At 45.5% G+C, this 72,089-nt stretch overlaps 2 protein-coding genes across 2 annotated transcripts; one reads left to right on the forward strand and one right to left on the reverse strand.

Annotated features, from left to right (window-relative positions):
* Nucleotides 1-21,775: 21,775 nt before the first annotated feature.
* On the forward strand, nt 21,776-28,066 carry LOC123093414 (protein STRUBBELIG-RECEPTOR FAMILY 6). The gene is made up of 16 exons (XM_044515379.1): nt 21,776-22,318; nt 23,351-23,483; nt 23,570-23,641; nt 23,734-23,808; nt 23,896-23,967; nt 24,056-24,127; nt 24,277-24,348; nt 24,435-24,500; nt 24,576-24,641; nt 24,715-25,001; nt 25,089-25,375; nt 25,824-26,095; nt 26,550-26,685; nt 26,988-27,118; nt 27,222-27,378; nt 27,477-28,066. Exons 1-16 carry the CDS (start codon nt 22,192-22,194, stop codon nt 27,615-27,617), a joined length of 2,166 nt encoding a protein of 721 aa, XP_044371314.1. The 5' UTR covers nt 21,776-22,191; the 3' UTR covers nt 27,618-28,066.
* LOC123093415 (ATPase 10, plasma membrane-type-like) lies at nt 27,966-32,859 on the reverse strand. The gene is made up of 18 exons (XM_044515380.1): nt 32,618-32,859; nt 32,412-32,531; nt 32,224-32,322; nt 31,940-32,077; nt 31,734-31,868; nt 31,459-31,638; nt 31,151-31,357; nt 30,941-31,060; nt 30,713-30,832; nt 30,516-30,638; nt 30,267-30,371; nt 29,588-30,145; nt 29,458-29,490; nt 29,281-29,362; nt 29,029-29,189; nt 28,590-28,946; nt 28,367-28,524; nt 27,966-28,272 (listed from the first exon to the last, which is right to left on the reverse strand). Exons 1-18 carry the CDS (start codon nt 32,684-32,686, stop codon nt 28,191-28,193), a joined length of 2,847 nt encoding a protein of 948 aa, XP_044371315.1. The 5' UTR covers nt 32,687-32,859; the 3' UTR covers nt 27,966-28,190.
* Nucleotides 32,860-72,089: the final 39,230 nt, after the last annotated feature.

Here is a 72,089-nt window from a genome sequence, read left to right on the forward strand (position 1 = left end):
TCTGATTATGTAGAATTGCATCTGCGTAGCTTACAACTTATACCTGCAACGATCACTTACCCATAAGACACATTTAACTTGGGACTGTAATGTAGGTTGCATCTTGCATTGTCTTCTAGCTTGTACTGCTTCAAATTTCTTGAAATGGCACTTACGATGAGACACTTTTTACTTGATAGAGTGATATTGGTTGCATGTTCATATGGTGCCTAGTTTTCATTTCTTCTAATTTTGTTGAAATGCCTTTCGCTTACTATTTTTTCATACATATTCCATCCTCCTATCGTACGTGTGAATATGAAATGCTGTCTTTTTTTGTATATATATTCCATCCTCCTATCCTGCGCTTGCCTTACATCAAAGTAGTGTCCGTCTGTATCATGCATCAACCAGTTATGCAGAGCTAATTTTATTCATCTTCTTGTGGTTTTGACTTCATAAGGCAATATCAGAAAATAGGAAGGAAAAGAGTAAGTTAGGGGATGTTGGTGGTACTCCGCACCGACGCAAACAGAGACTCTCTAGATTTGCCACTGCTACTGCTAATGAAGTTGAAGTCTCAAGTCTACATGATGAGTTCATCTCCCACACTCCACCATCGCAGGTGCTTGCTCTAAGTTGACAGTGTGATAATTGGTTTCATGTTGCATATGTTGTCTAGCCTGTATTTCTTCTATTTTGATTAAATTGCACCTGCTGAGTTTATATGTTATACATGTGCATATGACATGGCTTTCTGTGTCTAGAATACACTACATCTATCTATCATACCATGTTCTTACATCAAAGTACTAATGTTGTGTATCCCGCATCAGTAACTCATGATTGGACGCTTTTAACATGGAAGTTTGATAGTGGTTGCATCTTGCATTGATTTCTATGTTGTACTGCTTCTAATTTTTTGAATTGCCACTTATGACAAGACACTTTTAACTTGGCAGAGTAATATTGGTTGCATCTTTCATATGATGTCTAGCTTGCATTACTTCTATTTTCTTGAAAATCCTTCTGCTTAGTTTGCACATCGTAGCTGTGAATATGTCATGCCGTCCTGTTTTTCTTGCATATTCCATCCTCATACGGTTGTCTTACATCAAAGTATTGCTTGTCTGTATCATGCATCAATCAGTTCTGAAGAGTGGTTTTATTCTTTTGTGTTGTGGGTACAGCTTGACATGGCAAAGTCAAAAAAGAGTAAGGAAAATAATATAGTAGGGAGTGTTGTTACTCGTCAGGTGAAACGGAAAAGGTTCTGCCGTCGAGATTCTGTTGGTACTTATAGTGCAGTAAAAGGTCCAAGTCCATCGGCTAAATCTACAAACACAGTATCACCTGCTCCACCAGCTGCAGCATCCGCTTCAACTGTACCAGCATCTCAACCAGTTACTCGTTTGCTTGCTCCGGAACTGGCCAGTTCCCAAGCTGCCTTCACACCTAACACTACTCCCGAAGCACTGCTGACACAACAGGACTTGGCAAGATCAGATGAACCTCATGAGCATCAACACCAAGACGGTACCTGACCGAGTCAAGTTGCAGTTGCATGCTCCTTTATATGTACTCTCACAGTTTGATGTACACTAAAACTTTCCATATTCGTTGTTGAACTAGCACCACAGCGCAAGCGGAAACAGACATTAGGGATAATGCTTGACAGATTAACAAAATCTAAAGGAGGAAGAATGGAGATCCATTTTGAGACAGGTTTAAAAAGGCCACGCGATGCTACAGAGTCAGCCAAGTTAGTATCAGAGGCAGCCGTTGCCGTTAGGTGTCATGCGCGTATCCTCCCAACATGGATCCAGTACAGGAATGAGAAAGACAATACCATGTTTAACACCTTCCTTGACCATTTATCCGTAAGTAATGTTATTCATCGCAATTAGCAATATTGTCTTGCTCTGTCCCATACTTTCTAGCCTCCTCCTAATAAGACTCACATTCTTTTTTCAACAGATAAGGTTCAAGTTGGATCCGAAAGATGATGCAACTAAACAAGCATGCACTCATGTTTTTCAGTCTGCTCTGCGACAGTATTGGTACCACCTTAGAAAATCTCACTTTGAAGGCAAGGCTAACAATGAAATCGCCCAAACATCTCCAGTGGAATATATTACAGATGAAGACTGGAGAGCCCTCATTAAACACTGGTCTGATCCAAAGTATCAGGTAGGCTATATGTATTTGATCAGACCACATATTGAACTTGTATTTATGTATGTGCCTTACAAGTGTATCTTCTTCTAGGCTAACTGTTTGAAGAACAAAACCAACCATTCTAAAGTGAAATTCCAACAGACAACAGGATCTCGTAGCTATATTGCACACTGCGAGGCTCTTGCAAATAGCTGCTACTTCCTTCTTTTTTTTGTGTCATATTATCGTATCTATATTGACTTGTTCCAAATACAGAGGAAAGCCCGTGCGGACCAAAAAGAACCTGAACCGAATGCAGTGCAAATCTTCAAGCATTGCCACACCAGCAAGATGAAGGGCATGAGCACACCAGCTCAAGCCGATGTTGTAAGTCCTTACTCCTCCTGCCTTGAACTGATTGGTACTGTGATGTGTTCATTTAACTACTTGGTTTGCAGCCAATGTCAGTTACTCTGTTCACTTTTATACACAATTGTCTTAACGTATCATTTCACCTTACATGGTTTAAAAGAGATGAAGGATATTCTTTTGGTCTTGATCTGTAATCTAGTTGTTATGTTCACGTGTGCACACAATGATAAAATAGACTGTTTGTTTTATATCTGTTTGCCCATGATATGAATGATGTCATACTATGTCATCCTACTTTAAACCATGTCTCTTTATCCTTAGATGTCAACGAATGTGAGGAAATAGACAATACAGTAGGCATGCTACATGAACATATGTTCCGAAAGTGATTTTATTATGTAGTTGGCACTACAATACATGCTAATGTATTACAGTAGTTCACCAAAATAAGTTATGTATAAACGTTTAACCTACTTTGTTTGTTTCTGTCTCATTAGTAACTTATCTGGCACACTAATCTACAAGTTCAAACTTTCAGGAAGCTATGGAACAAATGATTGAACAACCACAACCACCTGAAGGTGACGAGGCTACTACAGGCACAATGTCACCTCTTGCTGCAGTGCGTCAGTATCTCTCCACTAACAGTGCAAAAAGCACCTTCCTGCGTAATTCTGGGTTGGTTGTCAAGGTAACCTTGTCCAAATCGCCTACTGAACAAAATCTTCCTGCTAGACAGAGTGATATATCTATGCTCCAGACACAAGTCCAATCCCTAATGGACGTTGTTTCGGAAACAAGAATAGTGGTTGAGAAATGTCGTCAAGATATGAATGGTTTTGAAACCAGACTATCAGACATTCGCTTCATTGTTGAAGAGCAATGGCGGAAAAAAGGTGGAGATCGTGCTGCTCCATCAGATTCTACAGCCTGAAACATTAGCACTCAGGTCAAATGATCTGTGCTTCTATACATCTGATGGTGCTTTTATCTGGAAGCACTGTAACTTTATGCCAACAGGCCTTTTGTTGTATGATTGGAATTTATTTTGTTGTGATACAACATTTATGATGCTGCCACAGGCTGCAGTAATTACGACGCCATTTTTGTATAGTGTAGGTTTATCTTAGTAATGTATTCGGCCGAAAGCTTCGTAGGAGCCCAACATGCCAACATTCATCGGGCCCATTCCAATTGGGCTAAAAACGATTACGGGCCGAAATTGGCATGTAGCCCACTAAAAATATCTGGGCTTAAATTAGCATAAGCTTTCAAATTTTTCTTGTAGGCATGTGCCCGTAGTGGGCCTTTAACAGGCCTAAACATAATTTGGGCCCTCAGTAAAAATAGGCCCTTTACAGGTGTAAATATCTCGAGCCCATAAAAAACACGGGCCTTTAATAGAAGAAAGTGAGATTGGGCCCTGATTGTGCCAAATAACCCACTGGACTTACCAGGCCGAAATGGTGGCCCATTTACGATGCAGACATTTGACAGGCCGAAATTCGGACGGGCCGTAAATGCACCGACCTAATACACGGGCCTTTAACAGGCCGGAACTTCGGTCGGGCTATATTATTGTCATTTTTATATGGGCCGTTAATGGGCCCGATATGACATTGGGCCACATATGGCCCATGGTTTACGTCCGGCGTTAATAGGCCGAAAATGACAACAGGCCGAAAGTGGCCCAAATGTATAGTGGGCCTCTAACAGGCCGAATGACAGACATGGCCGAATATGACCCAAATCCTTCACGGTCGTTTATGGGCTGAAAGTTTTGATGGCCTGTAAATGGGCCCAAATGAAGCCGGACCTTTAACAGGCCGGAAATACACCGGGCCGTAATTCGACCCAATTACTTAGCGGACTGTTAACGGGCCAGAAGTAACCATGGGCCGCATTGATGACAAGTTTAGACCAGGCCGTTGTCGGGCCGATTTGACAGGGAATGTTGGGCCTTTAGCTGGGCCGGCCCATTATGGTCTGCAAAATCTTGTGGGCCTTTAGCTGGGCCGGCCCATTGTGGTCCGCAAAATTTTGTGGGTCTTTAGCTAGGCCGGCCCATTATGGTCCGCTAAATTTTGTGGGCCTTTAGCTGGGCCGGCCCATTATGGTCCGCTAAATCTTATGGGCCTTCGGTTGGGCTGGCCCATTTAAACTTTGTGGGCCACTTTTGGGCCGGGCCACGTGTCAACATATCATAGGCCCATCTGACCGTTGGATGAGTGCCACATGTGCCAACGCGGAGCTGACAGGTGTTCCCTTCGGCCAATCAGAATTTTACACGTGGAAATTTCCCATTGGTCGGGGCTGTTAACGGGTTATCGGATCCAAAATCCGTCCCGATAGCTTAACGGCATTCCGTTATGGTGGATGCCACGTGTCAGACACCCTTGACGAAAGCACTTCTGTGACGCGCGATTTATTGTCATGGAAGTGGACACTTCCGTGATGATAATTTTGGTAATGTCATGGAACACTTCTACGACAGCACATGTATGACTATCTTGATTCTGTCATAAATTTGTCGTGGATGTACATGCATGACAAAAAACACGACCTACTGTGACAAACACGTATCATCACGGAAGTGTATTTTTTTATAGTGACTAGTGCAATATTGGGTCCTTCTAAACCCTTCCCTTGTTAAAAAAAATACAAGCATGACTGCATTTTTTGTTATCGTTTCTCGAGTCGAGTTTGATTTGAGATTTATTAAAAAAATGCAGGAGAGATTTGATTTCTTATGATAAGTAGATATGCAATGTGCTCAAGTTGTAAAAAAAATAACGTTTACAGTTATCAAAGTTATATTCCTGAGCTCCATGCATCAGGAGTATCACATACTTGAGCCTTGGGTGCAAAAAATACGCTGTCGGCAAACCTTATAATAAGGTGGACTAAAAAATACAGTGAAGGAAATATGCCCTAGAGGCAATAATAAAGTTATTAATTATTTTTTTATATCATGATAAATGTTTATTATTCATGCTAGAATTGTATTAACCGGAAATATAATACATGTGTGAATACATAGACAAACATAACGTCACTAGTATGCCTCTACTTGACTAGATCATTAATCAAAGATGGTTATGTTTCCTAACCATAGACATGTGTTGTCATTTGATTAACGGGATCACATCATTAGGAGAATGATGTGATTGACATGAATCATTCCGTTAGCCTAGCACTTGATCATTTAGTATGTTGCTATTGCTTTCTTCATGACTTATACATGTTCCTGTAACTATGAGATTATGCAACTCCCGTTTACCGGAGGAACACTTTGGGTGCTACCAAACGTCACAACATAACTGGGTGATTATAAAGGAGTACTACAGGTGTCTCCAAAGGTACATGTTGGGTTGGCGTATTTCGGGATTAGGTTTTGTCACTCCGATTGTCGGAGAGGTATCTCTGGGCCCTCTCGGTAATGCACATCACTATAAGCCTTGCAAGCAATGTGACTAATGAGTTAGTTGCGGGATGATGCATTATGTAACGAGTAAAGAGACTTGCCGGTAACGAGATTGAACTAGGTATTGGATACCGACGATCAAATCTCGGGCAAGTAACATACCGATGACAAAGGGAACAACGTATGTTGTTATGCGGTTTGACCAATAAAGATCTTTGTAGAATATGTAGGAGCCAATATGAACATCCAGGTTCCACTATTGGTTATTGACCGGAAAGAGTTCTAGGTCATGTCTACATAGTTCTCGAACCCGTAGGGTCCGCACGCTTAAGGTTACGATGACAGTTATATTATGAGTTTATGAGTTTTGATGTACCGAAGGAGTTGGAGTCCCGGATGAGATCGGGGACATGACGAGGAGTCTCGAAATGGTCGATACGTAAAGATCGATATATTGGACGACTATATTCGGAGTTCGGAAAGGTTCCGAGTGATTCGGGTATTTTTCGGAGTACCGGAGAGTTACGAGAATTCGCCGGGGAGTATATGTGCCTTATTGGACCATACGGGAATAGAGGAGAGAGGCCAAAAGGAAGGAGGCCTGCGCCCCCCCCCCTCTGGTCCGAATTGGACAAGGGGCGCAGCACCCCTTTCCTTCTTCCTCTCCCCCTCTTTCCCCTTCTCCTACTCCAACAAGGGAGGTGGAATCCTACTAGGACTAGGGAGTCCTAGTAGGACTCCACACTTGGCGCGCCCCCTCCTAGGGCCGGCCACCTCCCCCCCTTGCTCCTTTATATACGGGGGCAGGGGGGCACCCCATGACACACAAGTTGATCTACGGATCGTTCCTTAGCCGTGTGTGGTGCCCCCCTCCATCATATTCCACCTCGGTCATATCGTCGCGGAGTTTAAGCGAAGCCCTGCGCCAGAAGAACATCATCATCGTCACCACGCTGTCGTGCTGACGGAACTCATCCCCGACGCTTTGCTGGATTGGAGCCTGGGGAACGTCATCGAGATGAACGTGTGCGGAACACGGAGGTGCCGTACATTCGGTACTTGGATCGGTCGGATCGTGAAGACGTACGACTACACCAACCGCGTTGTCATAACGCTTCCGCTTACGGTCTACGAGGGTACGTGGACAACACTCTCCCCTCTCGTTGCTATACCATCACTATGATCTTGCGTGTGCGTAGGAAAATTTTGAAATTACTACGTTACCCAACATACAGAAACTTGTAACGTGATAGCACTAGCAAAACCTTTTACATCTGCGCAACTCTTTTCACCGATTTCCACAATTTTCAGATGTTTGATATCAAATTCCAGCATGTAAAATATGGATAGATTGGTAGGTCCTCTTATTTGCATGATTCTATAAAATGCTCTAAAATCGCACGTCAAATTTTGTGCTCGGATCTCATCGTTGTTCGTCTACGTTCGTGTGTCTTCGGTTTGGATCCTTCTGATCTACATTATTTTTCATCGGCGACGGTTGCTGTTCTGGGGTGCTGGTCCTTTGGGGCCTTAGCACGACGACTTCCTGACTGTCTACTACAACAAGTTGTGCCCGGCTCCAGCGATGGAGGGGCAATGACGGCGGTGCGCCTTTGGCTCGCTTCGGTGCTTGTAGTCGTCGCTAGGTGGTCTACAAATCTGGATGTAATTTTTATTTCTGGTATTCGTTGTACTGCCATGATTGAAGATGAATAGATTGGAAGTTTTTCCAAAAAAAAAGTAAGTCCTCTGAATGAAAAGTAAGTTATCATGATTTCGGTTGTTAGCTCCACTTTCAAAAGGTACATGATCCATAAAAAAAGTAGGTGAGCGATTACGTGCTTGTCATAGTTAACGTAGAAACAAAAACTTGAAACTAGATTCTATCTCGGTTTGTTTTATAGATCTGCCCCATTTGTGCCAGATAAATTCACCAAATGCCCCTGAACTAAAAGGGACGCCAGCGTCAACGATTGACACGTTGTAGCTTTGCAATTTTCCGGAGCAGCCGATGGAATGCCAGCACCAACTTAACGAACTATCGTTGTGGTTTTGATGTGTAGGTAAGAACGGTTCTTGCTCAGCCCGTAGCAGCCACGTAAAACTTGCAACAACAAAGTAGAGGATGTCTAACTTGTTTTTGCAGGGCATGTTGTGATGTGATATGGTCAAGACGTGATGAGATATAAGTTGTTGTATGAGATGATCATGTTTTGTTGAAGTTATGGGCAACTGGCAGAAGCTCTATGGTTGTCTCTTTGTTGCATAAGATGCAAGTGCCAAATAATTGTTTTACTTTATCGCTATGCGATAGCAATAGTTGCAAGAGCAATAGTTGGCGAGACGACCATGTGACGACACATTGATATAGATCAAGATGATGAAGATCATGGTGTCGTGCCGGTGACGATAGAGATCATGACAGTACTTTGGAGATGGAGATCAAAGGCGCAAGATGATCATGGCCATATCATGTCACATATTTTGATTGCATATGATGTTTATCTGTTATACATCTTATTCTGTTTTGTTTGATGGTAGAATTATAAGATGATCTCTCACTAATTATCAAGAAGTGTTCTCCCTGAGTATGCACCGTTGCCAAAGTTCATCGTGCCCAGACACCACGTGATGATCGGGTGTGATAAGCTCTACGTCCATCTACAATGGGTGCAAGCCAGTTTTGCACATGCAGAATACTCAGGTTAAACTTGACGAGCCTAGCATATGCAGATAAGGCCTCAGAACACGGAGACCGAAAGGTCAAGCATGAATCATATAGTAGATATGATCAACATAATGATGTTCACCATTGAAAGCTACTCCATTTCACGTGATGATCGGTTATGGTTTAGTTGATTTGGATCACGTGATCACTTAGAGGATTAGAGGGATGTCTTTCTAAGTGTGAGTTCTTAAGTAATATGATTAATTGAACTTAAATTTATCATGAACTTAGTCTTGGTAGTATTTTGCAAATTATGTTGTAGATCAATAGCTTGCGTTGTTGCTTTCATATGTTTATTTTGATATGTTCCTAGAGAAATTGTGTTGAAAGATGTTAGTAGCAATGATGCGGATTGGATCCGTGATCTGAGGTTTATCCTCATTGTTGCACAGAAGAATTATGTTCTTGATGCACCGCTAGGTGACAGACCTATTGCGGGAGCAGATGCAGACGTTATGAACGTTTGGCTAGCTCAATATGATGACTACTTGATAGTGTAGTGCACCATGCTTAACGGCTTAGAATTGGGACTTCAAAGACGTTTTGAACGTCATGGACCATCTGAGATGTTCCAGGAATTGAAGTTAATATTTCAAGAAAATACCCGAGTTGAGAGATATGAAGTCTCCAACAAGTTCTATAGCTAAAAGATGGAGGAGAATCGCTCAACTAGTGAGCATGTGCTCAGATTGTCTGGGTACTACAATCGCTTGAATCAAGTGGGAGTTAATCTTGCAGATAAGATAGTGATTGACAGAGTTCTCTAGTCACCATCACTAAGTTACTAGAACTTCGTGATGAACTATAGTATGCAAGGGATGACAAAAATGATTCCCGAGCTCTTCGTGATGTTGAAATCGACGAAGGTAGAAATCAAGAAAGAGCATCAAGTGTTGATGATTGACAAGACCACTAGTTTCAAGAAAAGGGCAAAGGGAAAGAAAGGGATACTTCAAGTAGAATGGCAAATAAGTTGTCACTCCCGTGAAGAAGACCAAAGCTAGACCAAATCCTGAAACTGAGTGCTTACACTGCAAAGGAAATGGTCACTGGAAACGGAAATGCCCTGAATATTTGGTGGATAAAAAGGATGGCAAAGTGAACAAGGGTATATTTGATATACAGGTGTTTGATGTGTGCCTTACTAGTGTTTATAGTAGCCCCTGAGTATTTGATACTTGTTCGGTTACTAAGATTAGTAACTCGAAACAGGAGTTACAGAATAAACAGAGACTAGTTGAAGGGAAAGTGACGATGAGTGTTGGAAGTAGTTCCAAGATTGATATGATCATCATCGCACACTCCCTATATTTTGGGAATTAGTGTTAAACCTAAATAAATGTTATTTGGCGTTTGCGTTGAGCATGAATATGATTTGATCATGTTTATTGCGATACTGTTATTCATTTAAAGTTAGAGAATAAATTGTTATTCTGTTTACATGAATAAGACCTTCGATGGTCATACACCCAATGAACATAGTTTGTTGGATCTCGATCATAGTGATACACATATTCATAATATTGATGCCAAAATATGCAAAGTTAATAATGATAGTGCAACTTATTTGTGGCACTGCCGTTTGGGTCATATCGGTGTAAAGCGCATGAAGAAACTCCATAAAGATGGATTTTCGGAATCACTTGGTTATGAATCATTTGATGCTTGCGAACCGTGCCTTTTGGGCAAGATGACTAAAACTCCGTTCTCTGGAACAATGGAACAAGCTACTGACTTATTGGAAATAATACATATCGATGTATGCAATCCAATGAGTGTTGATGCTCGTGGAAAGTATCGTTATTTTCTGACCTTCACAAGATGATTTGAGCAGATATGGGTATATCTACTTGATGAAACATAAGTCTGAAATAGTTGAAAGGTTCAAAGAATTTCAGAGTGAAGTGGAAAAATCATCGTAACAAGAAAATAAAGTTTCTGCGATCTAATCGCGGAGACGAATATTTGAGTAACGAGTTTGGCCTTCAATTAAAACAATGTGGAATAGTTTCACAACTCATGCCACCTGGAACACCACAACGTTATGGTGTGTCCGAACGTCGTAACCGCACTTTATTGGATATGGTGTGATATATGATGTCTCTTACTGATTTACCACTATTGTTTTGGGGTTATGCATTAGAGACAGCTGCATTCATGTTAAAAGGGCACCATCTAAATCCGTTGAGACGACACCGTGGTTTAGCAGTAAACCTAAGTTGTCGTTTCTTAAAGTTTGGGGCTGCGATGCTTATGTGAAAAAGTTTTATCCTGATAAGCTCAAACCCAAATCGGAGAAGTGCGTCTTCATAGAATACCCAAAAGTAACTATTGGTTACACCTTCTATCACAGATCCGAAGACAAGATATTCGTTGCTAAAAATGGATCCTTTCTAAAGAAGGAGTTTCTCTCGAAAGAAGTGAGTGGGAGGAAAGTAGAACTTGATAAGGTAATTGTACCTTCTCCTGAATTGGAAAATAGTTCATCACTGAAATTAGTTTCAGTGATTCCTACACCAATTAGTGAGGAAGCTAATGATGATGATCATGAAACTTCTGATCAAGTTACTACAGAACCTCGTAGGTCTTCCAAAGTACAGTCCGCACCAGAGTAGTACGGTAATACTGTTCTGGAAGTCAAGTTACTAGACCATGATGAACCTACGAACTATGAGGAAGTGATGATGAGCCCAGATTCCGCGAAATGGCTTGAGGCCATAAAATCTGAGATATGATCCATGTATGGGAACAAAGTATGGACTTTTATTGACTTGCTCGATGATCAGCAAGCCATGTTAAATAAATGGATCTTCAAGAGGAAGACAGGACACTGATAGTAGTGTTACTATCTACAAAGCTCGACTTGTCACAAAAAGATTTCGACAAGTTCAAGGTGTTGACTACAATGAGATTTTCTCAACTGTAGCGATGCTTAAGTCTGTCCGAATCATGTTAGCAATTGTCACATGTTATGAAATCTGGCAAATGGATGTCAAAAAACTACATTCTTTAATGGATTTATTAAAGAAGAGTTGTATATGATGCAACCAGAAGGTTTTGTTAATACTAAACGTACTAACAAAATGTGCAAGCTCCAACGATCCATCAATGGACTGGTGCAAGCATCTCGGAGTTGGAATATACGCTTTGATGAGTTGATCAAAGCATATGGTTTTATACAGACTTTTGGAAAGGCCTGTATTTACAAGAAAGTGAGTGGGAGCTCTGTAGCATTTCTGATATTATATGTGCAAGACATATTGTTGATTGGAAATGATATAGAATTTCTAGATAGCATAAAAGGATACTTGAATAAAAGGTTTTTCTATGAAAGACCTCGGTGAAGCTGCTTACATATTGAGCATCAAGATCTATTGAGATAGATCAAGATGCTTGATAAGTTTTTCAATAAGTACATACCTTGTCAAGATTTTGAAATAGTTCAAAATGGAACAGTCAAAGAAAGAGTTCTTGCCTGTGTTGCAAAGGTGTGAAATTGAGTAAGACTCAAGACCCGACCACGGCAGAAAATAGAAAGAGAATGAAAGTCATTCCCTATGCATCAGTCATAGGTTCTATAAAAGTATGCCATCCTATGGACCAGACCTATTGTATACTCTGCCCTGATTTGGCAAGGGAGTACAATAGTGATCTAGGAGTAGATCACTGGACATTGGTCAAAATTATCCTTAGTAGAATAAGGAGATGTTTCTCGATTATGAAGGTGATAAAAGAGTTCGTCGTAAAGAGTTACATCGATGCAAGCTTTTACACCGATCCAGATGACTCTAAGTCTCAATCTGGATACATATTGAAAGTGGGAGCAATTAGCTAGAGTAGCTCCACGCAAAGCATTATAGACATAGAATATTTGCAAAATACATACGACTCTGTAATATGATAGACCCGTTGACTAAACTTCTCTCACGAGCAAAACATGATCATACCTTAGTACTCTTTGGGTATTAATCACATAGCGATGTGAACTAGATTATTGACTCTAGTAAACCCTTTGGGTGTTGATCACATGACGATGTGAACTATGTGTATTAATCACATACAGATGTGAATATTGGTGTTGAATCACATAATGATGTGAACTAGATTATTGACTCTAGTGCAAGTGGGAGACTGAAGGAAATATGCCCTAGAGGCAATAATAAAGTTATTATTTATTTCCTTATATCATGATAAATGTTTATTATTCATGCTAGAATTGTATTAATCGGAAACATAATACATGTGTGAATACATAGACAAACATAACGTCACTAGTATGCCTCTACTTGACTAGCTCATTAATCAAAGATGGTTATGTTTCCTAACCATAGACATGTGTTGTCATTTGATTAACGGGATCACATCATTAGGAGAATGATGTGATTGACATGACCCATTCCGTTAGCCTAGCACTTGATCGTTTAGTATGTTGCTATTGCTTTCTTCATGACTTATACATGTTGCTGTAACTATGAGATTATGCAACTCCCGTTTACCGGAGGAACACTTTGGGTGTTACCAAACATCACAACGTAACTGGGTGATTATAAAGGAGTACTACAGGTGTCTCCAAAGGTACATGTTGGTTTGGCGTATTTCGGGATTAGGTTTTGTCACTCCGATTGTCGGAGAGGTATCTCTGGGCCCTCTCGGTAGTGCACATCACTATAAACCTTGCAAGCAATGTGACTAATGAGTTAGTTGCGGGATGATGCATTACGTAACGAGTAAAGAGACTTGCCGGTAACGAGATTGAACTAGGTATTGGATACCGACGATCAAATCTCGGGCAAGTAACATACCGATGACAAAGGGAACAACGTATGTTGTTATGCGGTTTGACCGATAAAGATCTTCGTAGAATATGTAGGAGCCAATATGAACATCCAGGTTCCACTATTGGTTATTGACCGGAAAGAGTTCTAGGTCATGTCTACATAGTTCTCGAACCCATAGGGTCCGCACGCTTAAGGTTACGATGATAGTTATATTATGAGTTTATGAGTTTTAATGTACCGAATGAGTTCGGAGTCCCGGATGAGATCGGGGACATGACGAGGAGTCTCGAAATGGTCGAAACGTAAAGATCGATATATTGGACGACTATATTCGGAGTTCGGAAAGGTTCCGAGTGATTCGGGTATTTTTCGGAGTACCGGAGAGTTACGGGAATTCGCCGGGGAGTATATGGGCCTTATTGGGCCATACGGGAATAGAGGAGAGAGGCCAAAAGGAAGGAGGCCTGCGCCCCCCCTCTGGTCCGAATTGGACAAGGGGCGCAGCCCCCCTTTCCTTCTTCCTCTCCCCCTCTTTCCCCTTCTCCTACTCCAACAAGGGAGGTGGAATCCTACTAGGACTAGGGAGTCCTAGTAGGACTCCACACTTGGCGCGCCCCCTCCTAGGGCCGGCCACCTCCCTCCTTGCTCCTTTATATACGGGGGCAGGGGGGCACCCCATGACACATAAGTTGATCTACGGATCGTTCCTTAGCCGTGTGCGGTGCCCCCCTCCACCATATTCCACCTCGGTCATATCGTCGTGGAGTTTAAGCAAAGCCCTGCGCCGGAAGAACATCATCATCGTCACCACGCCGTCGTGCTGACGGAACTCATCCCCGACGCTTTGCTGGATTGGAGCCCGGGGAACGTCATCGAGTTGAACGTGTGCTGAACACGGAGGTGCCGTACATTCGGTACTTGGATCGGTCGGATCGTGAAGACGTACAACTACATCAACCGCGTTGTCATAACGCTTCCGCTTACGGTCTACGAGGGTACGTGGACAACACTCTCCCCTCTCGTTGCTATACCATCACCATGATCTTGCGTGTGCGTAGGAAAATTTTGAAATTACTACGTTACCCAACATACAGAAACTTGTAACGTGATAGCACTAGCAAAACCTTTTACATCTGCGCAACTCTTTTCACCGATTTCCACAATTTTCAGATGTTTGATATCAAATTCCAGCATGTAAAATATGGATAGATTGTTAGGTTCTCTTATTTGCATGATTCTATAAAATCGCTCTAAAATTGCACGTCAAATTTTGTGCTCGGATCTCGTCGTTGTTCGTCTACGTTCGTGTGTCTTCGGTTTGGATCCTTCCGATCTACGTTATTTTTCATCGGCGACGGTTGCTGTTCTGGGGTGCTGGTCCTTTGGGGCCTTAGCACGACGACTTCCCGACTGTCTACTACAACAAGTTCTGCCCGGCTCCGGCGATGGAGGGGCAATGACGGCGGCGCGCCTTCGGCTCGCTTCGGTGCTTGTAGTCGTCGCTAGGTGGTCTACGAATCTGGATGTAATTTTTATTTCTGGTATTCGTTGTACTGCCATGATTGAAGATGAATAGATTGGAAGTTTTTCCAAAAAAAAAGTAAGTCCTCTGAATGAAAAGTAAGTTATCATGATTTCGGTTGTTAGCTCTACTTTCAAAAGGTACATGATCCATAAAAAAGAAGGTGAGCGATTACGTGCTTGTCATAGTTAACGTAGAAACAAAAACTTGAAACTAGATTCTATCTCAGTTTGTTTTACAGATCTGCCCCATTTGTGCCAGATAAATTCGCCAAATGCCCCTGGACTAAAAGGGACGCCAGCGTCAACGATTGACACGTTGTAGCTTTGCAATTTTCCGGAGCAGCCGATGGAATGCCTCATCAGGCGATTCTGACTCGTCGCAGGTCATTATGTTCCGTTGGTTGAACCAGGCCTATCAAATCCCTGATGCAACATGGCACACTCAAACTTGATCCCACCACATGCACACACACACACGCGGACAGTACCACCAGCCAGCAACCCTACCTCACCTAATCCATGCTACTATGTTCCTTGGAAGCCCACCAACACATAATTAGCACTAACACGACAGCAGGACATCACGGGTCACAAGCTGAAGTCCTCATGAATCCAATGCTCCATCCGTTTGCATGCATGCAAGCACCCACCTGGCTCGGTTGGATTCATATGGCATGTACAATGGTTGATAAGATAGTCTTATCTTAAGTCTTGCATTTGATTTAGAGATGATAAAAAATTTTGTCTACAATGGGTCATCTCTTAGCCTTTTCTTGAATAACTAGCAATTCCTAAAAATGTGATGAGACATATTGTGCTAAGAGATCACCTCTTGTCTTCTCTTATTTTCTTGCCTTCTCTTAAATAAGAGAAGACAAGCCTTTTCTTATGAGTTCTCTCTCCTCCATCTCATCATCTATCCTACGTGGCACTCCTAAGATAGCACCATTGTACATGCCCTAAGGCTGGTCATAGTGGGGAGTAACTTAGACTAGTAACATGCATATGTTACTAGTCTATATTGCTACCTCTATAGTGCATAATATCATAGATTAGTACTACTTCCTTCTTTTCGGTTTATAGGGCTTATCTCAAAATTTTAGTTTTTCCATTTTATAAGGCTCAATTTGGTTGTTCTTCATCACATGTTCAGATTCCAAGGTGCATTAAATCATTGCATGTAAGTATTAAAAGAAAATTGACCAATGCATGTAATTTATGCATGCATGCATTGCAATTAATGCATTGGTAAACATACTTTTTTTGAGGAAAACACAATATTAATTGGGTGCTTTTGTAAACTACAAAAAGTATTCCACCACTCACCATCTATTTTGGTTGGTGAGATTTTTGAATTGAGCCTTATAAACCGGAAAGGAGGGAGTATCATAAATGGTCTCATTTATTGTCATGCATGACACATAATAGCATCACATTTATTATGTTACAGTATCTACCTGTGTTACTATAACCATCTCTTTCTTCTTTAATTGCCTGTCACATAAAGCTAGTTCCAATGCATTGGTGCTTACATGAGGTGCTAAGCACATTAAAAACTTTAGTAACTAAAGCCCCCAATGCATAGGTGCTTAACTTGTTGGTGCTAAGCATCCTTCATTTAATGATTTTGCAACTAAAGTTCTTCATGCATTGGTGGGATCCTTCCAATTTAAGTGTTTTGCTTAGGTTCTCGTGCTTTGTATTATTTTTTCCTAGGGTCACCACACTCATCTCTCTTAATTACCTTGCCACATCAGATTTTTTTGCCTACATGACAGCCTTGGCACCTATACAAGGTGGAGCATTGGGAGGGGCCTAAGTATGTTTGCGAGTCCCAAGTGCATGATACTACTCCCTCCGTCTAGGTGAGTAAGGCTGGTCACAATGGGCAAGAACATAAGCTAGTAACTTGCACACTTCCCTAGACTATGTTACTACCTCCATAGTGGGTAAGAACATCTATGCAGTGTCATGCAACAATGTATTTATTAGGTTATAGACTCATTGTTTCTTGGAGTGTGTGATGTTTCGGTAACTTAGCTAGTTACCACAAGCACCTCTCTCTTCATTAAATATGTGCCACATAAGCAAAGTTGTATTGGAGTGTGTGATGTTACTCCTAAGTTCCTCCCCATTATGACCAGCCTAAGGCTGGTCATAGTGGAGAGTAACTTAGACTAGTAACATGCATATGTTACTAGTCTATGTTACTATCTTCATAGTGGATAGTATCATATATGTGATAACATAGATGTCTTCATTTATTACTTTGTAGACTCATTTTGCATTGGGAAGCGCTATGTGATGGTAACATATTATGTTACTTTATTTGCCTCTCTCCTCATTAACTACTTGCCACCTTATCATTTTTGATTATGTGGCATCTAAGTTACTATCTATGTTACTCCCACTATGACCAGCCTAAGTCACCTTAGATTATGCACCATGACCAAGGAGGAGGGAAAAACGAGAGACTTTAATGTTTATTTGCTAATTAATAGCATTGCATGCAATGAACTAACCACTGCATGTCGTGTTTGGTAGTCTCAAATCATTAAAACATGCACACCCCTCATCTCTCATTGGTTGATATGTCAAAAAACAAGAAACGAGGTAGAAGTTAATGTACCGCGCCTAAGTGTTTTGGGATTATTTGATTTTCGTAAGATGACTTACACACCTAGACGGAAGGAGTATTTATGTTACTCCCACTATGGCCAGCCTAATGCCATCACCATTTTTCTTACGGGCTTGCTAAAAATCAGTCGACTGAGATTTAACCAAGTCTCAGTCGACCATGCAACATTTTTTCTCAACGGTTGTAAGTTTTTTTATACCGGTTGCAGCATTCGTCTTGTTGGTTGTAGCATGTTCTCCCTCATCGGTTGTAGCATATCGTCTCACCGGTTGTAACATTTGTCATTGACGGTTGTAGCATTTTAATCACACCGGCTGCAGCACCAATTTTCATTGCTTGTAAAACCATTGCAACATTTTTCATCATCGGTTGTAGCATCTAGCCGTGCCGCTTGCAGCAAAAAAACTATGCTGACATCACTCGACTGAGACTTGGTTCAGTCGACTGAGTTCTAGACAGACCCTTTTTCTTATGAGTAACCCCCAGAACAAATCGTGCATCAGACTATCCAGAGCATTGCTGCGTCAATCCATTGATGAATGATGAGAATGCCTGATGGGTTCTAGCTTTATGACCCTTCTGGCCTTCTAGCTTGTCTTCGCAAGGATGCTGTTACTCCCTCTGTAAACTAATACAAAAGTGTTTAGATCACTATTTTAGTGATCCAAACGCTCTTATATTAGTTCACGGAGGAAGTACTTTAGATAAAACGAAGTGACGAGGCTGAAGTGCATGGCACTCTAGCTAGTCTTTCACTAGCGCCGTTGGTTGGGGAGTAACTATCGTGAAGTATGAACAGAACTTGAGTTGCGTGCACCCACGGCGTTCCTGGAAGATGTCAAGATGAGACAAAGCCATGCAAGCGGCCCGACCGACGCCCATCATTTTCCTCGGTTTCGTCTTCGTCGGCACCCCGAGTGCTCGCCAAGTGCATACGTACCGAATATCGCGTGGCGGTTGTGCATAGCTACAGGGGTAGGAGTACGTTAGATGGAAATGATGGATCACTATCGAATTCAGATGGTGCTAACGTCTCTGATTGGTGAGCTGCCTTGATTGGTATAAGTGTGGCCATGTGGACGTGGGAAGGAGGACGGACGTTGGTGCCTGGAGGTCGTTGTCTCCCGACGCAGGTAGAGTATTTTGCGGATTAGATTGCCATGCCCTCCTGTCCCTGAACTGCTCTTTGTGTTGGTTCACATGTTGTTGTCTGTAGCTGGGACGATTATAGACTCTCAGGATATGTATATTCATCCATCCGCGAGCTCTCAGGATATGTATATTCATCCATCCACTGATTAGAAAACTTGAGCATCTATAGCCAGACTCATCAAACACCCGTTATACATCCGGGCGGACAGTCCGATCAATGACTAGTCAGAAAATCATGACCCAGCCGCACCCTTTATAACCCCATATTTTTGGGCTGACTGGTACCCCTCATATCCGGAGCTGATATGAGAAGGCACGGGCACGTCTGGACGCGTCCGTCATGTCGGATTAGGCCTACGCTGGTCCACCCTGACACCGCATATATTTGTTGCTATCCACATCCAGAACAAAAACCTAGCCACTCCGCTCCAAGCTTCATTTCGACGATCTCTGGCCTTCTCCAACATGGTGGAGGCGGATTGGAATGCCGCCTTCGACGAGGAAACCTTCGTGCCCACATCGTTGATAAACGAAAAAGGAGGACGGTGCCCGCCCTAGCAAGGGAGCAAAACCAGGCGGTTCGTGCCATGGCCGGCCTGCCCCCCAAAGAGGAGGAAGAAGGCAATGACGGGTCGGACAACTCCGACACTTAGCAGATCCGGCTCGAACCATTGCGTCTTCGACCGCTACTTCCGCGACAAAGATGGCAAGGGCAACGGCAAGGCAAGGACAGCCTTAGATGAACTTTGTACGTAGTTTTAACATGTAGAACATGTCAAATTTAGTAGTCTTATGACATGTACAATGTCGTTGAGCATGCCAATTTTAGATGGTTCGATGGCATGCATTAGCCGGAAGTTATGTATGGGATCGAGATGTGTTGATTTAAGTTTAGTTACATGTGATTATATGGATTTAAGGATTTGCTAATGAGAAACCCGATTGTGGAAACAGACAAATAAAATGTGACCGGTCACTTTCTGCGGATGCGCCCGGATGTTCAAATGTGGATGCTCTAATAACATGGCTTGATGATTGGCGGATGGTTACGGGAAATACCGTTCTTGCCCTCTGCCGGCCCTACTCTTTCTAGTGCCATGTGTGGTACTGGATGATTGGGCGATTTCTCCCCTAGAAAGAGAAAAGGATTGAGAGATTTTTTTTACCATTGGGTCCCACCTATAAGTGGCGTCGGTAATACTGTCAGCTACTCGAGGGCATTTTTTGAAGAAAACAACTACCCAAAGACACTAAAAAAGGTAGTTGGTCAAAGGGTTTTGACCTAACAGAAATGGTGTGGGAACCAACTAACTGCAAAGCTATAAAAATTCCTTAAAACTATCTATAGCTCCCTATTTTTTCTATCACAAGGATTGGCAATATGTTGTCACACATTATTTTGAACGCATCTTCAGATCACACATTAAACCCCGCGAAAATCGACAACAGAAATGTATATCTTGGGTTCCTTGGAAAGAACTATACGACTGATGGTTGTAAAACACAAGCACCAAACCTACTTACCTACATGTCAAAGATTGAAACTATATCACCAAGCATATGCGTTAATGATTTGTGTTTATATACCCCGTCACTCTGCTCTGTAATGAAAAAAAAAACATGTCAGATCTGACTGCAAAACATTATATGCGTCCTTGACCCAAACGTTTTTTTCCGTAAGAAAACTGGAATTCGTCAAACTATTTCATGTTTCCTAGGCGGCTGTCTGATTTTGTAGAATTGAATTCTACATGGAGTTTTTCCTAACAATTCGCTGGAAGCACTTGCTTTCCTATGCTGCGGCTAAACAAACTATGATGGTGCAAACACAACCGTGTAGCATTCGATTAGAGTTACATTGCAATCACCGTGTGTTTACCATAGTTTAGTATGCTTGTGTGTTTGCAACCCGCAAATCAAAGGGGTGCCAATGACAGTTTAGCTTTTTTGTGTTTGTGCTCGACGACACCGAGCTACTGGTTAATAACAACAATTTTCTTTTCTAAATACAGCTTTGTTTGCTCGATCATCTCATAAAAGCGATGATTACAATAGTAGTATTTTCTACCACCCTCCTGAATCACTAGCCGTTATTAGACTACACATAGTGGGGAGCATATGTTACTGGTCCATGTTATTACCTCTATAGTGGGTAGTAATATTTGTGTGGTGTCATGCAACACTAGTGGGGTAACATCTCCGGTATCATGCATGACAATATAGGATGGTACTCCCTCCGTTTCTAAATATTTGTCTTTCTAGAGATTTCAACAAGTGACTATATACGAAACAAAATGAGTGAATACACTCTAAACCATGTCTATATACATCCGTATGTGGTAGTCCATTTAAAATCTCTAAAAAGACAAATATTTAGAAACGGAGGGAGTATATGATACCAATCTATGATAATATGCACTATGAAGATGGTATCATATACTAGTATGATATGCATGATATACAAATATATGATACCACTACTATGGGCAGCCTTATTAGGTTGTAGACTCATTTTGTCTTGATATTTATGATGTTACTCAATTCGTCTCTCTCCTCATTAGTTACCTGTCACATCATTTTTTTCCTTAGGTGTCATCTCTATCAAGGCAAGTATTCTCTAATCTCTACGGCAATCTCATAAAAAGTACCAACAACCTCGTTCGGATTAAACAACGGGGTTGACAATATAATTGGCTCTCGTAAGAGAGATCAGCCCACGACGTTACGCGCAATATCAACCCGTGACCAACCGATTGATGATTCTCAAAAAAGAAAAAGAAACTGTGACCAACCGTTGATAATTCCGTTTAAACCAACAAAAGTCGTTTTCGGCGTGCAATGCAACGCGAGCAGGACACACGCGGCTTGCTTGACCCTCCTCCCTTGTCACCGTGAGCTGCCACGTGGTGGTGATCGGGCCGGAACGCCGCGCCGTGCTCTCCAGCCCAGCCCAGCCCAGCCCAGCCCAGCCCAGCCGAGTCGGTGATTATTTACGAGCAAATCTCTGCTGTTTCCATTCTGAAGAAGAAGAAGCTGTCCCGTCCCGGATTCTCTGGCTGCCCAAAATGCCCCCGGTGACCTCATGAGACCCGGGGAGTGAACGGGGTTCTCGTCCCGTCTCCGCCCGTCCATCCGCCCCACTCTCACCTCACCTCACCTGGTCCGGTGCTAGCTGCTGCCGTGCTGCTTTCCGCTGCCGCTCGGTTCAAGAACACGGGCGCACGGAGGGTTGAAAAAGGGGGAGGCACCCACGGCATAAACCAAACCAAATCAATCAGTCAGCCGGACTTGCTTGGAGATTGGAGGAGCCAAAAAGAAAGAGCGGAGCTTTTTCTCGGTCAGCATCCAAGGCGCTTCCCCATCCCCTCTGCATTTTCCTTTCGGGGAGACGGAGGAGGGAGAGCGCGGTGACCGGGAGAGCATTGGGCGCGGGCGGGAGATGGGGACGAGGAGGAGGGGCGGCGGAATGCCGGGCGCGGCGCCGCTGCTGCTCCTGGCCTGCTGCTGCTTCTGCGTCTGGCCGCACAACCAAATCTTGGTCGCCGCCACCACCGACGCCACTGACCGTGAGTTATCAGAACCTAGTGCTAACCCCCCTCTCTTGGCTGCTTCCTAGTCTTGTAGTACAGCTCTGGTTGATGGTTTTAGCAAGGGGAAAAGGCGAGGATTTAGGCTGCAATGGGGTCTCCATTCTTCCTCCCCTGTGTTATTCAAGTGCTTCCGCCGCCAGCCAGATGGGGTTTGCTCGTGGGAGCCGCGAACGGGCAGATTCCTTCAGTCTTTATCTTTCGGAGGAAGGGCGACATGATTGGGCCGCTTTCTTATAGCCAAATCTTGGTTTCTCCCGCTCCGACTTTCCCCGCATGTTTCTGCTTATTCGCTTTTGATGCGCTGGATGGATTTGCGCAAGAATGCCTAGATTTGGAATTTGGATCTCCCCTGCACTCCTGCAGTGCCAACAAGATGATGCGTGAATCCGGCAGTTTAGATTAGGCATAGTCCATTATATCACCCCGCCTCCCCCTTTATTTTTGATAGTTTTTGTTGTGAAAATAGGCGACTGGCTGATTTTAGCTTGGTGCTTGTGTTTTTCCCTCCCGCTCCAGCTATTATTAGGTGGTGTGCTAGCACATTTCTTTTATAGCTTTGATGAGTAATTTGAGCAAGTGATTCTTTCTCTTACTCTTTGAATCTTGACATAGTTGTGTAGGGGATAAAGGAGGGATTCTGAACAACAGAATAGCATTGGATGGGGAAAGCTTTGTGATCTTTCAGAAGAAATAATTTTGGTTCAGATTTTCCTCTAAAAAACTGAAGTCGTTTTCTTCCCACCTACCTTCTAGATGTGACGCTTCCTTCTCTGTAATTTTTACATTTAGCTGGATCATGGAAATCGCGGTAGTGGGTCCGATTGGTTTGCTCATCATCACTAGATTAGCTTTCCAGTTCTTGTTTGTGTTCTGTTTACCCCTTTTAGTCATCATGATGTTTGAACATAATCTGTGCATAGATATATATCCTGCTGCTTCAGACTGCAAATGAACCGAGGCTTGTTTAGTGACACGGCCTGTAGTAATTCGTCGCTGTCATTCATGCAGTTACTGCCCTCAACACGCTCTTCACTAGCTTGAATTCTCCGGGGCAGCTCAAAGGCTGGCAAGTGAATGGCGGTGACCCCTGCGGCGAATCATGGCAGGGCATCACTTGCTCAGGATCGTCGGTTACAGCAATGTGAGTCTGATGAAACAAACTTATTTACTAAACCGTGCTCGTTTCTTGCTCCCTCTTAGCATATTTTCCTTTGTTTGATGATGCAGCAAACTGCCAAGCTTGGGGCTGTCTGGGAATTTGGGCTACAATATGAATACCATGAGTTCGTTGGTCGAGATGTGAGCGCCCAAACTTATCTTATGCTCAACCTTGTTTGCTGTGAGAGTCCAGTTGATAACCATCTTAAACAAAACAACACAAATTCATGCAGTGATATGAGCCAAAACAGCCTTGGTGGTGGACAAGCGATACAGTACAATCTCCCCACAGCTAAGCTTGAAAGGCTGTAAGTTCCTCAGATTAAATCACACACTTGATTTATTTTTTCTCAACTGTTGTTGTCTCTAGCTGTTAAAGGATTCTTGTTTTGCAGCAATCTCGCAGGAAACCAGTTTGGTGGACAGATACCTTACTCGATCTTCTCGATGAATAATCTTAAGTATTTGTGGGTATCTTTGCAGCCAGAAGTAATCGTTTGCCTTGGAGTTTGTATCATCTAGTAGGACTAAGTGAAGTTTTTTTGGTGTATGCAGAAATCTTAACCATAACCAGTTACAAGGAAAAATGACCGACGTATTTTCCAACCTTGGTAGCTTGACAACAGTGTGAGTACATTTTTTATGTGAATTATCAGACGTGTCTTAACTTTGTGTTGTAAAATCTCTCTCTCTCTCTCTCTCTCTCTCTCTCTCTCTCTTGTTCATGTTCTAGATGTTTCGATTCTCTTACTATTTTCATGTGCAATGTGATGCAGGGATCTCTCCTTTAATTCTCTTACTGGTGACCTACCAGAAGGTTTAAGTTCACTGTCAAGTGTTAAGACTCTGTAAGAAATAGAGTCACATTCTCTATCCACATAACTATTAGAGTGCCATGCATCTAAGTATCTAACCCTGTCTTGGTACTTCTCAGATATTTGCAGAACAATCAGTTGACCGGTTCTATCAATGTCCTAGCTGATCTTCCCCTTTCTGATCTGTAAGTAACCAACATCAAATTTATCGATGATTTATTTACATATGCATTATCATCTCATATCTTGCTTACCTGTAGGAATGTTGCAAATAATCGCTTCACTGGTTGGATTCCTAGTCAGCTTAAGAAGATAAATAGTCTACAGTGAGTCTCTTGATTACCTAATGTGCAATTGTTAGAGAGGTATATCCTAAACTAATATGGCGCTTATGTGTAGGACTGATGGTAATTCTTGGACTTCGGGACCAGCTCCACCGCCACCGCCATTTACAGCTCCACCTTCAAACCGTCGGAAGAGCCCAGCTAAAAAAGACAGTGGTTCATCATCTTCTGATGGAAAGTCTGGAATAAGTGGCGGAGCTGTAGCGGGCATTGTCATATCTTTGCTGGTCGTTGGAGCAATTATTGCATTTTTTGTGATAAAAAGGAAGCGCAAATCTAAAAGGGAAGAGCACTTTGAACAGCACCAGCCATTCACTTCATTCCCTTCAAACGAAGTTAAAGGTCAGTTAGCTTGACGTTTATCATGTTAGAGAGATGTTTCTTCTAGTTGGCTAATCTTGTGACTGATTGCTTCTACGCTTGCTGCAGACATGAAGCCTTATGAAGAGTCAACCACAATAGATGTGGACTCGTTGGCTTCCCCTGCTTCAGTTGGTCTGAAGCCACCTGCCAAGATTGAACGCAACAAGTCATTCGATGATGATGATGACTTCTCAAGCAAACCTGTCGCAAGGAAAAACAATACAAAACCTATAAAGGCAGTTGTTTATTCAGTTGCAGATCTACAAATAGCAACAGATAGCTTCAGCATGGACAACCTTGTTGGAGAGGGTACTTTTGGACGTGTCTACAGGTCACAGTTCAACGATGGAAAGGTATTATATCTGATCGCTGGTCCTGTATATTTCTGAAAGCACATGAATGTTTTCTTTACTTGTATTCTTAAAGCCTTCGGAAGAGGGGTTATTATTGGATTGCGGTTCTCGGTTTCAAGTAGTCGTGTGGTAACATTTCTGAAATAGGTCCTTGCTGTAACATTTCCTCTATGCATGATCTTCACATTAGTGAAAGGGTGGAAATTGCACTGATCTATGATGGAATTTATGTGTTCCCAAGCATAACGTATTAACATCAGTCTTGTTATGGAGAAGAATGAAGGATCATAGAAGCATCCTGCATAATTTGGATGTTCTTTTGGCGCTTAATGATAACTTCTCCTGATATTGTATTTTTGGCCTTCTTTAAATGTGTCGAGATAGTGAAGAACAGAAGATCGAGCCATTTAAATATATGGCGCTCACTGTTCTTGTTTACTCTGTTCAGGTTTTGGCCGTGAAGAAACTAGATTGTACTGTAATACCATTCCAATCATCTGAAGACTTTGTTGAACTGGTCTCAAACATTTCGATTCTGCACCATCCGAATCTCAATGAGCTTGTGGGCTATTGCATGGAACATGGACAACACTTGCTTGTGTACGATTTCCACAGGAACGGATCACTTCATGATCTACTTCATCTTTCAGATGAATACAGCAAGCCACTTAGCTGGAACTCCCGCATTAAGATCGCACTAGGCTCTGCCCGAGCACTGGAGTAAGTGGCAGTGAACTATATATGTTGATCTGGTTGGTACGATGTTGTGTCTTGTGTGTCCAGATCCAACTGGACAAACTGAGTAACTATTGCTAGCTTCAGAATAGAAAAATACTATTTTGTCATCTTCTAGTTAATGATAGTCAATTAACTAATTAACATGCTTGTCTTGTCCATATCATGCTACCGGAATCTCCCTGAGCTGTAGGTATTTGTTGCAAATGATGTGTGGACTTTTTGATGCATGTCTTCTCTACATGTTTTCCTAGTGTAAGATTTTAGTTTGAAGTAAAACTGACACTTATTTTGGAACTGAGGGAGTAGTATTCACTGAATGCTTGAAGAATAATCTTCAGTTTTTGTTCGTTACATAATCTATCATAGCATTGTATGCTTCTTTCGAAATATCATTTGTAGATACCTTACCATTTCCCACTGTAAATATAATTTGCAGGTATCTTCATGAAGTATGTTCTCCGTCTGTCGTCCATAAGAATTTCAAGTCATCCAACATTCTGCTCGACTCAGAATACAACCCACACGTTTCAGATGCTGGACTTGCAAGCTTTATTCCTGATGCTGAGTTCCAGGTCTGTTCACTGTACTCCAAGACCCATTTTAGAGGATTGCTTGCATAGTTGCATGCTTTTAAAACTCAGTAAACAAATAGCTCTTGGCTTGCTAAGCTACTTGCTACTCCCTCCGTCTCATAATGTGAGACGTTTTTTGACACTAGTGTAGTGTCAAAAAACGTCTTACATTATGGGACGGAGGGAGTATGTATTATAGATCATTTTGATATGTATGAACTATATACAGTTCTAGCTTAGCATTTTACACATTATGGTGCATAATGATTGCCTAACGGCCACCACCAATTAAACCTCTGCAGACTGCGGAACAGAGTGCCGGGTGCACTGCCCCAGAGGTGGACATGACTGGCCAGTACACTATGAAGAGCGATGTCTACAGCTTTGGGGTTGTCATGCTAGAGCTTTTGACGGGACGCAAACCATTTGACAGGTAACTTCTTATCAGCCATGACCAGTTTCTGGCTCGGGCATGTTTACAAATTTAGCAATTTATGATCCGACGAGAAGTGACCGCGTGACTGTTTGCATTGCAGCTCCAAGCCTAGGTCAGAGCAGTCACTCGTGCGGTGGGCGTCTCCCCAGCTCCACGACATCGATGCCCTGGACAGGATGGTGGATCCTGCGCTCAAGGGTCTGTACCCTGCCAAGTCCCTGTCCCGATTCGCCGACGTGCTCGCCTTGTGTGTCCAGGTAGGACTTCACTCAACCATCTCACACAAATTTGTCATACAACGCCAGACATGCATGTGTATGTAAATAACGCCCGAGCCTCGGAACCATTTTTGCAGGCTGAGCCGGAATTCAGGCCACCAATGTCTGAGGTGGTGCAGGCGCTTGTCCGGCTGGTGCAGAGGGCCAACATGACGAAGAAGATGCTCGACGGCGACGCTTCCCGGCGAGGCGATGACCAGGACCAGGATTTCATATGACGCGAGCACAACCCTTCTAATATATCACCCCCTGATATCGCATCCGAGATTATATTTGTTTATTTCTTCTAGCGCCTAGCCTGGCCGAGAGAAGAGTGGAGGAACAGAGCAGAATTGGTGTCCGGTTCTGTCAGTACATATCACACAGGTTTCGCTTGATTTATTATACCTAAGTGTTAGTGTTTGGCTGTGTCATGTCCACAAATCAGCATCTTGGTGTCATCCTCTTAGGACTTATCTACAAGATGCTCCATATAAACATATCCATGGAATCAGGTTTGGTGATTTTCAGGAGAGAAATCACTGTCATCATCAGTGTCAGCGCTGCCTGAATGAGCTGAGAACAAGTAGCATCAGATCATCATTGGGTATTAGTCATGTCATATTATTACTGAACCTGTTCATACCAAATCTGTGCAGCAAGCTAATGATGCACCCTCCCTTGTTTATCTTTAGTAACACACTAGTAGGAATATGTATGTGTTCAGGCCAAAACCATTAGCCGGAGTAGTAACAAAGTTTCAGTAGTTGCAACACATTAGCTCTTTCCTCTCAGCCTGAAGCAGCAGATCATCAAACGGAGTGAGCCGACCGGGCGCGCTTGAGCTTCATCACAGACTGGAGGTGCGCCCTTGGCGAGTGCGTTTCTCCCAGCCTGCCGAGGAAGCAAAAGAAAGGTTACCATACATTTCTTCAGTAACCTGTGCTATGAGGCTTCAGTAACATTGCACTATCCACCGGAGCAAAACCTTGTGATCTCGGCGCGCCGCCTCGCCTGCTCCGCGGTGGCAGAGCGCGGCGTCCGGCTGCTGAGGAGATGGTCAGAGAGCGCCCGCCGCGCCGACAGCGCCGCCCCCCGCCGGCCCTCCTCGCCGTAGTAGTCTCTCCTCCTCCTTGCAAACGCAGCCTGAAGAGAGTGAATCGACAGGTGCAAGGCATGAACGGAGGCAGAGCAAAGCGCGCCGGCCGTACCTTCCGGTCGAACAGCAGGCTCCAGGCGTCGCCGCTGAGGGCGTAGCGGACGGCGACCTTGATGAGGTCGAGCGGGAGGTAGGACGCCAGGCTGTAGAGCCAGATGACGCCGGCCCACCGCCACCCGACGCCGCTGATCGACGCGAAGCCGACGGCCGCGTACACCGCCACCAGGGTCGCCACCAGCTGCGCGGCGGCGAAGGCGCAGACGAGCAGCGCCCCCGGCCGGTCGAGGAAGGAGAGGCCCCGGCTGCGGGTCACGAATATCAGGGCCTGGCTGGTGATGCTCACCTGCAGGTACACCGCCGACGACACCTCCTCGGCGTCGCCCTTCAGAGACCGCACCCCGAAGTGAGACTGCAGTCTCAGAAATCAGAAAGCGTCAGAAGGCTGGAGTGAGACTGCAGTCCAGTAGATGTTGGGTTTCTGCTGTGCTAGCCTCGAAGAATGTGGTTCTGGTGAGCGCCCAGTAGAAGAGCACCGTGACGAGCGCGAGGTAGGTGCCGATGACGACCCCGGTGGCGAATATCTCGTTGAGCTTCCAGCTGTCCGGGCTCCGCGACGGCTTCACCCGGTCCTTGGATATCGCCATGATCGTCCCTGATCAGAGCACACGCCGGCGCGATCGGTATCATTTCGACGGTATGGTTGAAACTTCACATGGTAAGTTCAGAGATGCAACGTCAGTTACCGTCGTTGAGTATGGCTATGATGAGCACCATGAATGGCGGGAAGTCGTACTCCCATATCGACGCCAGAAGAACAAACCCAACCTGCAACCACACAAGTTCATACAGGAAGGAAGATCACTGGAATTTCTACTACCGGATTAATAATCATGCTAGTTGATTTGCTGCTGCATTCTTACCACGATTCGTATGGTGATGCACACGGCATAAATCTGCGGCCAAGCAGGAGAAACCGTCAGATCTTCTGGGTCAGAAACAGAGTTGCGTTCATCAGTGTAGCAGTAGTGGTAGAGGGAACTCGAGACCCACCGTGTAGTTCTTCATGCGCTGGAAGATGGCGCGGCTGGTGAGGACGGCGCAGACGATGACGCCGAGGCCGGGCTCCGTCAGCACGATGTCGGCGGCGGCCCGGGCGGCGTCCGTCGCGTCCGACACCGCGATGCCGATGTCCGCCTTCTTCAGCGCCGGCGCGTCGTTCACGCCGTCGCCCGTCATCCCGCACACGTGCCCCTTGGCCTGCAGGAGCCGCACGATCTCGTGCTTGTGCTCCGGGAACACGCCCGCGAACCCGTCCGCGCTCTCCACCAGCTCCTCCACCGGCATCGCCGCCCCCTCGTCGCCACCATCGCCGCCGCGGCGGCCGAACAGCGCCGCCGAATGGTGCATGTTGGTCCCCGTCCCGAGCCGCCGGCCGGTCTCCTTGGCGATCGCCAGGTGGTCGCCGGTGATCATCTTCACGCACACGCCCAGGTCCAGGGCCCTGCGGATGGTGTCGGCGCTGTCGTGCCGCGGCGGGTCGAACAGCGGCAGCACGCCGCAGAACACCCACGGCCCGCCGTCGCCGTCCCTCGATCTCTCCGGGACCTCCTGATCTCAGGCATCAAGGCGATCCGGCGGAGCGCTTCAGGATTCAGAACCCAGCAGTGTACATTCACCAGCAACTGAACTAGTCTTCAGAATTCAGAATGTGTGTTACTAGGAGTTTTACCTGGTAAGCAACTGCTAGTGAACGGAGGCCCCTCTCGGCGAAGCTGTCGACGACCCGCTGCGCCTTCTCGGCGATGTCGTCCTTGTTGTAGCACAGGTTGAGGATCTATAATAAGATGACCAAAATCAGATCAGATGTTCTGAGTCATGGATAAACACTGTAAATTATCAAGTTCCATGCTGTTAGATGACAGTCATCAGCACTGATGAAATGCAGTGATGAACTTCTTCGATAAGGGAGAGGGAGAACCTGCTCAGGAGCACCTTTGCTGACCCGGAACCAATTGCCGCCAGAATCAATGTATGTTATGGCCGTCCGCTTGTCGACCGGATTGAACGGGAGAAAGTGAACCTCGGTGATGTTTGCGCGCGCCTGAGAAAGAACAGGTAACATTGGTGAACCATTATTAATGTGCAGGCCCAAAGCAAGCGAAGAGATTCAGAAACCTCTTTGGGATCAGAGAGCATATTTATGATGGCCATGTCGATTGCATCTTGGTTATCCACTCTTGATGCTCTTGCAGCCAACAGGATTATCATGTCCCTGTCCATTCCTCCGCTGAAAACCTGTACCACAAGGATGGATCAGCGTGCATGCCAAGTCTTACACTGCTGACAAATATATCTCAGAATTTTCAGGATGAATATACTCTTTCTTTTAAGGTAAGAAAGTACCTCGATTAGGTCTTTGTCAACGGTAAGATGGTTGAGAGTGAGGGTTCCGGTTTTGTCGCAGCAGAGAACATCCATTCCGGCCATTTCCTCAATGGCCGTCATTCTTTTGGTGATGGCACCCTGCAAAGTTCAGAACAAATTCAGTGATATTATAAGTATAAATCGTTTGTTTGTTAACTGAAGAAAGGTGACGGCAATATCCAGACACACCTGCTGAGATAGGCGATGAGAACCTATTGCGAGCGTGACCGACAAAACCGTTGGCATCGCGATCGGTATCCCTCCTATCAGAAGAACAAGCACATTGTTGATCCCCTCCCGGTATGACCGGTGCTGGACCGTGAACATGACGATAACCTCAACGATCACCCCCACCGCAATTGAGCAGATACAGAAGTTGCCTATGCAGGTAAGAACCTGAAATTTCCAGTAGGAAAATTCAGCTCTCACACCACAGACACTTGTCTGCAACTAATGCTTAACACATCTAATCACATTCTGCAGTGATGATGACTCACCTTCTGGAAATGGCCTACAACCTCTGTGGTGTCCACCAAATGGGCCGCCTTCCCGAAGAATGAGCGGATCCCGGTGGCGATGACGACAGCTTCAATCTCACCATGCTTGCAAGTTGAACCAGTGAACACTAGGTCACCGGTCCTTTTAGTTACAGGAAGTGATTCTCCAGTGAGAGCTGACTGCAAGATTGTTAATAAGAAAGAAAGAGGTCACATCGTTTTGACAGAATAATCCAATATCTTTCTTGTAAATGGCATATGCAGTAAATAATTGCCTGATCAATTTTGAGAGGATCCCCCTCGAGTAGCCGCGCATCGGCAGGGACAATGTCACCAAGCCTGATGCTGATGATGTCCCCCGGTACCAGTACAGAGGCATCCAGCTCTTGCCATTGCCCATCTCTAAGAACCTGCAGCCACGCCCATGCATGAACACACCAAGATCAGAGTAAATGAAGGCATGCATCAAGCTCCTACCAACCTTTGTTCTAGGCGCCAAGCGGGCCATGAGCGAAGCCGCGGCATTGCCGGCATTGTTCTCCTCGATGAAGCTGATTGTCGAGTTGATGATGAGAAGGCAGACGATTCCCACGAAGTCCTCCCAGTCAGGACCCTGACTCTGGAGAAAGAAAAGGTGAACATCAAATTAATCTACCACTTCTCTGTTGTTGTTGAAAACACAGAGTACTTTTTTCCCCTGAAACTGCAGAGGTTTTCTTGACTGAACCGGCCACAGAACATAGCATAGCACAGTGCTTGACTTACACCCCCATTTGCCAAGACTAATGCCATGATGGCCGCTGCCTCCATCACCCAGGACAGAGGGTTCCACATGAAGCTGATGAACTTGAGGACCTTGTTCTCCTGCCAGAAACAAAAATGAGGAACTCAGAGGATGTAAAATCTCCCAGGAAGAAAAACAGTGAGCAAGTAGCAAGAGGCGGTGCATTTACGCGCTTCTCCTCCAGTCGGTTTGCGCCGAACAGCTGCAACCGCTCCGCGGCATCCGCCGAGGAGAGACCACATCGAGACGTGCTCAGCTGCTCAAAAACTTCTTCGAGGGCCAGATTCCCCTGCAGACACGCCATTGCCATCAATCACATTTCCACAGAATGAAGTTAATGTGCAGTATATATTTTAACTGAATGTACCAGACTACCAGATCAATGTCTTGGGTGCTGAGACTCTCAAGTCCAAGCAGAGGTTTTCCCAGCCCGTCTTCATCCATGCTTGAGCTCCGAAGGCGGCGGCGCCGAGATCTGCAGTTGGTGATCGGCGGAGCAGAAGTGGATCAGTCGTGAGCAGATCTGCACATTCGTCACGATAAGAAGTTTGGGACTCGCCGGTGAAGAATCTGATGGAATGGAGCTGGCTGCTAGCGTTGGGAAGGTTTACCGTGTGTGGCTCTTGTCGGTGAGGAGTAAAGTGGGAGAGACGAAGTGGGCTGCTATCCCTTTTTCCCGCCATTTGGGAGCATGGCTCGGCCAGCCACAACCACCGTTCAAACTCCCACGGCAGTCAGCCGACGGTCGCGTCAAACCAACCGGTCGAGCAGACAAAACACGGCGATGTCATCTAGGAGTAAGTGTTGTTTTGGTCATTAAATTGCGTGGGCGATGGAGGTGTCACCGAAAACAATCACGCCAAACACGACGCGCAGGTGGTTCAGAGCAAGGATAGCCAGCAAACTGAGTGAATAGCAAAAAACTACCACATTACGGGCCATCGTTCCGAAAAACTACCACTTTTTTTAATTTTCCAAAAAACTACCACAAAAGTGGCTGGCTGTTCCAAAAAAAACAAGTGGCCGAACGATTAAGTTTTAACTGGGGTTATGACATGTGGGGCCCGCCCATCAGGGTTTTGTCGGCCACAGGGCTCACGACGTGTGGTGACGGCCGTTAGGGCGAGCCGTCCTGACCAGGTAAATACTGGTCCGGCCCGCCCTCACTCTGTCTCCCCCCTCGTTCACTCACTCTCACTCTCCCCCCTCGCTCTGTTTCCCCTGGTCGAGCTCGCCATCGTCGTTGACCACCTCAGTTCCTCGTCGCCGGCCAGGATGCCTTCTTGGAATGATGGGGATGAGAGCTCCGACGACGACAGCATGGGGGGCAACCTGATGGACATGGAGTACTTTGTAAGCCTCATCCTCCTCCTCTCTGTCATTATCTAGGGTTAGGGTTAGGGTTGAATCGATTTGGGAATGAGGGTTGATGAGCTGCATATTTGTATGGATGGATTCGTTTGGTTTGGTTAACTGTTAGTTTTGATCTAGGGTATGGATGGCACTGTGATGTCTGATCTGATCCACCTTGTAAATTTGATCTGACCTTGAGCAAGGCAAAGTTTGACTCAAGTTGAACTAGTTGATGCATTGGTTCTGATCTACCTTGTACTACATGTAGGACACACCTGACACCATCCTCGAGCCACTCTGGTGTGGTGCTCCCATGGAGGAAGTTGCCAAGTGCACTCTGCACCGGATGAAGCCTAGGAAGTATGTTGCTTTTGAAGGTGCTAACACTGGGAGGAGGTTCTATGTATGCCCTGTTCAGCTGAGTAATTTAGTATGCTGGTTGGATGAGTACTTTGGTCGGATTCAGTTATGCTGGCTGGATTCAGTTATGCCTAGTGGATTCAGTTATGCTGGGTGGATTCAGTTAATGTGTAGGTGGATTCAGTTAATGTGTAGGTGGATTCAGTTAACTGAATTTTGTACTATTTATGGTTACATCTCCTCCTTGTATAGCAATACCTTTTTGAAGTGAAGTTAGTAATGAATTTATGCATTTTCTAAAGTATGTGTTGTCTGATCAAACTACAGGGAGGTGTGAATTGTGGTGTAGTTCAGTGGGTTGATCCTGTCTGGCCTGATGCACTTAAGAACTGCCTCATCAAGCTGTGGGAAATGTTCCATGAGCAAAACCTTGGAAGGATTCAAGACAAGCATGCATATGAGGATGAGGTTGCCAAGTTGAAGGAGTATGATCATCTCTGCACTGAGTATCATAAAATGATTGATGATGTTAGCAAGATGTTTGACTAGCAGGATGGTGTTGGCAAGATTGACTACCAACAAGCAATGGATGCCGAGAAATATGAGAAGAAGAAGGAAGAGCTAGAGCTGGAGATGAAGATGGATAAGCTAAGGCTAGCAAAAGAACAGAAGTGTATCCTTCAGTCCCAGGCAGAGATAATTCACAACACCAGGAAGGCTACGAAAGAGATCAAGGTGGACAGGGATCTTCTTGCACAAGAGAAGAAAGAGCTTGAGAAAGTAGTTGCTGATCTGCTGAATGCTGGCCATGGGAGCAAGGAAAAGCTTGAGCAAATCAAGGCCATACTAGAGGCTTGAAGATTTGGACAATGGTGGTTAAGTAAGTAAGATGGCCTACACATATAACAGGCCTTGCAAGATGATGGTAGGAGTATATTTTGTGCAGTCCTATATGAACTATTTAAGTTATGGTAATTGGGGTGGTGATAGACTTTGAGAACCTTTGCTAAGTTTGGCTTATGTTATTGTACTGTTAAGAACCTATCTATCTTAAGTAATGCAGTGAAGAACTGTTTTATTTCCTGAAAGTAGCAATGTTGTACTAGTTTATTTTTGGGCCTAAAACCATTATGTATACAATGTGGGCCTAGTACTGGGCTGGTTTATTACTCTTGTGCCTACCTACCACCAACCTATATTGCTCTATAAAGCCCACCCCCTTGGTAGAAACCTAGTCAATCCCCCTCCCCCCACCCTTCTCCACCCCCAGCCGCCAAAGAAAACCCTAGAATCCCAGGGAGAAATGGATCCTGGAGAGGTGATAGATGGAGAAGAAGAGGTGCCCAGGGGAGCCAGGCGCAAAGATGCAAGAGGAGGGTGAGAAGGCAACTTGCGGAGATGATCCTTGCAGCATGCAACCGCAAGGACATAGAGCAGTTCCTGGAGGCATTCCCCCTGGCTCCATCCCTAGTGATGATGATATCATCTACTGGGCAAGGAGGAGGGCAAAATTCCATCCTTTTCAGGTCACTAGGCAGAGGTGGACTAGGATTCTGTACCCATGATTTGCTGTTATGTTTCTGTGCTCCTAGATCTGTCTCTCTATCTATGTGATGGATGAAGTTGATGTAAGAATAATGTTGAATGAGCTATGTATGTGATGAATCAAGTTGTCTATGATGCAATGTATGAAGTTGGTGTAACAATAATGTTGAATGATCTATCTATGTGATGAATCAATCTGTGTATGATGCAATTTATGATTGAATCTTTTATCTATATTTGTATGTATGAATGATTTGATCTGTTCATCCTAGATGGCCAAATCTTGCTGTTTTAGGGTTGCCACCATAAGTGACCAAATTTGGCCACTTTATGGTTGGTACACAAGTTGCCACCCAAAGTGACAAAATTTTGCCACTTTAGGGTTGGTAGACAAGTTGCCACCCAAAGTGGCCAAATTAGACCACTTTAGGGCTGGTACATAAGTTGCCCCACAAACTGACCAAATTTTGGCCACATTTTAGGTCATATCAACACAACTTAGGTGATATCAACATAACAATGATCAACATAAGATGAAACAGTTCATAACTTAGGTCATATCAAATCAAAATACAGCTTCATAGCAGATAACTTAATTGTTCCAAGCAGTTTAAACACAAATCACATAACTTAATTGTTCAAAGCAGTTCAAACACTCACATACACACCAGATAACTTAATTGTTCCAAGCAGTTCAAACACACACCACATAACTTAGTTGTTCACAACATAGTTCCAAGCAGAGTTGAGTGCGACTTATTCAATGGTTGCCACTGGCTGTGAAATACAAATCAAATTTGCTTGGGTCCTTCCTCTTCCTCTTAGAACCAACATCAGCTTGACCTGAGGTTGATGCTGCCTTTGGAGCATTGAAACCTCTTGCAACTCTTGATCTGGTGTTCTTTGCTGGAGATGATGCACTTGACCTTGTGTTCTTGGCTGGTGCTGAAGCTGGTGTTGGGTTCTTTCTCTTTCTTGATCCAGCTATTGAGATTGCAGTACCAGCAATGGTTGCCCTAGCTAGAGCTGGAGCTGGACCTGATGATGTGGCCCTAGCTGGAGCTGGACCTGATGATGTGGCCCTAGATGGAGGTGGCCTGGGTGGTGCTGAAGTTGCTGGGTAGGATGCCCTATTTTCCTACAATTAAAAACAAGTAGCAGCTCAAAAGATGGATGCATTAAAAACAAGTAACATATTTTCATAGATGAATTGGCTTAGTTACCTGGTGATTGTTTTTCCTTGTCATAAACTTGGCCTTAAGTCTGTCTCCACACATTGTCCACCTGTGGCCTTGCTTCCCACAGTTACTGCATGTTATTGTGCCCATCCTTGATGTATCCTTTAGAGCTGGCACTTCAAATTCACCCTTTCTCCTAGCTGTCTGCTTATTGCCTTTCTTCTCCCTAAAAACTGGTGGTTCTATGTCTGGTGTGTTAGTGTTGGGCCAGAATTCAGGACCAGGGACAGGGTAGATGATGTGCTGGTATGCAGCCTTATACATTTGCTTCTTAAAGAATGGATGCACATAATCTTTCGGGTGAACTTTTATCTTCTGCATTGCAGATATTGCATGGTGGCAAGGTGATCCAGTCATGTCCCATCTCCTGCAAGAGCAACTCCCTTCATTAAGCTTCACACAATATGTGTTATCTCCACTTGTTACTTGCCAGATATTGAGACCAGCCATGTTTGCTTCACAAATTTAGCTCACTTCTTGCTCTCTTCAAGCTTCTCCATGTAATGTGGGGTTATTTCCCACCTACAGCTCTCTGTTTTCTCTCTGATGCCCTAGTACTTAACCATTAGTTCGGTCCTCAATCCTTCAAACATTGTCTTAATTGGTTTGGACCTAACATCTAGAATAATTTTGTTGAAAATCTCACTAAGGTTGTTCACTACCAAGTCAGTCTTGCACACATGATCCATTGCATATCTAGCCCAACACTCCTTAGGGATGCCATCCAACCACATGTAGGCTGGTTCACATGCTGCTTTCAAACCCGCCATTCCTTCTTTGTGACCATGTTGAGTGAAGGAATAGCTAGCTTTGTCAACCCATTTGTTAAGTTCTTTTGCTCTAAAGCCAGCTGACTAAAAGTTTGCATATATGTGTCTTAGGCAATATCTTTGTGGGGATTGAGGAAATACTTCATTAATTGCTTTAAGAAGGCCCTATTGCTTGATTACATAAGCTAGTAATAAGATAACTATAGCAGCATGGCTATGTGCATAAGAATTGAAAGTGCTAGTTATCGACTAGAGGGGGGGTGAATAGGCGATTTTTATGAAAGTCTTCAAAACATGAGAGTTTAGAAGACAAATATGAAAACTGGACCTATAAACATGCAGCGGAAGATGAACTACACTAGACACACCATAGTCAAACAAGTATGAAGCTAAAGCATGATGACTGATAGCAACTAGGTAGTAGGATCAGGATGGAAGATAGTATGAAGCCAATTAGAACAAGTAGTCACACAGTGAAGTAAAACAGGCAGAGCAATCAGGCAATGACTTCATAAAGACAAACTGTAAGTAAGGAGAGTAAGAGATAGAACCAGTGTGTTGTGAAGACAAGGATTTGTTCGACCAGTTCCAGTTGCTGTGACAACTGTACGTCTGGTTAGGGAGGCTGAGATTCAACTCAGAAGACCGCGTCTTCACCTTATTCCCCTTGAGCTAAGGACACACAGTCCTCGCCCAATCACTCTGGTAAGTCTTCAAGGTAGACTTCCAAACCTTCACAGACTTCGTTCACTGGCAATCCACAATGACTCTTGGATGCTCAGAACGCGATGCCTAACCGGCTGGAGGATTCATAGTCCTCAAGTGTAACAAGTCTTCAGATCACGCGGACAGAAAGACTTCAATGATGCCAAACACTCTCTGGGCTCTGGGTGATTTGGGCTTTGTCCTCGCAACGATTCTCTCTCTCAAAGGCTTCAGAGGTGGGTTGCTCTCAAACGACAAAAGCCGTATCTAACTCTGAGTAGCCACCAATTTATGGTGTAGGGGCTGGGCTATTTATAGCCACTGGGCAACCTGACCTGATTTGTCCAAAATGACCCTAGGTCACTAAGGAACTGACACGTGTCACAACGGTCAGATTTCAAACACACGCGACAGCTTGACTTGGGCTACAAGTAAAGCTGACTTATTCGACTCTGGATAAGATTTGCTCTCATTGTCTTCGCTCGAAGACATAGGATTTTGGTTGAGCATCACTTCAGTCACTCTGACTTTGTTCACTTGGACCCCACTTAATAGTGCGGTGGTTCCTATGACTCAACAAAGAAGAAAAGAAACAACAAAACTACTAAGTCTTCGCGCTCCATAGTCTTCACTCAATGTCTTCTCCTGTCATAGTCTTCAGTGTGAATGTCTTCACGTACCACCATTATCTTCAATGTCTTCATACATTTTTAGGGGTCATCTCCGGTAGGTAAACCGAATCAAGGAGGGACTACTACCTGTGTTATCCTGGAATTCTCACAAACACATTAGTCCCTCAACCACGTTTGTCGTCAATACTCCAAAACCAAACTAGGGGTGGCACTAGATGCACTTACAATCTCCCCCTTTTTGGTGATTGATGACAAACTGGTTGAAGTTTTCAACGGGGATATAAATATGTGAAATTGTAAAGGATGAGGTATTGTCTTCGTAAGTAGCAAAAGGCTCCCCCTGAAGATGTGCATATAAATAATTTGCTTTTGGAATGCAAATGCACATGGCAGGTTCTACTTGTGGAGATACTCTTCAACTTATGAAGACAAATCATCATGCATGATTCGATGTAACGAAGATAATGACATGCATAATGAAAAATGGACGTCTGCAGAATGATTTAAGTGCGGAAGTTATCATCGCATCACAAAATAGCAAATAAGTAGCAGACGACCATCGAGTTTAAGTGTTACAACTCAGAGAACCAAATGTATCAAGAGCAGGAGTTGTAAACACTAGGCAAAATATAATACAACCGCCCATATGAACCCGCTTGAAGACTATCAACTCATAGCTTCTCCCCCTTTTGTCAGTAAGGACCAAAAAGGGTTGAAGACAGTGAGCCTCTACTCGTTCCCAGAAGGAGTAGGAGAAGATGCAGGGTTGGTGTCGAGGTTTGGCGGTGCAGACGAACTTGGAGCAGTGTCGATACACGTTGGTGTAAGTGCATCTAGTGCCACCCCTAGTTGGTTGGAGTATTGACGACAAAGTTGGTTGAGGGACTAATGCGTTTGTGAGAATTGCAGGATAACGCAGGTAGTGTCCCTCATTGATTCGGTTTACCTACCGGAGATGACCCCTAAAAATGTATGAAGACATTGAAGACAATGGTGGTATGTGAAGATATTCATATTGAAGACTATGACATGAGAAGACATTGAGTGAAGACTATGGAGCGCGAAGACTGTGTGGTTTCGTTGTTTCCTTTTCTTCTTTGTTGAGTCATAGGAACCACCGTACTGTTAAGTGGGGTCCAAGTGAACAAAGTCAGAATGACTGAAGTGATGCTCAACCCAAATCCTATGTCTTTGAGCGAAGACAATGAGAGCAAATCTTATCCAGAGCTGGATGAGTCAGCTTTGCTTGTAGCCCAAGTAAAGTTGCCGTGTGTGTTTGAAATCTGACCGTTGGAACACGTGTCAGTTCCTTAGTGACCCAGGGTCATTTCGAACATATCAGGTCAGGTTGCCTTGTGGCTATAAATAGCCCACCCCCTACACCATAAACTAGTGGCTGCTCAGAGTTAGTTCACAGCTTTTGTCGTTTGAGAGCAACCCACCTCGAGGCCTTTGAGAGAGAGAAATCCCTGCGAGGACAAAGCCCAAACACCCAGAGCCAAAGAGTGTTAGGCATCACTGAAGTCTTTCTGTCTGAGTGACCTGAAGACTTATTACACTTGAGGACTGTGTATCCTCCAGCCGGTTAGGAGTCGCGTTCTGAGCATCCAAGAGTCATTATGGATCGCCGGTGAACGAAGTCTGTGAAGGTTCGGAAGTCTACCTTGAAGACTTACCAAAGTGATTGGGCGAGGACTGTGTGTCCTTAGCTCAAGGGGAATAAGGTGAAGACGTGATCTTCTGAGTTGAATCTCAGCCTCCCTAACCAGACGTACAGTTGTCACAGCAACTGGAACTGGTCCAACAAATCCTGTGTCTTCAACAAGTGACTGGTTCTATCCTCTAACTCCCTTTACTTTGAGTTTGTCTTCGTGAAGTTATTGCCTATTTGTCGTGCCTATTTGACTTCATTGCTTGACTACTATCGTTGATTGGCTTCACACTATCTTCCATCCTGATCCTCACTACCGAGCTTCTATTAGTCCTTGTACTTTCACATTATTGCATACTTGACTATGGTTTGCTTGTTGTAGTTTATCTTCCGCTGCATATCAATTAGGTCATTTCTACTGTTTGTCTTCGAAACTTCCATGTTTGAAGACTTTGATAAAAATTGCCTATTCACCCCCCCTCTAGTCGATAACTAGCACTTTCAATTGGTATCAGAGCAAGGTACTCCCTTGTTCTGTGTGATTCGGTTTAACCACCTGGAGTTTAGCTATGTCAACTGCAGGGATAATCAAAGTCTCCGTTGTTTGTCCCATGTTCGATGGAACTGAATATCCCTACTGGAAGAATAAGATGCGCATGCATCTTGAAGCCATTGATGTCGACCTCTGGTATGTCGTCAAGAACGGCGTTCCCAAAACTGGTGAAGGTGTCACCCCTACTGATGTCAAGAAGTTCATTCAACTGGACTCTACTGCAAAGAACATCATTTGTGGTCATCTGACCAAAGAACAGTATGGCCGTGTGAGTGCTTTGGAAACGTCAAAGCTAGTCTGGGACTGGCTATCCAAGGTCAATGAAGGCGTCTCAACTCAAAGAGACCAAAGGATCAGTGTTCTTCACAACCTCTTCAACCGCTTCAAGAGAAACGACAATGAAAATGTCCAGCTCACGTTTGATCGCCTCACTGACATCACAAATGAGCTTCAGGCTCTCGGCGCCACTGAGATTACCAAGCATGAAATCGTCAAGACACTACTGAGATCACTTGACAGCTCCTTTGACACCCTTGCCCTCATGATACAAGAACGCCCTGACTTCAAGACACTCGATCCGTCTGATATACTTGAGAGGCTCAACACACATGAGTTCCAGCTTTCTGAGAAAAGAGATATCTATGGTCCCAACTATGGCCGAACTCGTGCTTTGAAGGGAAAAGTTGTTTCCTCATCTGAAGAAGAATCTGACTGCGGTTCTGATGATCCTGAAGACATTGGAAAGGAACTTGCTATGTTTGTGAAGAAGTTCCAGAAGTTCACCAAGAAGAAGGGCTTCAGAAAGTCTTCACGATCTAGCTCAAGAAATGATGAAGCTTCCACTCATGACAACAAGAAGAGAACATGTCACAAGTGCAAGAAACCTGGACACTATATCTCTGAGTGTCCACAGTGGGACAATGAGAAGAAGAAGAAGAAGAGCAAGGAATATGATTCTGATGACAAGAAGAAGAAGAAATCTTCAAAGTCTTCTTCCAAGTCCTCATCAAGGTCTTCATCTCATAAGAAGAGCTCATCTGGCAAGGCTCGTGCGTTTGTTGGCAAGGAAATGGATTCAGAGGAGGAGTCTGCTTCTGAGGAGGCAGAGGTGGAATCGGAAGAGGAGTCCGACCCTGGCGTTGCAAGTCTGGCTCTAGCCATAGCCTATGTTGCCAAGTCCATCTTCAACACTGAAGACAATGACTTCCACACCAACGCTGAAGCTGATGACAAGGACGATCCTGCTCCCACCTACTGCTTCATGGCATGTGGTGCCAAGGTAAAATCACGTGATGCTTACTTTCAAACTTCAAGTGAAGATGACTCTGATTGTGAATCCAAACCCAGCTACAAAACACTTGCTAAAATTGCAACTGAACAACAAAAGGCTATGGAACATACTCAAAAACTGGTAGACAAAAGCGATGACCTGTTGGACGCGGAAATGACACATTCACAGTCCTTAGTTGAAGACATAAAAAATCTTCATGCTAAGTACCAAGAACTTGAAAGTCTTCATGAGACGCTCTCAACCACTTATGAAAAGCTCTCCTATGATTATCTTCAAAGGAAGCAAGAGCTTGAGAAATTGAAAGCGACTCATGAAGATCTTCAAAAGGAGAATGAGTCACTTCGCACTCAGCAGATCAGTTCCGCTCAGGATGGATTTGAACCACCATGTCTAAAATGCATTGAGCGTGATAATGCTAGCTCTGTTGCTGAATGTTCCACTGCTGCTACTGTTGCTTTGTCTTCAACTACTGATGTGGTAACTAACCCCTCTGTTGAGATACCACTACTATTGCTGATGAAAATGCTAGGTTGAAGACATTGCTTGAAACAGGGATGTATAAAAGTCTGAAAGGACATCAGACACTTTGTGATGTCCTCAAAAAGCAGATTCTGAACCGAAACCCTAGGAAAGAGGGTGTTGGGTTCGAGAGGAAAATGAATGTTGATGGTTCCTACTGGAAGCCTGAGCAGTATCCCAAAACCACATGGGTTGCTATGAAGGAACCCTCAGTGGATCCATCCACCTTATCCGGCTTTACCTGTGCTAATCCTATTATCATTGATGAATCCTTTGATGCAAACTATAAACTGTTCAAAAATCGGAATGGTGAAGTGTTTGCCAGGTATATTAGTACTAACTGCAGGAATGGACCACCTATGAAGAAGATCTGGGTTCCCAAAAGCTGTCTTGAGAATCTTCCAGTGAATATCACCATGACACCACCAGGGAAGAAGACAAACCCCAGACCTATGGTGTCATATGGTCCAAAGGCTTCATACAGACACATGACTCACTTGAGTCACCCTAACGCCAATGTTTTGAAGGGAAATCGTACTCAAACTTATGAATATGAGCGTGTGTCCTCAAACCGCTATGTTCATAGAACTAAGAACTTTTCTGCTTATTCATATGAGTATCATTCATCTCCTGCAAGGCTATTTGCTAGGGCTCCAAAGCCGAAGTTCTCAGATGCTGCACTTAGACTCATTGCTTCTAAGCCACCCCTGAAGATGTGGGTGGTGAAGAAGAATTAACTTTCTTTTGCAGAATGAGGTCTCCAGCCTGCTATCAAAGGCGTCCGATACTATTGCTGGGGACCTAAAACACATTAAGGGACGCATGATAAAATGTCTTACTATGTATTTCACATGTGAATCACTTACCAGTCATACTATGAGTTCTAACCTTGATCTAAGTTGTGATAATTCTTTTGTGCGTCAAATGCTTATGCTTCACAACACTCTTTGTGAAGCCTATCCTCCTAACTGCACTGTAGGGTATGACACCAAATGCTTCAGAATGGATTATGGACAGCAGATGCACTAATCATATGACTGGTGATCGAAGTCTTCTCATGGACTCAACCTTACATCCATCAGACAAGAGTCCCATCACATTTGCTGACACTGGTAAAAGCAAGGTATTGGGTCTAGGTAGAGTTGCAATCTCAAAGGATCAACACATGGATAAAGTGATGCTTGTTGAATCCCTTGGGTTCAACTTAATGTCTGTCTTAATCCTTTGTGACTTGAACATGATTGTGCTATTCAGAAAATATCGTTGCCTTGTACTAATGGAATCTGACAAGTCTCTAGTCTTTGAAGGGTATCGAAAAGATGATCTATACATGGTAGATTTCTCAGCAGGTCCATAGCTTGCCGTATGTCTTCTTGCAAAAGCTTCAGAATGCTGGCTCTCGCATCGGAGGCTGGGGCATGCTGGCATGAGGAACTTACACACACTCGTCAAGAAGAAGCATGTCATGGGCATCGAGGGTGTCAAGTTCAAGAAGGATCATTTTTGTGGTGCCTGCGAAGCTGGAAAGATGACCAGGGCAAAGCACCCCTCGAAGACAATCATGACGACATCTCAACCCTTCGAGCTGTTACACATGGACTTATTTGGCCCTACTCACTACTCTACCCTCACAACAACAACTTGTCTCTATGGATTCGTCATTGTTGATGACTACTCAAGATATACATGGGTGCACATAATTCTCTACAAGACTGAAGTGCAAGATGTCTTCAGACGCTTCGCCAATCGTACCATGAACAATTATGGCGTCAAGATCAAGCAAATCAGAAGTGACAACAACACTGAGTTCAAGAACACCGGGCTTGATCTTTATCTGGATACAATGGGAATCACTCATGAGTTTTCTGCTCCATACACACCTCAGCAAAATGGCATTGTAGAGCGCAAGAACAGAACCCTCATTGAGATGGCTCGAACAATGCTCGACGAGTACAAGACACCAAGAATGTTCTGGCTTGGAGCTATTGATACTGCATGTCACATCATCAATCGTGTTTACATCCATAAGCTTCTGAATAAAACATCCTATGAACTCCTTACTGGCAAGAAGCCAAATGTCAGCTACTTCAGAGTATTTGGTGCTAGGTGCTGGATCAAGGATCCCCATCACAAGTCAAAATTTGCACCTAAAGCTCACGAAGGCTTCATGCTCGGTTACGGAAAGGACTCGCACTCTTACAGAGTCTTCAACCTCTATCACTACAAAATTGTTGAAACTGTGGACGTGTGATTTGATGAAACCAATGGTTCACAAAGAGAGATCCTGCCAAGTACACTAGATGAAGCTTCGCCTAGCGAATCTATCAAGCTGATGGGAACTAGTGAAATCATGCCTTCTGAAGCACAACCTGAAGACGAACTTATCATTTCTGCACCAAACCAACCTGAAGACAATGCTCAGACCGAAGACAATCCTCCCAATGATGACAATGATCAGCAAGAGCAAGGTCTTCGTCCAGTTCATCCTCGTGTTGCAAATGAAGTACAAATTGAGAAGATAATTGATAGCATCAATGCACCTGGTCCACTTACTCGCTCAAGAGCGACACAGTTAGCAAATTTCTGTGGGCACTTTTCGTTTGTGTCAATATCAGAACCCAAGAAAGTGGCGGAAGCCTTCATGGAACCTGAATGGATTCAAGCTATGCAAGAAGAACTTCAACAATTCAAGATGAACAATGTTTGGGAACTTGTCAAGCGTCCCGACCCTTGCAAGCATAACATTATTGGCACAAAATGGATATATCGAAACAAGCAAGATGAGCATGGTCAAGTCGTCAGAAATAAAGCACGTCTTGTGGCTCAAGGATATACTCAAGTTGAAGGAATTGACTTCGATGAAACATTTGCTCCTGTGGCTAGGCTTGAAGTTATTCGCATACTGCTAGCCTATGCTAACCACCACAACATCTTGCTATATCAAATGGATGTGAAGAGTGCATTCCTCAACGGCAAGATTGAAGAAGAAGTGTACGTTGCTCAACCACCAGGCTTTGAAGATCCAAAACATCCTGATCTGGTGTACAAGCTAAACAAAGCACTGTATGGTCTCAAACAAGCTCCTCGCGCTTGGTATGATACGATCAAAGACTTCCTGAAGAGCAAAGGGTTCAAACCTGGATCCCTCGATCCCACACTCTTCACGAAGACATATGATGGTGAACTGTTTGTGTGCCAAATATATGTGGATGACATTATCTTCGGCTGCACCAACCAGAAGTATAGTGATGAGTTTGGATACATGATGCAAGAGCAATATCAGATGTCCATGATGGGTGAGCTGAAGTTCTTCCGTGGTCTTCAAATTTGTCAGCAAAGGAATGGCATCTTCATATCTCAAGAAAAATATCTCAAAGACTGTCTGAAGAAGTTTGGAATGCAAGATTGCAAAGGTTACACGACGCCAATGCCAGCCAAACACCATATTGGTCCCGACGACAATGGTAAAGAGTTTGATCAAAAGGTATATCGCTCCATGATTGGTTCTTTACTTTACCTATGTGCATCTAGGCCAGATATTATGTTTAGTGTTTGCATGTGTGCTCGATTCCAAGCGGCACCAAAGGAATCGCATCACTTAGCTGTGAAGTGAATTCTTCGATATTTGGCTTACACCCCAACACTCGGATTATGGTATCCAAAGGGCTCAAGATTTGATCTGGTTGGATTCTTGGATGCTGATTATGCTGGTGACAAGGTTGACCGCAAGTCTACATCAGGCACATGTCACTTTCTGGGACGATCACTTGTCTGTTGGTCCTCAAAGAAGCAAAACTGTGTATCACTCTCAACATCTGAATCTGAATACATTGCTGCTGGATCTTGTTGCGCTCAGCTTCTATGGATGAAGCAAACTCTCAAGGACTATGGCGTCAATCTGAAACAAGTACCTCTCTTCTATGACAACGAAAGCGCCATCAAGATTGCCAACAATCCAGTCCAGCACTCGAAGACAAAGCACATTGAAATTCGTCATCACTTTCTCAGAGATCATGTCATGAAGAAAGATATTGACATCATTCACGTCAACACTGAAGAGCAACTGGCAGATATCTTCACAAAGCCCTTGGATGAGAAAAGATTTCGCAAGTTACGGTGTGAGCTAAATATCTTGGAATCCTCAAATGTCCTGTGATCAGGCACACATCCTAACACTTATGCATGTTGATGACTTAGATGTGCAACACACGAAGTAAAGTATATCTTCAATCAATGAAGACTTACATTCTGAGTGTGAATACATTAACGTGGAATTTGACTTCGGAGCGCCATGATAATTGTGCACCGTGTCTGGGTCTAATACTTCCTATACGGTGGGTAACGCCACCACCAAATTTCTTGGTTTGAAGTGTTTCACTCATGGCGTTGTATTTGCAATGACTTCACATTTGGTTTATCTTAAAATTTCAACTTATCTTCATGATTTACTTCACTATGTTGATTTGATTGCTTTCTTATATATATACTAGTATTCTGTCCTCTACAACATTCACTTATAGCTATGTCTTCCCTGTTGAATCTTTTGAACTAAGTGAATGTGATCGGACCCTAATCTCTTTATGCTTTCTATCTCAAACTCTATCTGTCCAAATCATATGCATTCTATTGAAACTGTCGAATGTCTTCTCTGCATCCTTGTCAGCAGAAGACATAGAGACAAACATTAAGTCTGTTTTAAATGATTCATCCTCACTGGTTGAAATCCAGAGAAGCCAGAACAACCATCCGACAAACCTGGCGGGCGTGGGAATGTGGGACAACTATGAGTATGTTACATGCTTGCCACGTGCCCCTCAGATGTGAACGGCCAGGGGCACCTGCGTAATTGCGCTGTGCCGCACACTTCCTTATAAATACATGTCCCCTGCAGTACAGAAAACCTTCTTCCACCTCTCCACCTCGTCAAAACCCTAGCGCCACCGCTAGCTCTTGACGACGCCGGTGACGAAGCGCTTAGCTGTCGCGACTTCTCCGACACCGTCCTCACGCCGGCCGCGGACATCGTCCTCTTCGCCGCCGCCGTAGGTGTCCTCCGTCGCCAAGTTAGGGCACGGTGGATTGAACTGCTCGGTCTCCTATTCATCCCATCTAGCAGTTCTTCATGTGGTAAATACAACTCTATTTTTACCACCTTTTTGATCCTCAATGATTCATCCTATTTACCAAAAGTGGTTTCTGACTATATAATGTTAGATCTATTCTGTCTGCATCTCATACTGCCTAGTATATTCACTTAAGCTTCATATTAGTTAGATTCCTCACTTGTACTTATTCATGGATTCGTACAAATCTGGAACCAACTCTCAACACATAAGTGAATGTCTTCGCATCATGAGGTCAATGTCTTCAAACTGATTTATCTTCAAAATCTTCTGAGAATGCATATGACCTCTTCCCCTTCCCTCGCATCTCTAATGCTGTCACAGGTACATGTCCGTGGGAGAATCCCTTGGTTCTCATAGTCTGCATTCGTTTGCAGAATTCTTACAGCAACACATTAACTCTCCCGAAGCTAGTTCCTGTTTATCCAGCAAGCGAAAGCCTTTGAAGCCTTTGAACGTATTGAAGCCATTCAGTTTGAAGTTCATGGATGCAGAGAAATCAGTAAGGAAGGGCGGCAGACAGCGTCGAGGGGGGACATCAAAAGATTTGCCTGATGACCTCGCAGACCTTTACAAGACAGATCCTGAAGAGGATTATAATCAGGGCAAGACACGAATCCAATGGATTCGACGATATTGGGCTGAACAATGGTTGAAATGCAAGTTCGTGACCCAGGAATACGCTGAGAAGAATGCTATCAAAAGTCCTTGGGGTGATATTCTCTATCGAGGCCTTCCACCCAAGAACAAAGCTGAAGCTATTGCATAGGGTTTCTATCCTTGTATGGTCCGTGGACCTCAGCCTGAAAATGCCGACCCATCATCATTGCTCTGGTGTCGTGATGATAATCTCTTCAAGCGCAACTTCCAGCACGCAAAGGCATCGGCCAAGGAAAACAAGAAGTCATTGGGATTAGACTTCAACCCTGGTCCCTCTGCTCCCCGTGCTGACGGCTCACGTGATGCAGAACCCAATGTCATGGGCCCCTTTTCAAACCTTGATGGCCTCATCACTTACATCTTGGTCCAAGGTGCCAAAGTGGATCATTCTGATAATGATGCTGATAGTGATGAAGCCCCAGCTCCACCTCCAAAGCCGCAGAAGCTAAAGAAGACTAAGGCTTCATAATCAGCTGCTCCTCCAAAAGCTTCACGTGCGAAGCCACTGGCTACTGCACCTCCTGAAGACAGTGTGCAGTCTGAAGATCTATCACGCATCTCCAAGAAGACGAAGAAGAAAAAGAAAATCGTCAAGAATACTGATCAGACATTGACTCTTGCTGCCATTCTGCGCGAAGAGCACATTGATCTGTCCAGCGATGAAGATCTGGCAGATGATGCTCTTGAGCAACTGATCAAGAGCAAGGAAGAAGCAGAGATCTTCAATGATTTGCCTCTCTTTGATGTGGCAGTCATCCATAACTTCATTGATGAGTGGTTTGACACCCCAAATCTCAGCTTTGAGGATCCACAACTTCCTATTGGCCTAAGCGCCTCCTTCAATGGCGCCATTGCTTCTGAGCTAGCTCTTGCTCAGCGCATCGTTGAACTGAAGCACAAGATCGACTATGAGAAAGCTTAGTTCAAGAAGCATGTGGCCAAGCTCAGCGTGCAAGATGTCAAAAACTTCAAGATCATGCTGCACGAGCTCAAAGAAGCCTTTCACAAGAAGCGCGAAGAAGCTAGAGGCTCTCGTGAGCGCATGAAGAGTCTGGCTGACAAGTGTGTGCTAGCCTACAATGAGGCCGAGAAGCGCAAGGCTCTTGGTCGTCCTAGCATTGACCCCAGAATGGTTGCAAAGAAGAAGAAGCTATCAACTGTCCAATCTGCACCTTCAAGGCAGGATGAACCTCGCATAGTCTTCCCAAGCAGCATGACTGGCTCGAATCCAAAGGTCATGTCAACCGCTTCAGAACTGAAGAAGACGAGGGCTGCCGAGGCTGAAGCCAGAAAAAGGAAAAACACGGAAGCCTCTGATGCTGCTCCCTCCAAGAAGAAGGGCAAAACCAAGAAGAATCGGGCTGCTCCCACAGAGCACTTAGTTGTTGAACCTATCTTAATAGTTCGCCCTGCATCTGAACACCAAGAACGACGGATGATTGTTCATGAGCCTGCTTCCACAGAGGCTCATGAAGCTGAAGACATTCCAGCAGTTGATCCCATCGCTGCTGAAGACATTGGTCACCATGACAGTGTTGAAGATGATGAAGTTCTTCCTCAGATCGAACACAACTTGGTATCATCGCCTGTTCTCACAAACAGTGAAATCATCAGCATTGGTCGTCCTCTGACGCCAATTGCTCAGGATGTATCATGGGCTGATCACCCACAACAACAAGACTCCCCGAGTAGTCCCCAACAACAACAAGTCACACCACCTGTGCAAGAAGAAGAGGATGAGGCCCAACCAACTCCATCTCCAAAGGCGTCGCCAGTATTACAAAGGCTTCGCAAAGGACCCAGGCCTCAAGTCCCTCTTTCGAGCGTTCCAGAAGGAGAAGTGCACCACCAATCTGTTGCACGCCAAGTGTTTCAAGAAGCCACTCCGACTGTGAATGTCTCCGTGTCTGAAGCCAAAGCTGTTGAAGACAATTCGGCTGCATCAGCCGATGACGAACAAGAAGAAGAACGTGTCCCTATTCCCCCCATTACTGAAGAAGTTGTTCCTGAAGTGAACGTGCCAGTGCCAGACCCTCCATCTCATCAAGTGGAGGTTGAAAATCTTGAGGCTGCCACCACCAACACAAATGAAGCCAATGACGTAGTCATGGCTGAAGCAAGTGTGGAGCCTGCACCAACCAATATGCCAGAAGCCAATACTGCAACTGCTCCTGAAGCTTCTGTTGTGCAACCTAAAGCCTCTGTTGTTGCCACTGCTCCTGTTCTGCCACCAAGGCCCCATACAATTGAGCAAGCATACAACCATGGCCAGCTAATCACTGTCAAATGGCCCGTTCTGGTTCCTCCGCCTAATTTCTCTGGTCCTCAGTTTGATTATCATATTGAGCATAGGCCTCAGGTCCAGAAATCAAAGCCAAGACTGCCAAGGTTTCCAGGTACTGCCACCTCTATAGGGTCATTTAATGCAAATGGCTTCAAAAGCCACAACACCTTCTTTGACAGCGCAAAGAACCCCTACTCAAGGCCAAGAATATCATCTGATCATTTCTGGAGCCATCAGCAGAGAAGCTATTACTCCTGCGTTCTGTATGATCAAGGGTGCATTTTCCCTCATATGCACCTCGACACTGAAGCCATTGCTGGACTGCCATGCTTAGAAGAAGCACTTGACTGCTTTCGTGATGTAGGTCCGCTCAACTTTGTGACAGACAAAGAACATTGGAATGAGGAATTTTTGCTTCAATTCTATGCTACCCTCCATATTCGCGGCTACAACAGGGATACAAAGACATGGGTTCTCGAGTGGATGACAGGAAATGTTCATCATGAAGCCAAAGCTCTTGACATCATTGAGCTTACAGGCCTATCCACTCCCGGAGAGCTGTACGAACCTGATTGTCAACTCCACCGCAATGCACTGGAGAGAACCTTCCATAAGCCAGAACCCAACATGAGCCAGATGTTGAGCATGATGAAGCCTCTGCCACATGACGCTGAATACCCAAAGGAGTTCTTTGTTGATGACCTTGAGTATCTGCCTCGCACAATATATCACATCATCAGGTGGACTCTATGGCCTATCAAAGGGCATTCCTCAGCTGCAAAACTTGAAGGAGCCATGAAGACATTGGTCTTTTACATCCTCAATGGCATCAGCTTCAATACACAAGATTTCTTCCTCCGGCAACTGGCTGCGTCTGGATCTGGCCTTTTTGGCCTGAAATTCTATGCTCCATGGGTCATGCGCCTCATCAAGCTACACTCTGCTATCAACTATCAGCCCTTTGCTCGCAATCATCCGATCTTTCTACTAGAGGTTGATATGTCAGTTGAAGCCATATACCCTGAGCCTGCCAAGAAGCCTCTTTGTCTTCAAAATGCTGAACACCAAAGCTTCACTCAGCCCATGGAAGGAGTCCAAGCAGTAACTCGTGTCTATCCAATGGCTGGGAACACTCGTGTGCCTCATCGTGCGCCCACTGAAGCTACTGAGAGCACAATTGCCCAAAGGCCTAAGAACCGCTCTCGCGTCCTAAATGACCAAGAACTTCTTGTGGCGCTGCATCAGAAACAAGACAAGCATCACTTTTGGCTCAAGCGACAGATGCAAAGCCTCTTGGTGGACGTCAATCGCATTCAAAATCTTGCCACCAAGAATGCCTTTGTCACTCACGAGACCTGTCGGCGATCATGGAAGAGTTTGACACTGCTCAGTGCTGAAGCAGATCTTCAAGACGATGGCTTCATTGAAAGATTCAAGTTTGACTCCACTCCTCCACGGAATGTTGTCCTACGTCGAACTCCATCCCTTGAAGACTCTGACTATTCTTCCTCCGCGGCAACTGTGAATGCCAAAGTGATCGATGATGAAGATGATGCTACTTCACTGCCCCCTACTTCTGCACGCATCGACACTGCACCAAGTTCGTCTGCGCCGCCAACCAACAACGACAACCCTGCTGCTTCACCCACTCCTCATGAGGACGAGTAGATGCTCTATGTCTTCAAACCTTTTAGGTCATTACTGACAAAAGGAGGAGAAGCATATGAGTTTGATAGTCTTCAAGCGGGTTCATATGGGCGATTGCTTTATATTTTGCCTAGTGTTTACAACTCTTGCTTTTGATACATTTCGTTCTTTGAGTTGTAACACTTAAACTCGATGGTCGTCTGCTACTTATTTGCTTTTCCGTGTGCGATGATAACTTCCGCACTTAGATCATTCTGCAGACGTCCATTTTTCATTATGCATGTCACTCTCTTAGTTATATCATCTCATGCATGATGAATTATCTTCATAAGTTGAAGAGGATCTCCACAAGTACAACCTGCCATGTGCATTTGCATACCAAAAGCAAATTACTTATATGCACATCTTCAGGGGGAGCCTTTGCCTCTTATGAAGACAATATCCTATCCTTTACAATTTCACATACTTTATCCCCGTTGAAAACTTCAACCAGTTCGTCATCAATCACCAAAAAGGGGGAGATTGTAAGTGCATCTAGTGCCAACCCTAGTTGGTTTTGGAGTATTGACGACAAAGTTGGTTGAGGGACTAATGCGTTTGTGAGAATTGCAGGATAACGCAGGTAGTGTCCCTCATTGATTCGGTTTACCTACCAGAGTTGACCCCTAAAAATGTATGAAGACATTGACGACAATGGTGGTATGTGAAGATATTCATATTGAAGACTATGACATGAGAAGACATTGAGTGAAGACTATGGAGCGCGAAGACTGTGTGGTTTTGTTGTTTCCTTTTCTTCTTTGTTGAGTCATAGGAACCACTGTACTGTTAAGTGGGGTCCAAGTGAACAAAGTCAGAATGACTGAAGTGATGCTCAACCCAAATCCTATGTCTTCGAGCGAAGACAATGAGAGCAAATCTTATCCAGAGCTGGATGAGTCAGCTTTGCTTGTAGCCCAAGTAAAGTTGCCACGTGTGTTTGAAATCTGACCGTTGGAACACGTGTCAGTTCCTTAGTGACCCAGGGTCATTTCGGGCATATCAGGTCGGGTTGCCTTGTGGCTATAAATAGCCCATCCCCGACACCATAGACTGGTGGCTGCTCAGAGTTAGTTCACGGCTTTTGTCGTTTGAGAGCAACCCACCTCGAAGCCTTTGAGAGAGAGAAATCCCTGCGAGGACAAAGCCCAAACACCCAGAGCCAAAGAGTGTTAGGCATCACTGAAGTCTTTCTGTCTGAGTGACCTGAAGACTTATTACACTTGAGGACTGTGTATCCTCCAGCCGGTTAGGTGTCGCGTTCTGAGCATCCATGAGTCATTGTGGATCACCGGTGAACGAAGTCTGTGAAGGTTCGGAAGTCTACCTTGAAGACTTACCAGAGTGATTGGGTGAGGACTGTGTGTCCTTAGCTCAAGGGGAATAAGGTGAAGACGCGGTCTTCTGAGTTGAATCTCAGCCTCCCTAACCAGACGTACAGTTGTCACAGCAACTGGAACTGGTCCAACAAATCATGTGTCTTCAACAAGTGACTGGTTCTATCCTCTAACTCCCTTTACTTTGAGTTTGTCTTCGTGACGTTATTGCCTATTTGTCGTGCCTATTTGACTTCATTGCTTGACTATTATCGTTGATTGGCTTCACACTATCTCCATCCCGATCCTTACTACTGAGCTGCTATTAGTCCTTGTACTTTCACATTATTGCATACTTGACTATGGTTTGCTTGTTGTAGTTTATCTTCTGCTGCATATCAATTAGGTCATTTCTATTGTTTGTCTTCGAAACTTCCACGTTTTGAAGACTTTGATAAAAATCGCCTATTCACCCCCCCTCTAGTCGATAACTAGCACTTTCAGTTGGAGGTGGGGAAGTAGCATCATCTTGATCATCGATCACACAAGCATTCACGGTTGCAGCAGAAGAGGAGTACTCTGAGTCTTCAAGAGATGGAGTGCGCTGTAGAACAACATTTCTGGGCGGAGTGGAATCAAACTTGAATCGTTCTGAGTAGCCATCATCCTGAAGATCTTCCTCAACACACATAAGCGTTAGCCCTTTCCATGTGCGTCGACAGGTTTCATGCGCGACAAAGGCATTCTTGGTTGCAAGGTTGCGAATGCGATTGACGTCAGTCATGATGCTCTACATCTAGCGCTTGAGCCAATCATGATGCCTATCCTGCTTTTGATGTAGGCCAACGAGAAGCTCTCGGTCATTGAGAACACGAGATCGCTTTCGAGGCCGTTGAGCAATTGTGCTATCAGTGGCTTCGGTTTGGGCACGGTGAGGTGCATGTGTAGTACCAGCCAACGGATAGACTCGAGTGGCAGCCAACACACCTTCAATGGGCTGAGTGAAGCTCTGACGATCAATGTTATGAAGATAAAGTGGCTCCTTGTCAGGCTCTGGTTAGATGGCTTCAATAGACATATCGACATCTGACAAGAAGACAATGTGGTTGCGTGCAGATGGCTGATAGTTGAAAGCAGTGTGAAGCTTGATCAGACGCATGATCCATGGAGCATAGAACTTCAAGCCAAAAATGTCAGATCTTGATGCAGCAAGTTGGTGGATGAAGAAATCTTGTGCATTGAAGCATTTGCCATGAAGAATATGGAAGACCAATGTCTTCATTGCACCTTCTAGCTTAGCCTTTGGAGAATGTCCTTTGATGGGCCAGAGAATTTGCCTTATGATGTGATAGATTGTGCGTGGCAGATACTCAAGGTCTTCAACAAAGAATTCCATAGGATAGTCTGCATCTGGAGGCAATGGCTTCATCATACTGAGCATCTGGCTCATGTCGGGTTCTGGCTTGTGAAAGATGCTTTCCACAGCTGCAGTGTCAAGCTGACAACCAGGTTCATAGAGATCACCTGGAGTGGGCAGGCCAGTAAGCTCAATGACATCAAATGCTTTGGCTTCATGATGGACATTTCCTGTCATCCACTCAAGGACCCAAGTCTTAGGATCCCTGTTGTAGCCTCTGATATGAAGAGTGGCGTAGAATTGAAGCAGCAACTCTTCATTCCAGTGCTCCTTATCAGTGACGAAATGCAGTAGGCCAGCCTCTCTGAAGCAATCTAGAGCTTCTTCTAAGCAGGGCAGGCCAGCTATGGCTTCAGTATCAAGGCGCATATGCGGAAATATGCGGCCTTGGTTGTACATAATACATGAATAATAGCTGCGCTGCTGATAACTCCAGAACCGATCAGATGAAATCTTGGGCCTGGTGTAGGGGTTCTTATCGCTATCGAAGAAGGTGTTGTGTGCAATGAAGCCGTTGACATTGAAAGATCCTGGTGAAGTGGCAGTACCTGGAAATCTGGGCAGTCTTGGCTTTGGCTTCTGAACCCGAGGCCTGTGCTCGACATGGTAATCAAATTGAGGACCAGCAGCAGGTGGAGGAATCAGAATAGGCCATCTGACAGTGACAAGTTGGCCATAGTTGTATGCTTGCTCGATGATATGTGGCCTTGGAGGCGGAACAGGAGCAGTGGCATTGACTTCAGGCTGCAGATTTGTGTCAGGTGCGGCATGGACTTTAGCTGCTTCATGGGCTTCATTGGCCACTGGTGCATTGCCCATTGTAGGCTCCACATTGGCTTCGGCCATGACAATGTCATTGGCTTCAGGAATGTCATTTGTGGCAGCCTCAGGATTCTCACCCTCCACTTGAATAGCTGGAGGTTCTGGCATAAACTGGTTCTCTTCATTAACTTCTTCTTGAGTTGCAAGGGGAGTAGCGACAGGCTCTTCTTCTTGTGTTGCTCCGCTGATGCAGCCGGAGGGTCTTCAGCAGCATTGGCTTTAGACACAGGGACCGTCACAGAAGGATTGTCTTCAGAGAACACTTGACGTGCCACTGAACTTGACAAGTTGGAGCCCTCTTCTGTGATGGTGGTCATGGAGACAGATGGCCTCAGGCCTTTGCGAATCCGTTGGAATACGGGCGACGCCTTTGGTGATGGTGATGTCTCCATGTAGTTGTCATCATTGGACATGGGGCTGATGACGGGCACAGATGACTGTTGGGGTGTACTTGGTGAGTCTTGATGTGGGGTAGTTTGCTGGGGGCGATCAGCCCACGATGCATCTTGTGAGATCGGCGTCAAAGGACGACCAATACTGATAAGCTCACTGTTCGTTTGAACAGGCGATGATACCGATGAACTCTCGATCTGAGGAAGAACTGTACCATCTTGAACAATGTCTTCAGTCGCGATGGGGTCGACGACTGGAACCTCTTGAGCTTCAGGAGCCTCGGTGGAAGCAGGCTCATGAGCAATCATTCGACGCTCTTGGTTTGCAGACGGAGGGGGAATAAAGGCAAGGGGTTCGATAACAAGGGGCTCTTTAGGAGCAACCCGATCTCTCTTCTTGGTTTTTCTCTTCTTAGGGGGTGGTGCTTCATCAGTGGTGCGCCTGGTTTTCCGCTTCCTGGCTTCGGCTTCAGCTGCCTTGGTTTTCTTCTGTTCAGAAGCCACTGAAGGAGCCTTGGACTTCGAGCCGCGCATGCTGGCAGGGAAGACAATGTGTGGTTCTTCCTGCCGTGGTGCTTCAGTGTTGGCTTCAGATGACTTCTTTTTCTTGGCAGCCATTGAGGGGTCAATGCCAGGGCGGCCAAGTGCTTTGCGCTTTTCAGCTTCATTGTAGGCTTGAACGCATTTGTCTGCGAGTGCTTTCATGCGCTCTCTTGAGCCTTTGGCTTCCTCGCATTTCTTTTGAAACGACTCCTTGAGGTCATTAAGCATCACCTTGAACTTTTGCACATCAACCACATTCAGTTTGGCTACATGCTTCTTGAACTGTTCCTTCTCAAAGTCTATCTTTCGCTTCATTTCAACTATGCACTGAGCCAGAGCAAGCTCAGGAGCAATGGCGCCTTGGAAAGCAACGCTGACGCCTATGGGGAGCTGAAGGTCATCAAAGCTGAGATCTTGATTATCAAACCACTCATCAATGAAGTTCTTCAGAATGTTTACATCAAAGAGGGGCAGATCGTTGAAAATCTCCGCCTCTTGCTTCCTCTTGATCAGCTGCTCCAGAGCATCTTCACAAAATTCTTCATCTGAAGACAAGTCAATGGGTTCAGATTCATTCCTCAGAATGGCTGCAGGCGTCAGTGCATGACTTAGTTGCTGAGCTTGTGTCTTCTGTGGCTTCTCACGCCTCATGGAGATGCAAGAGAGATCTTCAGACTTATTGCTGGGAGCAGAAGGGGCAGTTGCCAATGGCTTCGCTCTCGAAGCAGATGGTTTTGAAGCTTTAGTCTTCTTTTGCTTCCGAGGCTTTGGAGCAGGAGCTAGAGCTTCGTCGGTGTCAGAATCATCATCAGAATGATCCACTTTGGCACCTTGAACAGTAATGTGAGTGATGAGGCCAGCAAGGTTGTAGAAGGGGCCAATCCTGTTTTCATTGGCTTCACGGGTGCCATTGTCCCGAGGTGAGGAGGGACCAGGGTTGAAGTCAAGCCCCAGATCCTTCTTGTTCTTTGCAGCTGAGTCTTTGGCGAACTGGTAATTGCGCTTGAACAGACTGTCTTCACGACACCAGAGTAGTGAAGACGGGTCAGCATTCTCAGGCTGTGGTCCGCACACCATGCAAAGATAGAAACCTTGCTCAATAGCTTCAGCCTGAGTCCTGGGTGGAAGATTTTTGTACAAAATATCACCCCAGGGTGCCTTGATGGCATTCTTCTCTGCATATTCTTTGGTGATGAAGCGATATCTGAACCATTCTTCTGCCCAATATCTTCGAACCCATTGGATTCGATTCTTGCGTTCAGTATAGGTTTCTTCTGGATCAGTTTTGTACATCTTGTGCAAATCTGGAGGTAAGTCCTTGGAGGTGTTACCACGATGCTGTCTGCCTCCCTTTCTTGCTGACTTTTTAGTTGCCATGAAGTGTAAACTGAAAGGCTTCAGTACGTGCAATGGCTTCAAACGACTGGACTGACAGGAACTCGCTTCAGGTGAGTTGATGTGACTCTGCAAGAATTCTGCAAACGAATGCAGACTATGAGAACCAAGGGATTCTCCCATGGACATGTACCTGTGACAGCATTAAAGGTGCGAGGGAAGGGGAAGAGGTCATATGCATTCTCAGAAGATTTTGAAGATAAATCAGTTTGAAGACATTGACCTCATAACGCGAAGACATTCACTTATATGATGAAAGTTGGTTCCAGAGTTGTACAAATCCAAGAATAAGTACAAGTGAGGAATCTAACTTGTGAAGAAGCATAAGTGAATATACTAGGCGGAATACGAGATGCAGAAAGAGATAGATTCATGTTCGAAGATCTAGAAACCACTTTTGGTAGGAAGGGATGAATCTATCAGATCAAAAAGACGGTGAAAAGTAAACTTTTATTACCACACGAAGAACTGCTAGACGGAGCGAAGATGGATGCCGAGCAGTTTGATCTCCCGTGCCCTAACTTGGCGACGGAAGACACTTATAGCGACGGCAGACAAGACGAGGTCCGCGGCCGGCGTGAGAACGGCGTCGAGGAGATCGCGACAGCTAAGCGCTTCATCGTGAGCGGCGTCGAGAGCTAGCGTAGGCGCTAGGGTTTGCGAGAGATGGCGAAGGAGGAAGAAGGATTTTTGACCGAGACGAGACATGCATTTATAAGGACAGAGACAGCACAGTGCAATTATGCAGGTGCCCCTGGCGGTTCACATCTGATGGACACGTGGCGAACATGCAACTCATTGAGAGTTGTTCCACGTTCCCACGCACGCCTGGATTGTCAGGGTGGTCGTTCCGAATTCTTCGGGTTTTAGGCAAAAAATAGGTCATTAAAGCTAGATATAAATGTTTGTCTTTGTATCTTCTGCTGATAAGGACACAGAGAAGACATTCGACAGTTTCAACGGAATGCATATGATTTGGATAGATAAAGCTTGAGGTAGAAAGCATAGAGAGGATAGGGTCCGATCACATTCACTTAGTTCAAAAGATTCAAACAAGAAAACATAGTTATAAGTGAATGCTGTAGAGGACAAAATACAGTGTATATATATATAACAGAGTAAAGCCAAATCAGTAATCACGAAATCAAATTAATGTTGAAGTTAAATCAATTGCGAAGACTTTGCAAATATGGCGCCATGAGGAAACACTTAGTAAGATTTTGGTGGTGGCGTTACCCACCGTATAGGAAGTATTAAACCCAGACACGCCGCACAAGTATCGTGGCGCTCTGAAGTCAATTTCCACATTAATGTATTCACACTTAGAGTGTATGTTTTCATTGATTTAAGATATACATTACTTCGTGTGTTGCACATCTAAGTCATCAAACTGCATAGGTGTTAGGATGTGTGCCTAATCAGAGGACATTCAAGGATTCCAAGATATTTAGCTCACACCGCAACTTGCAAAACCTTTTCTCATCCAAGGGCTTAGTGAAGATATCAGCCAAGTGCTCTTCTGTCTTGACGTGGATGATATCAATGTCTTCATAACATGATCTCTGAGGAAGTGATGACGAATCTCAATATGCTTTGTCTTCGAGTGCTGAACTTGATTGTTGGCAATCTTGATGGCACTCTCATTGTCGCAGTAGAGAGGCACATTGTTTAGGTGTATACCATAGTCCTTGAGAGTTTGCTTCATCCAGAGAAGCTGAGCACAGCAGGATCCAGCAGCAATGTATTCAGATTCAGCAGTGGAGAGAGATACACAGTTCTACTTCTTTGAAGACCAACAGACAAGTGATCGTCCCAGAAAGAGACATGTGCATGATGTGGACTTGCGATCAACCTTGTCACCAGCATAATCAGCATTTGAGAATCCAACTAGATCAAACTCTGAGCCCTTTGGATACCATAATCCTAGTGTTGGGGTGTAAGCCAAATATCAAAGTATTCGCTTCACAGCTAAGTGACGCGATTCCTTTGGTGCCGCTTGGAATCGGGCACACATGCAAACACTAAGCATTATATCTGGCCTAGATGCACATAAATAAAGCAAAGAACCAATCATGGAGCGGTATACCTTTTGGTCGAATTCTTTACCATTGTCGTTGGGACCCAGATGACTTTTGGTTGGCATTGGCGTCGTGTATCCTTTGCAGTCTTGCATTCCAAACTTCTTCAGGAAATCTTTGAGATATTTTTCTTGAGAGATGAAGATGTTGTTGCGTTGCTGACGGATTTGGAGACCCAGAAAGAACTTCAGTTCACCCATCATGGACATCTGATATTGCTCTTGCATCATATGACCAAACTCATCACTGTATTTCTTGTTGGTGCAGCCGAAGATAATGTCATCCACATATATTTGGCACACAAACAGTTCACCGTCATAAGTCTTCGTGAAGAGAGTAGGGTCCAGTGAACCAGGTTTGAAGCCTTTGCTCTTCAGGAAGTCCTTGAGTGTATCATACCAAGCGCGAGGGGCTTGTTTGAGGCCATATAGTGCCTTGTTGAGCTTGTACACCATATCAGGATGTTTTGGATCTTCAAAGCCAGGATGTTGTGCAACATATACTTCTTCTTCTATCTTTCCATTGAGAAAAGCACTCTTCACATCCATTTGATATAGGAGAATGTTGTGATGATTTGCATAGGCAAGAAGTTGTTGGAAATATGCCCTAGAGGCAATAATAAAAGAATTATTATTATATTTCCTTGTTCATGATAATTGTCTTTTATTCATGCTATAGTTGTATTATCCGGAAATCGTAATACACGTGTGAATACATAGACCAGAACATGTCCCTAGTGAGCCTCTAGTTGACTAGCTCGTTGATCAACAGATAGTCATGGTTTCTTGACTATGGACATTAGATGTCATTGATAACGGGATCACATCATTAAGAGAATGATGTGATGGACAAGACCCAATCCTAAGCATAGCACAAGATCGTGTAGTTCGTTTGCTAGAGCTTTTCCAAATGTCAAGTATCATTTCCTTAGACCATGAGATTGTGCAACTCCCGGATACCGTAGGAGTGCTTTGGGTGTGCCAAATGTCACAACGTAACTGGGTAACTATAAAGGTGCACTACGGGTATCTCCGAAAGTGTCCGTTTGGTTGGCATGAATCGAGACTGGGATTTGTCACTCCGTATGACGGAGAGGTATCTCTGGGCCCACTCGGTAATGCATCATCATAATGAGCTCAAAGTGACCAAGTGTCTGGTCACGGGATCATGCATTACGGTACGAGTAAAGTGACTTGCCGGTAACGAGATTGAACGAGGTATTGGGATACCGACGATCGAATCTCGGGCAAGTAACATACTGATTGACAAAGGGAATTGTATACGGGGTTGCTTGAATCCTCGACATCGTGGTTCATCCGATGAGATCATCGAGGAGCATGTGGGAGCCAACATGGGTATCCAGATCCCGCTGTTGGTTATTGACCGGAGAGCCGTCTCGGTCATGTCTACGTGTCTCCCGAACCCGTAGGGTCTACACACTTAAGGTTCGGTGACGCTAGGGTTGTAGAGATATTAGTATGCAGCAAACTGAAAGTCGTTCGGAGTCCCGGATGAGATCCCGGACGTCACAGGAGTTCCGGAATGGTCCGGAGGTAAAGAATCATATATGGGAAGTCGAGTTTCGTCCATCGGGAAAGTTTCGGAGGTCACCGTATTGTACCGGGACCACCGGAAGGGTCCCGGGGGTCCACCAGGTGGGGCCACCTATCCCGGAGGGCCCCATGGGCTGAAGTGGGAGGGGAACCAGCCCCTGGTGGGCTGGTGCGCCCCCTCTTGCCCCCCCTGCGCCTAGGGTTGGGAACCCTAGTGGAGGGGGCGCCTCCACTTGCCTTGGGTGGCAAGGCAACCCCTTGGCCGCCCCCCCGGGGACCCTATATATAGAGGGGGAGGGAGGGCAGCCGCACCTTTGCACTTGGCGCCTCCCTTCCCCCTTGCTACACCTCTCCCTCCTGCAGACGCTTGGCGAAGCCCTGCCGAGATCCCTGCTGCATCCACCACCACGCCGTCGTGCTGTTGGATCTTCATCAACCTCTCCTTCCCCCTTGCTGGATCAAGAAGGAGGAGACGTCTCCCTGACCGTACGTGTGTTGAACGCGGAGGTGTCGTCCGTTCGGCGTTAAGGATCTCCGGTGATTTGGATCACGACGAGTACGACTCCCTCAACCCCGTTCCCTTGAACGCTTCCGCTCGATCTACAAGGGTATGTAGATGCACTCCTCTCTCTCGTTGCTAGATGAACTCATAGATTGATCTTGGTGAAACCATAGAATTTTTTTTATTTTCTGCAACGTTCCCCAACAGTGGCATCATGAGCTAGGTCTATGCCTAGTTCTCTTTGCACGAGTAGAACACAAATTTGTTGTGGGCGTAGATGTTGTCAACTTTCTTGCCACTACTAGTCTTATTTTGCTTCAGCAGTATTGTGGGATGAAGCGGCCCGGACCGACCTTACACGTACGCTTACGTGAGACAGGTTCCACCGACTGACATGCACTAGTTGCATAAGGTGGCTAGCGGGTGTCTGTCTCTCCCACTTTAGTTGGAGCGGATTCGATGAAAAGGGTCCTTATGAAGGGTAAATAGAAGTTGACAAATCACGTTGTGGCTTTTTGTAGGTAAGAAAACGTTCTTGCTAGAACCCTATTGCAGCCACGTAAAAGATGCAACAACAATTAGAGGACGTCTAACTTGTTTTTGCAGCAATTGTTTTGTGATGTGATATGGCCAAAAGTTGTGATGAATGACTAATGATATATTGTGACATATGAGATCATGTTCTTTTAATAGGAATCACGACTTGCATGTCGATGAGTATGACAATTGGCAGGAGCCATAGGAGTTGTCTTCATTATTGTATGACCTGCGTGTCAATGATTTAACGCCATGTAATTACTTTACTTTATTGCTAAACCGTTAGCCATAGTAGTAGAAGTAATAGTTGGCGAGCAACTTCATGGAGACACGATGATGGAGATCATGATGATCGAGATCATGGTGTCATGCTGGTGATGAAGATGATCATGGAGCCCCGAAGATGGAGATCAAAGGAGCTATATGATATTGGCCATATCATGTCACTACTATTTGATTGCATGTGATGTTTATCATGTTTTTGCATCTTGTTTACTTAGAACGACGGTAGTAAATAAGATGATCCCTCATAATAATTTCAAGAAAGTGTTCCCCCTAACTGTGCGCCGTTGCGACAGTTCATTGTTTCGAAGCACCAAGTGATGATCGGGTGTGATAGATTCTAACGTTCACATACAACGGGTGTAAGACAAATTTACACATGCAAAACACTTAGGTTAACTTGATGAGCCTAGCATGTACAGACATGGCCTCGGAACACAGAGACCGAAAGGTCGAACATGAGTCGTATGGAAGATACGATCAACATGGAGATGTTCACCGACGAGGACTAGTCCATCTCACGTGATGATCGGACACGGCCTAGTCGACTCGGATCATGTAACACTTAGATGACTAGAGGGATGTCTAATCTGAGTGGGAGTTCATTAAATAATTTGATTAGATGAACTTAATTATCATGAACTTAGTCTAAAATCTTTGCAAAAATGTCTTGTAGATCAAATGGCCAACGCTCATGTCAACATGAACTTCAACACGTTCCTAGAGAAAACCAAGCTGAAAGATGATGGCAGCAACTATACGGACTGGGTCCGGAACCTGAGGATCATCCTCATAGCTGCCAAGAAAGCATATGTCCTAGAAGGACCTCTAGGTGAAGCACCCATCCCAGAGAACCAAGACGTTATGAAGGCTTGGCAGTCACGTGTTGATGATTACTCCCTCGTTCAGTGCGGCATGCTTTACAGCTTAGAACCGGGGCTCCAAAAGCGTTTTGAGCAACACGAAGCATATGAGATGTTCGAGGAGCTGAAAATGGTTTTCCAAGCTCATGCCCGAGTCGAGAGATATGAAGTCTCCGACAAGTTCTATAGTTGTAAGATGGAGGAAAATAGTTCTGTCAGTGAGCACATACTCAAAATGTCTGGGTTGCACAACCGCCTGTCCCAGCTGGACATTAACCTCCCGGACGAGGCGGTCATTGACAGAATCCTTCAGTCGCTCCCACCGAGCTACAAGAGCTTTGTGATGAACTACAATATGCAGGGGATGGTGAAAACTATTCCTGAAGTATTTTCAATGCTGAAGTCAGCAGAGGTAGAAATCAAAAAGGAACATCAAGTGTTGATGGTCAATAAAACCACTAGTAGAATTTTTTTATTTTCTGCAACGTTCCCCAACAGCAGTATGCGAATAGCTTCAAGCCTTGCCACAGGAGCAAAAGTTTCATCAAAGTCCATCCCTTCCTCTTGAGTGTAGCCTTGAGCAACTAGACGAGCTTTGTTTCTGACCACTTGACCATGTTCATCTTGCTTGTTGAGATATATCCATTTGGTGCCAATGATATTTTGCTTCTGAGGATCAGGACGCTTGACCAGTTCCCACACATTGTTCAACTCAAACTGTTGGAGCTCTTCTTGCATGGCTTGAATCCATTCAGGTTCCATGAAGGCTTCACTCACTTTCGTGGGTTCCGAGGTTGAGACAAATGCAAAGTGTCCACAGAAATTGGTGAGTTGTGTTGCTCTTTGTATGGCTCTTGAATGAGTGAGTGGACCAGGTGCATTGAGGCTATTAATCATCTTCTCAATTTGTACTTCATTTGCAACACGAGGATGAGCAGGACGAAGATTTTGCTCTTACTGATCATTCTCATCATTTGGGTAATTGTCTTCAGGTTGATCTGGTGCAGAAATGACAAGTTCCTCTTCAGACAAACTCTCAGAGGGTATTATTTCGTCAGTTCCCATTTGCTTGATTGACTCACTAGGGGATAACTCATCTAGCACATTTGGCAGGTGCTCTCTTTGCGAGCCGTTAGTCTCATCGAACCGCACATCCACAGTTTCAAACACTTTATAGTGAAATAGGTTGAAGACTCTATAGGAGTGCGAATCCTTTCCGTAACCAAGTATAAAACCTTCATGTGCTTTCGGTGCAAATTTTGAAGTGTGATGAGGATCCTTGATCCAGCACCTAGCACCAAATACTCTCAGGTAACTTACGTTTGGCTTCTTACCAGTTAGGAGCTCATAGGAAGTTTTCTTCAGAAGCTTGTGAAGATAAACACGGTTGATGACGTGGCATGCAGTGTCAATGGCTTCAGGCCAGAAGTTTCGTGGAGTCTTGTACTCATCAAGCATCGTTCGAGCCATCTCAATAAGAGTTCTGTTCTTGCGCTCGGCGATGCCATTCTGCTGAGGTGTGTAAGGAGCAGAGAACTCATGAGTGATACCCATGGTATCCAGGTAGAGGTCGAGGTCGGTGTTCTTGAACTCAGTGCCATTGTCGCTTCTGATGTGCTTGATCTTGACACCGTAGTTCGTCATGGCACAGTTGGCAAAGCGTCTGAAGACATCCTGCACTTCAGTCTTGTAGAGGATTATATGCACCCAAGTGTATCGAGAGTAATTGTCGGTGTCAAAACCAGCAGATCTCGGGTAGGGGGTCCCGAACTGTGCGTCTAGGCAGATGGTAACAGGAGACAAGGGACACGGTGTTTTTACCCAGGTTCGGGCCCTCTCGATGGAGGTAAAACCCTACTCCTGCTTGATTAATATTGATGATATGGGTAGTACAAGAGTAGATCTACCACGAGATTGGAGTGGCTAAACCCTAGAATCTAGCCTATGGTATGATTGTTGTTCGTCCTACGGACTAAAACTCTCCGGTTTATATAGACACTGGAGAGGGCTAGGGTTACACAGAGTCCATTACAATGGGAGGAGATCTTCATATCGTATCGCCAAGCTTGCCTTCCACGCCAAGGAAAGTCCCATCCGGACACGGGACAGAGTCTTCAATCTTGTATCTTCATAGTCCAGGAGTCCGGCCGAAGGTCATAGTCCGGCCATCCGGACACCCCCTAATCCAGGACTCCCTCAGTAGCCCCTGAACCAAGCTTCAATGACGACGAGTCTGGTGTGCAAGTTGTCTTCGGCATTGCAAGGCGGGTTCCTCCTCCGAATATTTCATAGAAAATGTTGAACACCAGGGTAGTGTCCGGCTCTGCAAAATAAGTTCCACATTCCACCGTAGAGAGAATAATATTTGCGTTAATCGGATCTGCTGACGTATTCCGCGGCGTGACATCATGCCACGACCAGGTTTTTACTCATTTTATCGTTCCACCTCAATGCGTTTAGCGAGGCGGTTTCCTTGGCATGTCTTGTCAAAGCAGAGATCGTGTCCCCTTATTCCGGGATTCTCATCAATACGGGTGTGGGTAACCCAACCGCGCCATTAACCGCGGCACTTGGGGGATAAGCGAGTTTTATTAGGCCAGTGGGGGGCTCGTAGTTTTAGCCGCCCATATAAGGGGATAAGAATCCGTCCTTTCCATTCACGCCTTCTTCCTCTTCTGCTTATCCATCCCTGCGTGCTCGAGCTCCAGCGCCCAAGCCTGCACTTCCCACCTCAACCTTCTCCAACCATGTCTGGAGCGGGAGGCAGATGAATGGCCTCCTCCGTCAAGGAGGGGCAAATTAAAAAACTGAGGAAGGTCGGATACTTGTCTAACGACATCGCGCACCGGCTTCCAGATGTGGGGCAACTCATCCCCACCCCGGGCCCCATGAGAGGGTTGTTTTTCTTCCCCATTTCCTCCGCGACTAGGTTTTCCTCTTCACCCATTCGTCCGGGGGCTCATGTTCTACTACGGCCTGGACTTTCATGATCTGGCCCCGAACTTCATCCTCAACATCTCGGCGTTTATCGTCGTGTGTGAGGCCTTCCTCCGCATCCAGCCCCACTTTGGCCTATGGCTGAAGATCTTCAGCGTCAAGCCAAAGGTTATGAAAGGCCGACAAGCGGAATGCGGAGGCGCCATGGTGGGCAAGATAGCCAACGTCACCTGGCTCGAGGGTGCCTTCGTGGAAACCATCAAAGGGTGGCAATCGGGGTGGTTTTATATCACCGAGCCACATGACCCTAAGTGGGCAGCGGCCCCCGAATTTCGATCCGGCATCCCCACCCGGCTCACATCCTGGAAAGAGACGGTCCTGTCGTGGGGCAATCCGGCAGAGGTGACCGGACTCCAAACCTGCGTCCGAGACCTGGTGACCAAGAAGGTCAAGCTTGTCAACGTGGTCCAGGTCATGCTCTTTCACCGGATCATCCCGTGTCAACGACGGGACTTCAATTTGTGGGAGTTCGACCTGGCCCATCACCAGACTCTATCCCGGCTCCTCGAAACAAAGCACGAGGATGCCTGGAAGGTGCTTTTCAAGAGTTCCGAGGTCTCCCCTCCCGTCACCGAGGATCGCGGATTCTGCGCCAAGCGCCAAGCCAGTGCGGTGAGCTTGATTTCCCCTTTACGGGGTATTTTTTTTCATTGCGGGATCTAAACTCCCGTCTCCTTAATAGGACTGGAAGAAAAAGGCCGGACAGATCAACTGTCCGGCTCCCTTGCCCAAAGACCCAGCAGACGCCCACTTGATGAAGCTGCTGGTCCCGGCACCTCACGTGGTGCCAGAGAAGAAGGCCAAGAAGAAGGCCATGGGGACTCTAAAGAGTTCCCGGCGCCTGGTGGTATCGGATTCATTGCCCGACAACCCCGAAGCACCCTCCGCCTCTGAAGACGAGGAGGAGGAAGAAGAAGAAGCCTCTCCCCCTCCAACGGGGGAAGGAAAGAAAAGGAAGGCCGCCCCAACTGGGGAGGCCGGAGGGTCCAAGAAAGGGAGAACCCTCCTTCCGGACTACACCTCCGACACCGAAGACAGCGGGGAGGAATGGCCATCCAGGGTCAAGCCCCTGGCAAAATCGTAAGCATCCGGTCACCCGAATAACTTATGACGCCCCTCCATTATTTGGCATTTTCTGACACCGAATTCGATCATGTAGTCCGCCCAAGGCCCAGCTCGATGATTCGACGAGCGGCTCCTTGGATTCGTCGGATGTGAATAGCGCTTCACTTCCGGCGGCCTCCTCCCCTCTCCCTACGGACGACGCCGAGGTGGAGTCCCAAAAGGGACTAAACCAGGAGGAGGTGGTCCTAGAGGCGCCATAAGGCGACCTTCCGGACTCTAAGCCCAAAGGGGGTAAAACCCCGGAGGGATCTAAGTCCGGCCCCGGGGCGGACACTGCTCCGGAACCATCAGTGGTTCCAGAGCACGACAGGCGGCGCCTTCACAAGAAGGGCAAGTCCGCGACGCCGGCGACTTCCGTCCACCCGGAGGCGCCGGACAATTTGCTGGAGGCGCTCAACGGCGCCTCTATCGACGAAGAACGCCGCACTGTTATGAGTGCGGTGATTCAGAAGGTTCAGTCCGCCAAGAGCGGGCTGACGGAAGCCTGCACAAGCCTGTTAACGGGCTTTGAGGTATGTGTTCAAAAACATATATAAAAAATGTTACCGCATAGACAGTAGCCCCTGATGCTTAGTTCGGTGTTCGGAAAGAAAAGCCGAACTGAGGATCTTAAAAGATATACGCAGGAGTCTAATAGAAATATGTCAATATGGGAATGCAGGTTGCGCTGCTGACCTCTGCCGCACTGACTGCAGAGGTCAATGTATTGAAGGAAAGCCTCGAGCGGTCCGAGAGCGAGCTCGGCCGTGCCAAGAAGCAGCTCGAGGATAAAGAGGGTACATAGTACCTCTTGTAAATGTATATAGAAATACTTGGTTGCAAAATAATAACAGGACCAAGGTTAATGTTGCAGGAGCCACGATCGAGGTGGCGACCCTGAAAGAGGTGGTCTCTAAGGCCGAAAAGAGTGTGGCCTTGGAGCGCACCGAGCGAGAGAAGCAGGAGGCGCGGGTGGCGGAGGTGCGGCAAGAGCTCCAGGCTCTCGTGGAAAAACACGAGAGTTTGGAGCGTGACTCGAAGACTCGAGAGTCCGAGCTTGCTTTGGCTCTTGAGAGTGCCAAGACCGCTAAGGGCGAAGCCCAGAAGGCCCTTCAGGAGATCGAGGCGATGAAGAAGATAGCGGCGGGTAAGGCATTCTTTATGCAAAGCAAAAATATAAAAGTTAATTATATGCTACTTACCCGAATCCGGAGCTCTCCAGGAGTGTTCGCCGATCTGCCCTGTAGTGTGTCTGATGCCGCCGCATACTACCGAGCCGAAGAGGGGAGCTCGACGGAAAAAGTGTTCTGGTCTCAGTATGCTGAGGCCGAACATCCGGTGCCCCTGAGCGACCAGCTGAAGCAGCTGGTCGAGCTCCACAAGGTGGCCGAACAGGCCATGAAGGGCCTCATAGCTCGGCTGTGGCCTGGAGAAGCCATGCCTGGGAGCTATTTTGGTGTGGTGCGGTGGCTGGTGGACGCATGTCCGTGGATTGAGGTCGTCAAGCGCTCCGCTTGTATTGAAGGTGCCCGTCGGGCCCTTGCTCGTGCTAAGGTGCACTGGGGCAAGCTAGACGCGGAGAAGCTGTTGACGGACGCGCCACCGCTGGGCAAGGAGTATCGTACGCCCGAGATGTATTACAATGGCGTTCTGAAGGGTGCTCGCCGCATAGCGGATGAGTGCTCCAAAGATGTGATTTTTGAGTAAACTCGCATTTGTTATCCTGTACGCTGAAGCTTTGTTCATATGCGTTAAGCAATGCTTGTTAATTTAAAATATTACCTTCTGTGCGGCCGTTTATCAAATCTGAGAGATGCATGTCGTCGGCTTCGACCCCCATGCCACGAGTGTTGGGGTGTTCGGGATAAACCTGAGCGCTCTTGTTCCCATTCTTGGGTCCATCTAGGGAGGCGTTCAGCACAGCAAACCAGGCCGTCGGACTTATAATGCTTTATCACTCTCACTTAGCCATAGAATTCTATAATTTTAAATTTCGGCGAAGCCCCTAGTATTCGGAAGACCGAGTTCGGGGCGCTATCCACGCCTAGGCCGGATAAGTCTGGTTCCTCGCTTGAAGCGGCATAAGTCTTTAAGGACTCGAAAAAACCTCGCGAACAGCGACCGGTCTCTCGCACTATCATGACAGTCAGTTTTAGCTTTCTCTACTAAGGTGTCAACCCAGCTCAACTGGGGCACAATCGCAGTAGTTCTCCCAGTGCTACCTTAGCCAACAATGCGGAACGTAAGGTACCAAAACATGGGAGCCGGGCAAACCCAACTATTGACCAAAGACATGATTCGGAGCCGATGCATATAGTGCTATAAGTTCGGGGTGCCGCACTCATGAGAGTGTTCGGTCTTCTCACACCATGTTATGGGGTGTTGTAAGCCCCTGGTGTATTGTCCGCACCAAAGTGTACGGTTGCAGAATGTCGTGACTGAATATATTTGTATATAAAAAATAGATAAGTACAATAATAGGTAAGAGCTATATATTGTTTATTAAAAAGGGCTGCTGCGAAAGCAGAACGATACAAAAGGTGCGGTAAGCAAGAGATGGGAGTATTTGACATATTCCCCTTCAGGGGCAAGCTGCAGGATTGTAAAAGAAACAGGTATTAAACTCGTTATAGAGACCACCTTGACATTTGATGTAGCTTGCTTCCTCCCTGGCTATTGCATCGTTGGTTCGGCGATAGTATTGCCGGACAAGCCTTCCGAATAGTTGGGTCCTGAAAGTGTGTAAAAAAGGAAAACAGTGGGATAGGGAGCCCCCTAGTGTGGTTAAACCGCATTCTGGGCGTGCCGTTGTTGTGCCCCTCCCCTTGTGCCCATGGTATCTCTAAGGTGTAATTATGTACGTGTGGTACCAGCATTGCCGTTTGGCGGGGGCTGGGGTCGGGGCCGCACTGCTATGCTTGCTCAGAATGTGCCAGCCGGATTTGTTGTAGGTTACTTCGGGCTCACTTGACATTGTCCGGACGTTTGGCGCCTGGATTGGAGAACTGCCTTGAGAGGCTACTCTGTACTTCCGCCGCCAGGGCCGCCGTGTGCTCCTCCGTTTGGAGAGAGCGTTCTGTGTTTCCATTTACCGTGATGACTCCACGAGGTCCTGGCATCTTGAGCTTGAGATATGCGTAGTGCGGCACCGCATTGAATTTTGCAAATGTGGTTTGTCCGAGCAGGGCGTGATAGCCGCTGCGGAATGGGACTATGTCGAAGATTAACTCCTTGCTCCGGAAGTTATCCGGTTATCCGAAGACCACCTCGAGTGTGACCGAGCCTGTACAGCTGGCTTCGACCCCTGGTATGACACCTTTGAAGGTTGTCTTTGTGGGTTTAATCCTCGAAGGATCGATGCCCATTTTTCACACTGTGTCCTGGTAAAGCAGGTTCAGGCTACTGCCGCCGTCCATTAGGACTCTGGTGAGGTGAAATCCGTCGATAATTGGGTCTAGGACCAGTGCGGCGAATCTGCCGTGACGGATGCTGGTGGGATGGTCCCGTCGATCGAAAGTGATCGGGCAGGAGGACCATGGGTTGAACTTTGGGGCGACTGGCTCCAGTGCATAGACATCCTTGAGAGCACGCTTCCGCTCCCTTTTGGGGATGTGGGTTGCGTATATCATATTCACCGTCCGAACTTGCGGGGGAAATACCTTTTGTCCATTGTTGT

The sequence above is a fragment of the Triticum aestivum genome, chromosome 4B (assembly GCF_018294505.1).
Source record: "Triticum aestivum cultivar Chinese Spring chromosome 4B, IWGSC CS RefSeq v2.1, whole genome shotgun sequence".
In the NCBI taxonomy this organism is placed as follows: Eukaryota; Viridiplantae; Streptophyta; class Magnoliopsida; order Poales; family Poaceae; genus Triticum; species Triticum aestivum.

Bases quoted from the DNA above. Each gene is read 5' to 3' on its own strand.
- LOC123093414 (XM_044515379.1), top strand. From the start codon at position 22,192: ATGGGGACGAGGAGGAGGGGCGGCGGAATGCCGGGCGCGGCGCCGCTG. The intron at 23,809-23,895 runs GTAAGTTCCTCA...CTTGTTTTGCAG, and splicing joins ACAGCTAAGCTTGAAAGGCT to CAATCTCGCAGGAAACCAGT. The intron at 27,379-27,476 runs GTAGGACTTCAC...CCATTTTTGCAG, and splicing joins TGCTCGCCTTGTGTGTCCAG to GCTGAGCCGGAATTCAGGCC.
- LOC123093415 (XM_044515380.1), bottom strand. From the start codon at position 32,686: ATGGATGAAGACGGGCTGGGAAAACCTCTGCTTGGACTTGAGAGTCTC. The intron at 30,639-30,712 runs GTTTCTGAATCT...GTTCTTTCTCAG, and splicing joins TGCTCTCTGATCCCAAAGAG to GCGCGCGCAAACATCACCGA. The intron at 28,947-29,028 runs GCTAGCACAGCA...CTGAGACTGCAG, and splicing joins CCAGAACCACATTCTTCGAG to TCTCACTTCGGGGTGCGGTC.